The 71,054-nt window shown below is 48.1% G+C and overlaps 1 protein-coding gene, 1 long non-coding RNA gene and 1 pseudogene across 3 annotated transcripts; 1 reads left to right on the forward strand and 2 right to left on the reverse strand.

Moving 5' to 3' along the window:
- Nucleotides 1-10,137: 10,137 nt before the first annotated feature.
- LOC308057421 (epoxide hydrolase 1-like) lies at nt 10,138-19,720 on the forward strand (annotated as a pseudogene). The gene is made up of 8 exons: nt 10,138-10,353; nt 11,118-11,298; nt 12,081-12,311; nt 12,680-12,809; nt 14,004-14,203; nt 16,940-17,048; nt 17,376-17,501; nt 18,467-19,720. The product of its transcript is annotated as an epoxide hydrolase 1-like (transcript).
- Nucleotides 19,721-26,266: 6,546 nt separating this feature from the next.
- Nucleotides 26,267-52,038, reverse strand: LOC308057414. Its single transcript, XR_013925263.1, has 2 exons — nt 51,467-52,038; nt 26,267-27,551 (listed from the first exon to the last, which is right to left on the reverse strand). It is a non-coding gene; the product is annotated as an uncharacterized lncRNA (long non-coding RNA).
- Nucleotides 31,735-48,177, reverse strand: LOC308057412 (fas-binding factor 1 homolog). Its single transcript, XM_080411525.1, has 31 exons — nt 48,077-48,177; nt 47,548-47,628; nt 47,180-47,207; nt 46,433-46,474; nt 46,019-46,109; nt 45,503-45,563; nt 44,921-44,971; nt 44,543-44,687; nt 43,926-44,006; nt 43,032-43,151; nt 42,022-42,175; nt 41,660-41,793; nt 41,115-41,217; nt 40,592-40,987; nt 39,861-39,938; nt 39,470-39,564; nt 38,699-38,757; nt 37,879-37,923; nt 37,653-37,787; nt 37,350-37,450; nt 36,719-37,252; nt 36,077-36,184; nt 35,630-35,769; nt 35,222-35,340; nt 34,970-35,092; nt 34,428-34,613; nt 33,491-33,667; nt 33,186-33,323; nt 32,952-33,084; nt 32,474-32,592; nt 31,735-31,918 (listed from the first exon to the last, which is right to left on the reverse strand). The coding sequence occupies exons 2-31, from the start codon at nt 47,548-47,550 to the stop codon at nt 31,835-31,837; spliced, it is 3,783 nt and encodes a 1,260-aa protein (XP_080267651.1). The 5' UTR covers nt 47,551-47,628; nt 48,077-48,177; the 3' UTR covers nt 31,735-31,834.
- Nucleotides 52,039-71,054: the final 19,016 nt, after the last annotated feature.

The following is a 71,054-nucleotide window of genomic DNA, read 5'->3' on the forward strand; positions in this document are numbered from 1 at the left end:
GAAATCCTAAAACAAGAGGCACAAGAACTGATGGATTTTCACCATCACCAACTTTATTAATACTAATTTTATGATTACAGCTACTTGCCTTGGTGACATTTTTCAGCCATTCTTTTTATCTCAGAATTCTATGCACCATAAAATTACATTTCCTTTCTTTATTACATCAGGTGTTGTGTAACTCCCAGATTATAATCCATGTCAAGTCATGAAGGGTGTTCAGCAGGTGACAAGAGACTTTATTAAAGGTCAAATTAGATATTCATTATGTTAGTCTCTCCCCTGACTCAACTCTTCATAAAGCTAAACTGTCCTGCTCACTCATTCCTTTCTCCTGCTACAGCCTCCACTGTCCCAGTGATTATGGTGCCAGGTTTTTTTCTGCCTTTTCTATTCCTCTCTGCCCTTTTGTTATGGAAGTGACCCTACTTAACACTGATTTCAAAGTGGGGATGCATAGCTGATTTATTTTGGAATTGTTACGGTGATATATACATTCCTGACCTATTTAATACACGACATCTTATTTTGGCTTTGCTTTGCTCTGCACTGAGTTTTCTCTCTCAGCACTGTGCTGTCCACAGAGGTGCCTGGAGTTTTTCCCTGAAATCAGCTCTAACTCAGAATATTTCATTTAAATATTAGGTCAGTGAAATATTTTTTCCAGCTTCCCTTAACTTCTATTGGCATACAGAGAGCTCCATCTGCAATCACTTTGTGCCACTTACCCAACTTTTGGTTCATTCCTGCTCCCACTGAAGGCAAATGCCAAAACATGAATTAGATTTCAGAGCAGCAGCCTTTACTAGGGCCTTTTGAAGTTTTTCCCAGTTGTTCTCTATCTTACATAGATTTGGCTGCCTCACTAAACACTTCATCCTCTGGATGCGGTGCAAAAGCAAGCGGTGGTCTCGTCAATGGCACTGAAGATTTCACCATTAAAACCAAATGAGCTGGACTCGATCATTCTTGGCTACCATATGTCTCAGCACTGATCATGGGGGACGTTCCTTCTGCGAGCCTTGCAACTCCTCTCACTGCAACACTGCTAAAAAATAGGTGCTTTCTCCTATGTTTTCTTTCACAACTTCATTTTTGTTCCTTGCTTCCTGCAGAACCAGTGCTGGTGCAATCACTGGGTATGTCTATAGATGTGTCCTCTCAGTACCTTTTTGATCTGTTTGCTGATTTCACCAACTTCGGCAAGCAGACATTTCAAAATTAGTTCTGAAAGGTGTTTCTACACATTTCACGAAAAGTGATTTCTTTGGAAGTGCAGGAGTGATTTTATAAACATACCTAAAGGAAACAAAATCTTAGAACAATTCAATTGTTAGAAAGTTTTTGTGTTTGTACTTGCAAAATACAAATTCTTTGTATTTGCAAATAGTAGCTGTATTTTGCAAATACATGTAGGAAACAAGGCTTCATTAGTTACACTGCTTGTGGAACTGCTTATTAATCTTAGGCAAGGATTAATCCTGCAGCTGTTGCTGCCCAGTTTTCTTAACAGCCACTTGCAAAGGGCTTTATCCTTGTACCTTTGGGAAGGGCCAGTCAGTTACGTATCTGGGATTTTGCTTAGAGAAGTCTTTCCAAGAATGCTGAAAAGCTGGAGGAGAAAAAAAAATTACACTTACAGATTTGTTGATAGAATCTTGTTTACCATATTCAGACCAATATCTTAAAATACAATACCTAATTATTTTCCCAATTGTATTTGTGGGTCCTGATATAATGCTCAAGGTCCATAGTGCTGCTTTCTTTAGGTGAGATATCTGCAGTGCTGTTACTACATTATACTCAAACGTCCCTCGTTTTCCAGACTAGATGTTTTTAATGAAAAATGAAAATCATATCCTTATGTCAGAAGTTCAGCTGATTCAGTCTTCATTCTCTTAATGCCTCTGGACCTGATGAGTCTCCTCATATTACTGTTGTTGTTGTTGTTATACAATGTAGGCATAACAACTAATAATGGACAGTAGGAAAAACCATAGAGAAATAAATAATTTGGGAAGAAGGCCACAAATACTTCCAAACAGCTAACACAGTTCCCCAAAAGGGAGGTAATAACGCACAGGATCATTGCAGAAAACTCTCCAAAATTTCCAGTGAACTGAATACATCATGAGACCAACGTCTCAAAAACAGATCTCTTCTTGCATGTTTCTTCAGGCCTGCAAAGGGGAGCTCACACACTCCAGCAGCCCTTCAGCTGCCTGCCATACCGACTGTGGGAGCTCCGTGAGCGCCTAATGCTCAGCTGATGGCACTGCAAAACCCATGCTTAGATTTGGGCTTCGCCCTTTCCCTCCGAAGCCCTTCGTTGTAAGAGCTAGTTTCAGGAAGGTGGCTGTGCAGAGCTCCAGCAGAGCGGTGGGACAGAGACAACCCGCCCCACTCTGCAACACAGCTACCCCTCGCAGCCACTGCGCACTCATGCCCACCGAAAGCAAGAACAGGAGTTTTCCAGGGTAAGGATGGAGAAAAGCAGCTTGGGATCTGGCCTGTCGTAATAGCTGCTGTTACAGGATCCTCAGCAGCAATCATTGTTATTGAGAAGGATGGAGATCGTTCTCTAGCATTTCTTTCTGCCTCAGCCAAATACTTGCTGTTAACTGCTTTTTTAGAGATTTTTTGTTAAACTAAATACATCATTGAGTATAGACCCTCTACACATACTAATTTATATGCAGCCCTTTGTTGAAGGTAAGGCCTTTGTTTCTGCCACCAATGCTTCTTCACTACATTAATGACAAATCACCCAGCATATTCTTTTCCATAAGACATTTATATCTATATTGTCCTACAAATCTTAAGACTAGTCCCTCTCTCAAGTACCTTTGGTCAGCTGCATCCTTTTTTTAAAAAAATGATTCTTGCTTTCTTTGCAAGATGATAATTTTACATGGCTTGGAGCAATGGTTGCAGGAGATATGCAATGCAATCCTAAGATTGTAAAACAACAAAAATGGGATAACTGAGCAGGGTTGAAAGTTCTATCTGTACTGATTGTATGCAGTTCCCTTCTGTATAAGAAATTCCTCATGTCTGCTGGGCACCTGGGTTAGCTAAGCCAAGCCTGCAAGCCTCCACCACACTCACCTACCAAAACTCCACAGTGTGTCCAAGCCCAAAAGGGCTATCCTTCACATTACGTTCCAGGATTAACACTCCTAGCACGCAGCACAGCAGTACCCATATCCTAGAGCACAGAAAGGTCTTGTACACCCGACTTTCAGTCCATGGCCTGGCACACATGCAGGAGCTATCACATTTTGTGCATCCAGGCTCTGAGCACAAGCTTCCAGAGCCTGCTGCCTGCCTCCCATCACCAATATCCCCAAGATTATCCCTGGGGTATCAGTGACCTAAATACACTGGTTTGGATTTAAAAGTTGCTTTTGTTTTTAATGTCGCTGAGTCTCTAAAACCAGCACGCGTAACAAACTGCCTATTTCCAAGCAGCGGTTGTGTAATTTTGCTCCCCACCCCCAGAGACGGTGCCTGCCATTCATTTAATGGGCTCAGTTTCACTGGGAAGTGCCTGGAGGAACCTCTTAGCTCCCTAATTAGCAACAGAAGGGGCCAGTCCTTGCCGGAGGTAGCAGTGAAACATTTGTGAGGTCTTCCGACAATAAGGGAGACAGAGAAGGGGCCATTTCCAGCTGGGAAAACAGTAACTTCTCTTCAGCATACAGTGCAGAGCAGAGGACTAAAGAGATGTTAGGGGGAAGGTATATTCAGAAATGAGAATGGGCTTTCTGCGCAAGAAAGGAGCATTTGTGGAGGGGGAGGAAGAGGTTGGAGAGATTGTCCTGGGCTCTCCCAAGCTGTTCATTGCTCCTGCAATCCGACTTTTATGTAATATACCATGGAGCAGCACAGAGGCCTCATGGACTGGCTACCGGTGAGGGCAGGAGCAAGGTGTTGCTGCCGTCTGCTCTCAGATGTTTGAGCTGGCTCTTGTTAGTAAGATTGAGGAATTAACAGCTTGGAGGTGCTTAGGAGCTCAGTGTTTCCTCCAGGGACGGGATCACTGAGGCTGAGCACAGAGCCTGCCATTCAGTGCCAGAGTAGACTTTGGTACCAAACAAATCTCCCACCAACCAGCTGAATGTCCTGAGACCTCACTGGAAAGGTGAAAACTTTGCTTGTCCATTGCAAGTAGGGTGATGTGCTAGGGGCTTTCCCTTAACCCCAAGGACACAGCCACACGTGGTAAGAGCTCCAATTTTTCCCATCTAATCCCATCTCTGGGCATGGCTTTTTTCATACAATACCAGTTGGAAAGAGTTGCATGTGCATGGACAGTCCCAGCTTGGACCTGTTGGACCATGGGGACCATTTTCCTTCAGAAGTCATGCAGGGAAATACAGCATTCAGTGTCTTTGGCCTGTATGAGCAAAGATCCGGCATAACACATGAAATCCTTGTTAGCCTTAGGACCTTCCTTAAAAGCAAAGGAAGAACATAACGTGCAAAGACAGAGTGATGCCATGGGGCAAGCAGGGTTTTGGGAACCTGGAAGAGCACAGGAGAGATCTGAAGCTTCCAGTTGTCCTGCCCTGCAACATCACTGGCCAGCAGCTCACTGGTAGTGGCCACCGACCAGAAAAAAAGAAGAGAGCTGGTCCCTGGTATAAGTCAGGAGACCATATTCACAAAGATCCCCTGTTAATGAGCACCATTTGCTTTCTAGTAATGCTTAAGACAGTGAACCTGATCTTGTGCATGCAAAAGGAAAATTACGCAGCAATGCCTTCATGCTGTAAGATGATGGCTTGATGATCTTAAAAGGTCTTTTCCAACCTCAACAATTCCATGAATCTATGATTCTGTGAAGGGCAGTGCATTACAGTTGGGGCCATAAATCCCAGCAAGGGCCTTGCAACGGCTCCAAAGGTCAGAATAATCATTTCCAAGTTGCCACAGCATCTCAAGCTATAAAAGAGCTGCGTTCAAAGGTTTTGTGCTCCATTCTTACCCCTGTTCAATAGCCCATTTCATAATGAGAAGTCACCAGCTTTCCTCCCTGTGTTTCAGGTTTCAGTATTAATGGCATTGATGAGGCTTGGATTGTGATTACGTGAAACTGGCAACGAGAAACACATAAAGTCCAAAATAGAAAAAAGCCCAAATACACACAAAAAAAGTGTTATTACTGGTGCTGCGAGCTCCTCTTTCCCACAAGAGGGCACCCAGTGTTTGCAGAACTACTGCTTGGCCTTTGGGTGCTTTCTCCAGCAGCAGGTCACACTGTACCAGCAGTAGCGAACGGGTCTGGGAGAGCTGGCAGGTTGTGTTGTGTTTGGCTCCTCCTGCTTGTATCCAGCTGTTAAACCAGCTGAAAAAATACATTACGGTAACATTTCCATGTCTGTATTTTCTATCATTGCTGCAGGGGTGATCCTGCAGATCAGTGACAAGAGCAAGAGAAAAGCATAGGAAACAAGCTTTCTGTTAGTATGTGATTTGTGCAATGGGAACATATGAAATCCCTTTATAAAATGATGCCTGTCGCACAGGGACTGTGGGAAGTTTAGACATTTGGAAGTTTAGACAGAGGTGCAATAGTGAGATTCAGTGTATCAAATTTTATTCTCTCTCCTTTTGGGTTGGTTTGGTTTTTTTTTTTCCCATGCCAGAGTAGCAGCTGAACCAGCAAAAGCACAGCACTGGGACAGAGGCAGAATTTTTTCTAATAGTGCTCCGAAGGGGGCTTTTTAAAAATGGGTTTGCTAAGATGTCTGTCATTAAGAATAAGGGATCCTGCCCCAATGCAGGGAGATGCTCTGAGACATTTTTGCAGGTCCTTTCCTGTGGGATTCCCCTTTCCATTTATGAGACATGCATCAAAATCTCGTGGGAGGCAGCCTTGCTGTCTCCAGCAAGCAGTTTCTGCCTGAATTTGTGCATTTTGGCCTCGAGAGGTTGTAAGAGAGGAGGGGAAAAACCCCTTGCTTTCCACTGCTGCTGCATCCCAGGACGGAATTTCCTCTGGGAACCCTTTGATCTCTGCTCACCAGCACTCACACAAAACTCCTGCACATCCCCTGCATTTCAGTAGATGGGATCCTGGCATCCCAGCTGTTCCAGATTTATCGGGGGTGAAGGTGGTGGTGAGGTGTTGCCTTTTAGCCCCAGGGTATTAGTGGCCTTGGTGTGTCACCTTGTATCTTAAGTAAAAGCCATTCTGACTTTCCCAAGCTTTTTATACAGAAAGCAGCAACTTCTGTCTTTTCTTTGTAGCTGTAACTAGCTCTGCTGGCTCTTCTCCCACATTCCTGGTATAGATAAATTCACTCACAGCTGTTTAAGCCAGTCCTTCCTCCACCAGCCTTTATGCTTTTTCCCAGTGCTAAGTAAGAAACAGAATTTCCTCGAGGTCTCTTTTGTCTACCGACGACATCACAGCCTGCGGTACCTCAACCTGGCTCTTTACAGGGTCCTCAGCTACCTTCCACATGGGTTGTAGTTCTTTCCCCTTGTTGCTAATAATTCCCTTGTCTGCTGACTATAGTCCCTCTGCAATCAGGGATGTCATCTTCCAAGAGGCCTCAAAAGAGCTGGTTTTGTTTGGGAAATAGAACCTTAAAGCTAAGTAATCCCAGACGGATGTAACCAGAAATAGCTGTGGTGTAGCAATAAACTGAACTTTGACCAAATGAAGGATTTACAAGCTTTTCTTCCTGATGACTCTTTTTTGATGGCACAGTGGCTGCATATGAAGTCACGGTATGAGACCTAACCATCACAGAGCTCACTGGTGATGGTACTTCGCTTAGAGCGTTGCATGGAGATAGGAATCATTTTCTCTCACAGTAAGATGTAGTTATTCCTGGACTGAAGCACAGCAAGGACACAATTTAGGAAAGAGAAGCCTTTACCTAGTAAGATTTTACTAACCATGAAGGAAATGAAGTCTAAAAATGAGCTAAAACAAAGCATTGATTTCTGTGGAAAATGAAAAGCAACTTTTCCTTTTTTGTTTGGGCTGCTGCAGATCACAGGTGCACATGGAATAGAGCCACACGATGCACAGGTCAGAAGGGGCACATGGAGGTCAGCTCATCGCCAGGTTCAGGTAGATCAGGTTGCTCAGTGCCTTGTTCCTGTCAAATTTTGATTGCCTCTAAGGATGGAGATCCCACATCCTCTCTGGGCCCCTGTCCCAGTGTCTGAATACCTCCATGGTGAACTAATTTTTCCTCACATCTAACCAGAATTTCCCTTCTTGCAATTTGCGTCCATTGCCTTTTGTTCTTGGCCCATTTTTCCTACACTCTCCACTAGGTAGATGCAGACAGCAGTAAGACCCCACCGTTTGCCTTCTCTCCTCCAGGCTGAACAAGCCCAGGTCTCTCTGTCTCTCCTGGTACACCACATGGCTCCAGCCCCCCAGCAGCCTGGTGGCCCTGACCACCGAGGGTGGGCAGCCTCACTCCAGCCCTTCCTCTGCCAGCAAGGCCAGCACTGGACATGGCACTCCAGATGTGGCCCCACAAGTGCTGAAGAGAGCGAAGGATCACCTCGCTCAGCCTGCTGGCTAACACGCTTGCTATCTAGCCCTGTACGCACCGGCCTTTGCTGCACCTTGTTGACTCAGGCTCAGCTGAGGACCTCAGGCCAGGCTCTGCAGAGCTGCTTTCTATGCATCTGGCGTCCAGCCTGTGCTGATGCACGGAGCTGTTCCCTCCCCGTGCAGGACCTGGCATTTGTCTCTTGCTGAACTTGATTTGCAAGCGCACGTTTAGGCAATAGGTGGCACTGATGGTTGATGTAGCTTGCATTGTCACCAGGAGAGTGTCGCTGCGGAAGAGAAAGCCAGCAGAGGAGACACCTGGGTTGTTTCGCTGGGAGCTGTGGCTAGGCGAGGAGGAGCGGACATGTGGCAGGAGATGCTTCCAAACGCCTGGTGAGATCTCTTTGGCACAGGGAGGAGGGACTCTAAACAGGGGTCCCCAGGGTTGGGGCAGGAGAAAGGCCCGGTGGGGTCCACCAGGCCATCGGTGGGTGGGAGCATGCAGCTGAGCTTTCCTGAGCATGGGTAGGGAGGAGGTTTTATAAGACTGAGCCTTGTTCTGTGCCACTCAGAGAGCTGTTTCTGGGACATGCTTGCTTTGTTAGCAGTGCCGAGTTTGTGCTGTTGCCGTGATAACTGGTTTCGTGCCTCTGACTCACTAAACTCCAGGATGTAAGTGCAGGGGGTTGTTATTACTTGTTGCATAAGCTACTCAGCCTCCAGGGAGGTGGAGGCTGACACTGTTTGCTCTTAGGAGCTCTTGGTCTTCTTTGTCTGGGAGTGGTTTCAGGAGATACTTCCTTAAAAATCACATAGACTGTCTCAGAGATCAATTACCCAATTGCCTTCACTACTGCTGGGGTGTCCAGTACAGGCACTGTGTTCTGCATCACAGGTAGCAGTGGGAAAGGGTACCAGGCAACAGGAAACACCCAGTGGACTTGGTTTTTCATGGAGTTTCCTGTCCTTTTTAATTTTTTTTTTGTCTCAAGGCATCGTAATTATGACACCAAACAGCTCCCTCATCTAGCTGCAGAGTAACAAGACTTTCTCTGTTGCTTCTAACTTTTTGGTAGATTTTAGATTCTGCTTTTCTTGCAAGAGAATCTACCAGGCTAAAAGAGAACCAAAGAGGATGTTTCCTTTTTCTTGCGGGCAGATGAGACCTAAAAGCTTGGTATCCAGTCAGGAGTAGCTGGAAGTAGCAAAGGTACAGCAGCTCACTGAACCTGAACAGGGAAGGGTCCCACAAGCTGCTCCTCATGCCAGCCCTGGGCAGGATGAGTACCACGTGGCTGGCAGCAGAGTAACCCTTGAGCTTGGAAGTCCCCTGCCAAGGCTGGGCACCTATCGCTACACAGCTGCCAAAATAAACTATTTACTTGGCTGAAGTAACACAGCCCTCTGTAGGATGAAACACCGCAAGGACACCTACCCAGTTGTTCAGTGCCTTTTATCTAAATTGTGCTGAAGGCGGGAATATTATGGTGACAAACTATCTAGCTAAAACACAGCCCAGAAACACTGTCTCTGTTGCCAGCCAGCTGAACAGCTTGTGATCCCATGGCTGCGCGGTAAATGGTGCTGGCAGGGGATGTTCCTTACACCATCCCCAAGGGATGGTACCATTCAGACAACACTATCAGACCAAGAATCTTTCCCACCCCACCCCCACCCCCATTTTCTAGGGATGGCACCTTGTCCCGGATCAGGTAAGTGAAATAGCTGCTCTGTGCTGAGGAGTTCACTTTTTATTAGCACCTGGGCTGGGGCACAGCATAGTCCCTTCCATACCCTGTATGACAAAAAATCTTCATTCACAGTCTTCTTTGAGCCCCCTGCAATAGCCCCAGACAGCTCTGCTAATCCCCAAGGGAAGCTGGAGAGCTTGAGGCACAGGTCAGGGGGACGGGAAGGGACACTACATTTAGGACTGATTGCTGAAGGGTTTGAACGGTTTTAAAACATTGCTGTCTGTCTGTTAAATCCAGCTCTGGCGCCTTAGCTCCCACACCTCAAGAAAGTCTGAAACTTTGCTGTCTAGGTAAGAAAAAGAGGCACCAGACAGACAAGTTGAGACCTTTACCTATGGACAGCTATGGTGGAGGGCTAGCGTTGCCCTAAAAGATGACTGAATCTGTAGGGGAGCTATGTATGTAGCACAGTCAAGGGGCATGTCTAGCACATCCAGCTGTCTCCAGCAGCTGAAAACTCTTGTCTCTGCTCCTCAGCCCACTCTGTGCAGTTTTTATTCCTGAAGCTGTCCAGGTGCTACTATCCCATTCACTTCAGTACCTGCCTTAAAACAGATAGATCCAGATCCTACTGATCCTTGTCTCCCAGGGCACACCTGGTACATAAGGAGAGGGACAGAGAAGCCTTGTGATTAACAAGTCCTGATCAGCAAAGGCTTAAGGTCCCTAAGAAACACTGGTAGATGTAACCCTGCCACAAATCCTGCCTGCGATCTTCAAAAATAACAGAAACACCCAGCCCCTGCTGACTGCATGGGGTTTGTTACTCACGTCCAACCAATGTGACTACAAGCCTCAGCATAGTCCCTTTACCCTTGACACTTCTGTTGGGCGCAAACAATTTTATGCCTCCCCAGGTCATTCGAATGTTCTCAGAGGAATGCAGTCCTGGTCCCTGTGGCCGCTCTGGGCATTGGAGGGATGCTGGTTTACTGGCTGAGGTCTAGACACAAGATCAAGACTATTGAAATGGGCAATGGATGGTGGGGCTCAGATGAAAGACCTCTAAAAGGGAAAGAAGATGAAAGTATCTGTCCCTTCAAGACTGAAACATCTGACAAAGAAATTGAGGTGCCCGTGCCTGGGAGGTAAGGAGGGGCAGAAAGCTGCGAGGTGGAGCCAGTTCATCACCCACCTTACTGCTTTGAGGTGATGCCTTGGGGGCAATAGCCAGCGCAGGTCCGTTAGATGATGCTCTGGCTCACTGCCCTTTATGAATGGGATTTGAGCTCAGATTCACTGCAATGTCTTTACGCTTTCTGAGACCACAGACTCTCAATGCAACCTGGGGCTGCTCCTGCAGAAAGGCCATGCTTTGAGCAGCAGAATTTGACAGCAGGTCTGCAGTGGTGGAATGGGGTGGGAGGGCACCGGGATAGCAAAGGCACCAGTAGGGCAGGACTGAGGGGCTTCCGCAGAGGACAGGGTTGGAAGGGTGAAGAAGGATGGGGTCCTTCCTTCTGTCCCTACAAGCCTGTCACTAATTATCTGGCCAACTAGCAGTCGGTAGCACAGGCTGAGCTGCTTATTCTTCTCTCAGCTGGCAGTGCTGGCAAGTTCCTAGTGCCCAAAACCCTAAAGCGAGTTAGCAGTAAGGCAAGCGTAGAACCCACTACTCCTGGGTGCCCTAGGGGAACTGCTAACCTGTAGAAAAATATATTCTCCATATAAATGATTCAGGAAGTTATACAGAGTATGGCACTGCTTCAGGAGGGCTTGTGGTGTCCCAGAGAGAGACACAGAAGCCGGTGGAGCCAGGAGAGCCTGTTCATGCCTGCCTTAGCATAGGGCACATGCAGGCATCTGGCCAGCCTTGCAAGAGCTCCTGTCCGCAGGACCTGCATCGCCGCCTGGAGCAGGCCCGCTACACACCGCAGCTGGAAGGGGCTGCCTTCCGCTACGGCTTCACCTCCAGCTACCTGCAGAAGGTGGTGGCCTACTGGAGGAACCCGTTTGACCGACGCAAGCAAGTGGAAATCCTGAACAAATATCCCCATTTCCGAACCACCATTGAAGGTGAGGGGGTCTCTGTGGCTTGAGCAGGTCTCACTCTGAAATGCACAGAGAGAATGGGGGGCTTTAAGAGGTTACTCTATTAAGACAACAGTGTGCATAACAGCTTAATGAAGGATCAGTAGTGGAGGCTATGTTATTAGTAACCCTCTATAGATTAAGATCATTGCACAGTGGTGATAAGATTAGATCTGCTTGAAGATGGGCTTCATCTGGCTCTGAACCTGCACTAAATAACAACGAGGTTTTCTTCTGCTATTGCCTTGAAGCCACCTTTGAAAACTGTAAAATTTACCCAGGCCCTGAGGTTGGAATATCCACCACCACCACCCAGTTTAGCCAGGTGAGGTTAGCCAGACTTTAGATAAGTGATCTGCAGGTTAAACTTATATCCTGCGCTTACTTTTTCCATGTTTCTCTTTTTATCACCCACACATTTTGTAATTTAGTCATGTTTTTGCACGTGTCTTAGCTGCATTATGCTATGCATTGAAGTGCAGCTGTACTTATATACTGTAAGACCAATTTCTCAGGAGGTGGATGCTCAGTCTCCTGTGACCCCAGTAACTGGGACTGGGATCAATACCTCTGTCTGTAAGTAAAAGATGAGACACAGGTAAAATACCAGGCATGTCCTTTCAGCTAGGCATCTTCTTGCCATGGGTTGATTGTGTACCTTCTGCTGTGAATGCTAATCACAGTTTTGCCACCCTCCTTCTTCAGAGTTTGGAACAGAAACTGTGATGGAACTAAGGCTTTAATTTATCTGTCTGGATGTGTGGCAGGGATTGATATCCATTTTATCCACGTGAAGCCCTCCTATGTCCCTCACAGTTGAGCTGTTCAACCTCTGCTGATGGTCCACGGCTGGCCTGGCTCCTTCTACGAGTTCTACAAGACCATCGCTCTACTCACAGAGCCAGCTGAGCATGGCCTGAATGAGGGTGACATGGTGTTTGAGGTCATCTGCCCATCCATCCCAGGATATGGCTTCTCTGAGGCACCACACCAGAAAGGTGAGCGATGAAAAGGCGCTGTTGGAATTGCCAGGTTCTTGGAGCCTCAGTCATCCCTGGCCCTCACCAGGGAATGCAGTTTGTGAATGCAGATGCTTGGCTCTGCACTAACACCCATGTGGCTGAGGCTCTGGGGCTGGCTGTGGAGATCTGGAAGGTAATGGTAGCTGGAAACCAGGTCTGCTTTCCACTTTATCCACTTTCCACTGTATTGTGTTCACTGTATTGCCAAGGAGCAAGGCAGAGCAGCATAGCACACTGTGCCTTTACACAGCAGCATAAACATGTGCCTCTGTCAGACCATGATCTTTGGCCAGGGGATGATACACCAAGACAAACAGGTTTCCTCTGTTTCTCTTTACCTACAGGCTTTGACAGCAAAGCAACTGCTCGGAAATTTCATAAGCTGATGAATAGATTGGGCTCCAAAGAATACTACCTACAGGGAGAAGACTGGGGATCTCTTATTACCACAAACATGGCCCAGATGCTGCCACAGTGAGTAGCAAAGGGAATCAGTGCAGAGAAGGTTTCTCCAGTTCTTACCCTACCTTCTGGCTCCACGGTCCGGGTCCTGCCTTCTGTTTGCCCTGCCTCTCATCGCCTTCTGCTTTGTTTTCTCCAGGGGTATCCCCACCCCTGTGCATTCAGTCATATTCACGTGCTTTGCATTGACAGTGGTATTTGCATTCTCACGCTTTCTAAATTTCATAGAATCATAGAAGCATTTAGGTTGGAAAAGACCTTGAAGATCATTGAGTCCAACCATAAACCTAACACTGCCAAGTCCACTGCTAAACCAGGTCCCTAAGTGCCACATCTACACACCTTTTAAATACCTCTACCACTTCCCTGGGCAGCCTGTTCCAATGCTTGGTAAACCTTTTAGTGAAGAAATTTTTCCTGATATCCCATCTGAACCTCCCCTGGCACGACTTGAGGCCATTTCCTCTCATCCTCTCACTTGTTACCTGGGAAAAAGTGACCAACACCCGCCTTGTTACAACCTCCTTTCCTGTAGTTTTAGAGAGCAAGAAGGTCTCCCCCAAGCCCCCTTTCCTCCAGACTAAACAAGCCCAGTTGCCTCAGCTGTTTCTCATAGGACTTGTTCTCTAGACCCTTCACCAGCTCCGTTGCTCTTCTTTGGACACATCTTTCTTGTAGTGAGAGGCCCAAAACCGAACACAGTATTCGAGGTGCAGCCACACCAGTGCTGGGTACAGCATCACTGCCCTTGTCCTGCTGGCCACGCAATTTCTGACACAAGCCAGGATGCTGTTGGCCTCCCTTATCTAGGGAAGAGTTGTACAGAGAAAAATGGAGTGCTGTTTGGCTTCTCTTTCACTAGGCATGGAAGTAAGCTCTGCTGCATTTTGATTTGAGACCTCAAGGATCATCATTCTAAATCAGGAAGGAGATAAATTTAAAATTGGCAGGGAGAAAAGGAAGGAGCTCAGCCTTTCAGCAGCTGATCAGTACCACGAAGTATAGGACTTTCCTGGATGGAGATGGCACCAGCTGTACCATTTTTAACTCTCCCAAATTTTTTTGGAAATCACGATAAATGTGAAGGGCTTATGTATTTGGCTTAGTGAAATGCTTCTATTACAGCTCCCGTCAGACTTATTTTCTAGAAAATTTGGAAACAGAAAATGGCTTGATTTAACCTTCTATTCATTAACTTGATTTCAGATCTGTGAATCTTATCTTCGCTGGCAGAGAAGGTTTGAGAAGGATGATTTCCGTGATGCTTGGGGCTTATATACCATGGCTCATAGGCTTTACTAGGGAAGATGTTCGACGTATGTATCCTTTCATCCAGAAGAATATACATGAACTATTGCGAGAGTCTGGATACTTACACATCCAAGCCACCAAACCAGACACTGCAGGTAATGAACCTTCTCTATATCACTATGAACTTTGTATACTGACTGCTTAAGGCGTATAAACACATAGTTGAACAAAAGCCAACCATGTCTGAGAAGCAGTGAATTCTGGTGACTGAATGCAAGACATGGGGACAAGAGCTGTGTAAAAGGAAGTGAAAAGGAACCGCTTAAAGAAAGACGGAGACTACAAATATCACTTTTCAAGGTCTGTTAAATGGCATACCACTTCTCTATGGCAAAGAAACCCTTTGCAAAATGCCTCTTAAAGTAAAGCACAGGACCCTGAAATTGAAGCTTCTAGAAATAAATGTGGGTGAAAACAAGAAAAATAAGCAAGTGCAATGTGAATCTTGCAGAAAGGTAGACACAGCCATAATACCTGAAGCCAGAAGCATGATGTAGTGGGACCAGTAGATAAGGAGTCTGAAGAAAGGTATGGCCATCTCAGAAAAGTTACATGATTTATTTGTATAATATTATCAAAGATTATGGGGTATTCCTTTATTGAAATAAACCCTCATCAGGAAAGACAGCAGAGCTGTCTCAGACTGGCATCAGGTACGGAGACCATAGAAGGAATAGCACCCCATCCTGGCATTTAACTGGAAAAGAGGAAACTCAAAGTGAAACGTCAGCTAATGCCTAGTCTGTTGCTTGAACTGATTGCAATATCAGAGAAATAAAAGGAGACAAACCAGATACCAGGTTGGGGTTTTTTGGGTTTTCTTTTCAAAAGCCAAACAATGAAGACAGCCCCCAGAAAAACAAAGACCAGTATGTCTAGTGTCTGATCAGAAAACTAGCAGAAATGTTTTTAAAAGGAGAATTCATTTACAGGTGATAATATCACAGGGAAATCGTGCTTCAAATATCAGAGCTCTGGCAGGATCAAGAAGCTGTGGACCTAGTAATGGAACATATTTAATTTCCAAAAAAAGTTTTGTTGAGGTTCCTTCCCCCAGTGTTCTTAAAGACATTAAACTGCCTTAAGAAAAAGATTAAGTTCATGGGTTAATAACTAGTTAACATGAGAATTCATGAATATAAATAAGTAAGCAAGTTCCAGGGGAGAGAGAGTATCACAAAAATCTGTGCTGGCACCCGTACCTTTCAATATGATCTTAATTTCTCTACAGATAAAAGTGAATGGTTAAGTGAAAATCTGACACCTATCCAGGGTTTGGTTTAATCTAAAGATAAATGGTTTTGTAACTCTCTGCAGTTAAGTGACTGGTTGATTAAACTGGCCAATAAAAACTGATGTCAACAAAGTCCAAAGCAATTTAAGCAGAGGAAGAAAATCACGATGGGCTCTAGTTTGGTTGCTGCTATGTGAGAGAATCCAAGAGTCAAGGACAGTGCTTTGAAACGTCAGCCAGCTCAGACTTTAAGAGAATCCTACAAACTCTTAAAGAAAGCAAAAAGAGAGTAAGACAAAACACTAAATCCATGATATTTAGAATCTGTTCCACCCCTGTTTCATTAATATATTTTATAATCAAAAGAATACAAGAAGGGGAGAAAAAGAACCCTAAAGTGACCAAGCAGCTTCCCTACAAGCACTGTACATAGTCTAGGACTCTTTAACCTGGAAAAAAAGAAGAGCAGGGATTTTGTAGCACACTAAAATTGTGAAAGGTAGAAAATAAATAGGGGGAAAAAATACATATTCCCTGCTTAGTCTCAAAAAATATCTATATTATCAGTTTAGTTCTCATTAGGCAGGTTTAAAGCAAAGCTACAGTATTTTCACTCACCAGAAGCTGTGGTACCTAAGATGTGTACAGGTTGAATCATTAGTAAGCTGCAAACAAGACTGGTATTTCTGAGCATCCAGTCCATGAAAGTTGAATACAGTGATTCGGAGACAGCTTTCAGCTCAGAAAATGCTCACCTCCAGACGGGTCATATGTTAGCTGGCACATTTTAGCCTGCCCTACCTTTGCTGGTCAAAGCATTTACATGACTTTGATGTGTAGCAAATCACTTTAGGCCTGACAGCACAGGGAAACTGTTGTGCCAATGCACAAACTTACTTTGCATTAACTATGTCCACTATTAAATTGAAATCACATTGTGCATCATCTTCTACGCAGTCATTCAGTGCTAAAGTCACACTAAAATACACTTGAGAGTAGGCAATTCTAAGGATACTGTAAAACTACAGCCTGGAGTGTGGTACAGGAATTTTCCCAAGGCAAGCTCTACCACTGCTGAAGTAATCCCCACCCGTTTTACAGGTTAAAACACAGATATAATATGCTGTGTTTATAATGTTTGTTAGCATTCCCCAAAGGCAGGAGCAGATAGCAGATACACAACACTCCACTGTTGTTTAAATTACATAGAAAGTGAACAGCACTCAGGGTCCCAGTTAGCCATCCTAAGCAGGACAGCGCTCCCAAACAGTTTATCTGAAATTTCTTTTCAGAGTGTAATCCCTTTACATCTGAATTTGCTCTTTCTGCCACACATTACCAAGAAGCCCAGAGGATTTTCTTAACTCCTATTTTCTTTTGTATAGGAATTGCTCAACTTTATAGTGCTGTCAGTTATAGCCAAAATTCCATTGGGGTGAACTTTTCAAGAATAAAGTACTACCAGGGCTGGTAAAACGCACTCTTTACTGAATTCTCATAGAAAACTCTGAAGAATTGATGTAAGTCCAGTTTAACTCCCACTGAAGTATTTGCAATGCCAGGCAACTGCAATGGTTCTCTTCTTCTCTTGAATTAGGTTGTGGACTGAATGACTCCCCTGGGGGGCTTGCTGCATATATATTGGAAAAATTCTCTACCTGGAGAGATAAATCATTTCTGCATAAAGATGATGGAGGCTTGGAAAGGTAAGAAAACAGGTGCTCTTCCATGAGAGGACTCATTAAAAGAATGAGCAATGGTAACTAATGAGGAGATAGGTAAAAGACTGGCCAAAGCTGAATTTTGAGCATGAAAGGTTACACATGACAAGTAGTAGTGTAAACTCACAGCAGACTGCCTGCAAACTACTGCTTCAGCACCGGGCAGTTTTGCTCTGGGCACATGGGTGCCAATTAATTTGCTGCTTGAAAACAAGTGGAGAACAAGAACAACTGTTCTTCAGGGCATGAGCCCAATATAGCGTATTGAGAAACAGCTTCCAATGAAACGTCTTCATCTTTTTCTATCAATAGCAAATACACTCTTGATGAGCTTTTGGCCAATGTGATGATTTATTGGGTGACATCCTCCATTGTGTCCTCAATGCGATTCTACAAGGAGAACATCTCCAAGGACCCTGGTCTAACAGGTGATGCCAGGTAATGAAGTGGTAGGTGTAAGAAAGATTTGCAAATGAGATTGAACCACGTTTGCCTGTATAAACATTTAGATTACTTTAAAACAGCAAACTTAAGTTGTTAAAAAAAATAATCTAAGTTCTTATTTTCTTTTGATAAAAATAGTTGAGTCATTTTTCTTTTGAACCTGTAATTCACACAAAGTAGCTTGTAGCCAAGACAATGCAGCGGACATATCAAACTATATTCAGTCTTGTGTTCAAAATACAGGTCTATATACTTAGTCACCAAACAAATGTGATCTCTGGCTCAGTTCAGTTAAAACAAAACAGAAAATCAGGAGCATTTCCAAGAGAGACGTTTAAACTGAATTAGGAAGCATACGGCTTAGTGGTGGATAAAACTAACGACTACAAGTGTTAAGCACAAACTTGGGGAAGCAATCTGGAGAGCAGTACCTTCTAACAAACCAAGCACCTTCTAACAGCCACTGACTTTAAGATGACTATAAGAGAGGCTGACCAGAAAATGCTGCAGAACGGAATTCCATGTGATTGATCACACAAACAAATAGAAGAGTCTTTTCCTTTGTAGACCGAGCCAGCTTACCTTTCCTCAACTCATTCGTTACGCTGGTACTATAAATTCTAAAGTAAACTTGAGCAGGCTCATTTCTGACTGTCACAAAGAGGTGATGCGTCTTGCCATTTATCGCAAAACTGTAAAACAAGGTAAGTTTAAAAATAGGAAACGTTTCAAGATTGAACCGTGTGCGAAGTTGGCTCTACTTTACGTTTTTGGGTATAATATTCTCATACTCAAGGAGACTCAAATACAAGCAAAGCTTTTCAGCAGAGTACAAACCACAAAATGTGTCGCTGCGGTGAAGCTCTGCCAGCTGACTGTGGCAATTACTAGAGTCAGGAGGTTTTTATAGAATTTCCCCAGGACTTTTTTCAAAAAGGCACTTAGTTAATGTCCTCTAGGTTTGCAGTGTATGTTCCCACAGGGACTGCAGCTTTTTCCTCAGGAGCTAGTACATACACCACGGGTCTGGGCAAAGGAGGTCTTCAAGAACATCATCACTTACTCTTACATGCCACGTGGAGGGCATTTTGCTGCCTTTGAGGGACCAAAGCTTCTGGCACAAGACATCATGCACTTTGTCAGAAAGGTGGAACAGCTGTGAACATGCACTTTAGATACATATACAGAACAGAAGCAAGTTGTTCTGCCACCAGCAGAACCTTTACTTTGAGGGATCAAATAAATCCAATGTAATCACATAGAGAAAACAACATTTCATTTTGATAATCATTACAGTACTAAAATTGTTAATGAAGCTCTAAAGCTTTTCTAAAGAATAAAAGAAAAAACCCCAAAGTAAGCAACTTGTCTTCTTTCACTCCTGGCACCGTATCATTGCTGCACTCATAGTTCAAGTGTAACAGAATACATGAACGGTTTACTGCAGTAACACTGCACTCATCTGGGGAAGAGAGTAGAAAGAAACCAGCCCCTTGATCCTTAGAACGAAGGCTTCTGTTTAAAAGCTTCTTTAAACACTTGAGTGCTAGCGTCTGAAATATGCATTACAAGCAGCTTTGGTGGAAGTGTAAAGGGTTTTGATCTCCTGAGCACAAACACTCCTACGTTCAAGTTATATTTCATTCAAGAGACCAGGAATTACATATTCAAGTGGGCAGCTGCACACAAGGCAGCTTTCTTCATTCTAACAGGTTTTCCCCCTACGGCTAGCTTTAGCAGCTACTACACTATGTAAACAGATGTTTAATGGATAACAAGGCAGAGACAGCGTTCCTAGTGTGCTCCAAGCTCAAAAATACCAACTTAATTTCCTCTTCGTTCTTTATCATTCCATTCCAAATGGTAAAGTTAAAATATGCACCAAGCGTAGCAGGTTACTTCAACCTTTACCCTCATTTCAAACGATTCTTATCACACCATCGTGCAATTTTTGCTAGCAAGAAGCTGCAAGCAACCTTGCTACCAGTAGGCTCGAGTTTCTCTTCAAATGGGATAGGGCTGTTTGGAGCTGTTAAGCTCACTACATTACAGACACTTCTAAGTAGCTGACTGAAGGTTAAGTCCAGCAGACACCTAGTTTTGACACACTGTTCAAAGCTCTCAAGTGTTTCTCACCCTCCCTCCTTCTCCCATTCTGCACTAGACACCAGGCCAGAAGAAAGGGCTCAAGTTCTGCTCCCAAGTAATACCTTCTGACTTTGAACAGGAGTTTGACAAATAAAGATAGTGCTGAACTTGATCACACTCGCCTCACCGCCTCTTCACATTTCATAAACATTGAAGAGTCTAAGACTTAGAAGTAAAAGCAAGCAAGAAACTAACTTTTATTGTTGTTGTCTTAAGTGAGAACAAGCTAGCATATTGGGGCAGGAGTCCTATGCAGGAGCGGGCTGGAAACTAATGGGAGAAACAGCTAGGTATTGTGAAGGAGAATAGGAAAGATAAACATGGTTATCTAGTGTTTAATAGGTGTCTGCATGCTTGTAGAGATATATAGCTGTGCAACGGCATGAATGATTCCTGCCCTGAGCCTGGTGGCGCATACAGCTGCGGTTTGTGTCCGGGCTCAGAGATGTAAATAGGGGCTTCTCTGTTTTGGTGGAAGTGTTTCTCTTTGCATAAAAAAAGAGGGAACGAAGGGAATGACCCCAGAGGTATGTTCAGAGAAGGCACACTATGTTTCGAACTTTTTGACTGAACCAGTTCTTTTTTGGTGTGCCCTTCCACCTATGTATAATGTTAATCCAAAAGAAGATGATACTGTTTACACTTTGAATGTCGATCATTGTCTTTCTGTAGATGCTATATGTAGTAGGAGGCTATGATGGGAACGTGTCGCAGCGGTTCTTCTCTTATCCGGAGTAACAGCAGGGAAAGCATTAAAGAGTTAAATCACCTTGTTTGGTAGGCAGTTAAGCATGTGAGTCAAAATTGCCACTGCTTTTTGTTGTTGGTTCAAGGACATGGCTGTGAGGATTTGGATAGTATGTGCTGCGGGGATTTTAGGCGCCCCATTGCAGCAACATGGTATCAAAATCTGAGAAGATGTCAGCCTTTTGGGGCATCCATTCACTCAACTGACAGTATTGTTTGTTTGCTATTACCTTGGTTGCTGTCATGTTTGCAAGGGCCCTGCAGAACATGGCAAACCTGGTCCTAGCTGTTCAAAAACAAAAAGGGGAAATTGTAAAATTGTACGGAACAGAGACAGCGGGTTATTTTGACACTGATAATATGTCTCAGTTGGTTTTTTATTTGTTCTATTACTTATACCTTGTTTTTACTCATTCGGTTTCAAAGGTTCTTTTTGTGCAACAGGAAGGGGGAGATGCAGGAGCGGGCTGGAAACTAGGACCATGCGTGGCAATCCGTTTGCTGAGGGGAATGTGCTCGAGCTTGTCTGGACAACAATTAACATGATGAGATGTTTGCAGAGCACAGGGGGGTGGGAGACGGATGGCGCCAAGGAAAGGTAACCCCTTGCTGTTAATTGATGGCAGCTAACCACCAATCGGGGATTGCCTAGTATGCAAGGCTTAGCTTCAAGAACCAATCTGTTTCAAACGTGCAGCTTCTGAAAGTGTATAAAACCTCGTGCTTCTGTACAATAAATTGACATTTGCTTGCATCAAGCTGCGTCCCGTCTCTTCATTCGCCGCAGTCCTAACTTCCTCTGAAGAGGGTTAGAGCAGAAACCGCTTGATTTTAGTTCTAACTGTATATCTAACTGACCGTCAAGGCTGTTGGGCTAAAGGTTAGTAAAAAAATAGGAAGACGTGCTTCCCCACTTCCACAGGGCCAATCAATCTCTTTTTGTCACCAGTACAAGACCTCCCAATTACTCAGAAGTCCCACTCTTTGTTTGGATTATTAAGTAACTGAAATTGAGTTATAGAGAAGTCTAATTTTATCAAATAGATAGGCAAACACTCGAGTACTCACTCAAGCCTGATCAGACTACAAAGGTCTCCTTTTACGGGTAAGAATGGCTATAGCCTTTTTAGTAAAGGCCAAGTGTATTAATAGTCATGTACATTACCCAGAGAGAGTCCCAAGCAATCAGCTAATTTAGTAATGGCCACATTAAAACTCGGGAGGGAAAAGGTTTATCCAGTATTTGCCAGTTCAGCAAGTACACAGCAGGAAAGTTTTACTCCCAACGCGCCAATTAGTCTCCTGTACCATAACTCAGGTCCCCAAAGAATCACTGTATCTTTGTGCAGCTGTGCCTTAAAGGGTAATTGCTTTCAACAGCCATTCAGGAGATGAAAACAGATGGACACGGTTCAACTACAGGAAGGTAGTAGACGCCCTGAATAAAGGATCCAGACAGACAAGAATACACAGTTGTATTTGATAAAGTTATCGCTTAAAGCGGCACCAAAGGTTATTCGATATTCCATTGAAGTTCTACAGAGTGTGGGTCATTCGTGAAAGCCTTTGAGCGCCGCTGGTGCTTGAAACCAGACATAGTCCTCCCAAGTAGAGGTCACATGCTGAGGAGCCGAGGCACTTCTGTTGATGTCTCCATCGCAGGACAAGTTAACAGCTAGTTTCCTCCCTCGAGTCGGCACTTTATAGTTGAGCTTGGGCCGGAACCAATCAACACCACAATCACGGTGTCCTTGGAGCATAACAACAGTGCCCATGACAGGGAGAGCCTTCAGCTCACTGAAGACATCCGCAACAAAGAGTGAGTGAAAGAGCTTGCTTGAATTTGCTCAGCTTGCTTGAATTTGCGCGCCGTTGGTGGAGCAGGAGACTCCCCGGCTGCCCAGCGCTGTTTTGCTTACTTGTCGCTTGCTTTAATAAATCACATTTTCTAATTGGCCAGTCTCTGGCATTTCATTGGACAGGTAAACTCTAACAATACCTCTGTCACGACCGATTTCCCTCCAACAACGAACACTAAAGGTAATGCTGGGGAGAGGCAATACAGTTCACCGACTTACACCCAAGCTGGTATTTCTCCTGCAGATGCCTGCTCTGTTTCAATCGTGATTTCATGCCATCATACCTCAAAAGCATTATTCTCCGGAAGCCAATTCACGACCAAACACATGCAAAAACTACGCTGGCCTTAACGCCGAGCGGCTCTGCCTGCCGGTAGGCAAGCTGTAGCGCTCAGGGCTGTGCCCCCCCGACCCCAGACAGCGCGGTGCCCCCCGAAAGCCGGGCTGCAGGCAGGAGCCGCCCCGGGGCCAGCAGCCACCGGCAGGCGGGCAGGAGCCTCCCTGCCTGCAGAGAGGGGCTGGGGCTCAGCCCGCTCAGCGCCTCGGGGGGCAGCCAGGGCAGGGGGAGCTGAGCCCCACCGGCCTGTGAATACGGAGCCTCTGGCAGGGGCCTGCGAGCTGCTGGAAGAAAACGGGCTGCTGAAGGGGTAAGGCTCAAGGACACCGGGGTACAATCACTGTGGTGGGGGAGATCCCGACCTCCTACTCAAATGGCCCCCCGAAGAGAGTGAACCCCCCCGCCCGGGGAGCATGGGGAGGAAATTTAAAATGAACTCTACCTTTAAACTGCAGCGAGAAGGCAACTAACCCATAATTATCTCGTAGGTGTAGGCTTTGGGCAGAACTAACCAACTTCACTGTGTAAATAAGTATCGTGAGTAAAACTACGTGTGCAAGTTAGGAGGAGCGACCCCCCTTGCACCCGGCACCGCAATAAACACCCCGCTTTATAACTTACCCCGAGTTACAGAGTTTAATTCCGCACGTCAGACGGAATAAGCAGCCTTTTCACTAAGCAATTAGTTCTTCACCTACCATTTCCCCAGCTGTTCCCTCGCCTGAATACGCTCAAGTATCGACCTGCAGTAAATATCCAGTTTTCAGGCAGATACAGTTGACCAGAAAAGCTGGTCATTCAGCCTGTGCTGTGCACAGGGGAGGTGTCACAGCTCTCCTGCATCCACATCTAAGTCTTATCTTCTAAGCAAAATTGTGGTGTCCATGTTACATGATGGGAGTGATGGCGCATATCAAATTGCATGGTAGGAAGCTGCCTGCATTTTTCTGTTTGTGACCTGAGTGAACATTGGTGAAGTGACAGAAGAAGTCTGGTAAGCGTACCTTCGTGGAAGGAGAGTAGGAGGAACAACCGTTTGCTACAGCACGTGCTGGAGCTGCCTGGCTGGAGAGCTGCTTTGCTGGGAATAGCCAGAGGGGCTTGGCAGAAAGTGAGCTGAGAATGAGCCAGCAGGGTGCCCTGCCGGCTGAGAAGGTTAACGGTGTCCTGGGCTGTATGAAGAGCAGCACAGCCAGGGGACTGAGGGAGGGGATTGTACGCTGCTACCTGGCAGTCCCTGGGTTGTGTCCAGCTCCCTGGGTATAATTTTGAGCCCCCAGTGCAAGAGAGAGTGGTCTTTCATCCGTGAGCGAGTTCAGTGGAGGGCCATCAAACTTTGCCAGGAGCAGGACTACTTGCCTTTTGGGGTGAGACTGGGGGAACTAGATAGAAGAGACCCCTCTAGCAGCTCCAGGTTCCCAATATCTTATTCCCCAGGTTCGTCCTAATAGCCATCCGTGGTCATTAGGCTGCAGGATTTCTAGTACATAACAAGCTTACAGTTGCCAAGATGGGGGTCCTCTACGTGTCTGTCCCAGCTAGGAGCTGGCGGATTGCATCCTCCGGGTCCCCATGTTATAGTTAAGAATCTATTTTTAATGGCTACGTCCCAGTTTGAAGCTATGGTTTCACATCCCCAATATGCACAGTAATAGTGATTAGGGAAATTGCAGTAGCTTTTCCCTGGATTCGAACTGGGGCAGAGATAAAAAGGTTTTATTGTTCTTTCTCGTCAACTGGGTGGGTCTAGTTCATAAAAGACTAAATCTTCCAATTTAACTTGGAATTTTGGGGATCCGGCTGTCACGTTGTACCGAACATCGATTGAATCTTCCCATCAACCTAAGGTCCAATTGAAGAGTAATGCTCATTTTTTTTTGTTTTTTTTTAAAGTCATGGTAATCAATACCATTAATAGGATACTAGCTTTCATTTCCCCACTGTTCAGTACCTCTCTGCCTTCCTCGTCTACTCTTTTGCAGAGAGCAACGGGATATCAGTATCTTCTCGGCAGCAGCAGGTAGTCTTGAGGGGAATTTTGCTGTTATCCTGTCAATAATTTCCAAGGTCTAAAGAGTTAGTTATCTCTTAAATATATTTCCACCTGTTTGGTTGTTGTGTCCGTTTCCAGGCGAATCTTATAGTACACTTCTTAAAACTCTGTACCAGTCTGTTTCATGTACTTCCCAAAGTTCAGGTACTGACAGTTCCCATCCACAAAATAATTTACGAATTTCCACTTGATCCTCTGGTCCCCTGGTACGTATCGAATCATTGTGACATTTCATACAGTAAGGTTGTCTCTTAAATGAAACACGGGACCAATCTCTATTACAATTTAGACATCGGCAAACAACCCAACATACATGTCTGGAAGTGGGGTGTTTTAAGCAGGGTATTCCCCGGACATCTCCTATTCTGGGTGATTCGGGTATCTCCGTCTCTGTGTTGTTTTGCGGTCAGCCAGCAATGGTGAGACAGATAGCGATGTCCCAATAACGTCCTTCACACCGCCCCGTGGCTCAACATTGCTGCTCCGTGGGTGGCATAGATAGAGACAGAGAAAAGATTCTGCCAACTATACAAAGGAGGTTAACAATCTTTATCTAAGCATTAAACCCATTTACCATTATCAATAAACAATAACAGGCAATAACTACAAATGACTAACAAGAACTATAAATCCCTAACAAACGTTAGCTAACAACTCAAAACTCAAACATGTCATAAGCTAATTTCAAAATATTATCATAACAGGATGACATAACAAAGCACAATAAAACATTTCTTAGCATATATAAGGTTTGTTTGTGGGGGTTAAGAATCAAGAGCCAAGAGGTGGGCATTTAAAGGGGTAAATTTTCATGCCCCTTTAAGGTTAGGCTGTGCATGCATTTTCATTGTGCAGTTTTGGTCAGGGCGTTAGCCTGAATCTTGACCAGGAGGGTCACAGACCAATTCGTTTGTCTTGCCACAAACAATCCTTATCATTTTGGAAAAGATGGGAGCAGGAGACGACACAGTCTGTACGGTTTTGCTGTTCAGCCTTTGTCCCATCGTGACTACAGTAACCATCAGTATGTGCTTTTGTGAGTGTTTTTGGTCACGCCGGTACAGAAGAGTGCGATCTCTTCCTCGCTATCCGTCCCGAGAAGTGGAACCCATGGGATACCAAAGCAGAGTGCGAGAGACTGTTATATAAACAAAAGAAAACTGTTGACCTCCAGCAGTTACCATGTGACTTGTTATTTGTTTCTGTTCATTTTCGTTACCTCGTGAAGAAAAATACCAAGGACCAGAGACAGACTATCGTGGAGGGAACAGATGGAGTTACCACCCCGACATTATTCAGGACCGTGCTGGACTCACGAGTGAAGAAGCCTGTTTTCCACCTCACATGAGACTTTGCTGGACTGTTATTCTGTTATTCAACTTCTAGTTCATGTTTGTTAAGAAATTGTTATTTGTTGTTTACTGGTTGTCAAATGATTCATTGAATTTACTTTACATCTAACACACGGTTTTCAAAATAAATCAAAAGGGTTGGGTAATACATATAATAATAACCTACAAAAACAAAACCTAAAAACAACACTTATAACTATACATTCCACTTAAGTAATAAATGAACTATAAATACTATAGTTTCTTTAAGCATTTTTTATATATATATATATATATACATATATGCGTCACTACCATGGCTAGACTACAGGGATTTCGCATGCGCGGTCTTTCCAGATTGTTCCAGTACATTCTGTGGGGTTTAAAATTGCGCATGCGCATGTTCAAAGGCATACATGATAAAAGATGGCTGCTGAGTGTCCAGATGAAGTCTTGGACCCATTTCCCGAGCTTACCACTCCGGTAAGTTTGTTAATGGTAACATTTATGGCACTATGGCCAAATGACAGGTCCTTGCTTTCAATGCAATGTTTTCTCACCATCAGACCGCCACGTCACCTGCCAGGGAGGAAGGGTCTGGAGTGCGCATTTCCCCCTCTGAACATCCCGTAAGGTGAGTGTTTTTTAAACGTCTAACCTGTATGGTTCATTATAAAGAGGAATCAAACCCCCCCTTTTTTTTTTTTCCTCGTTGTTTAGGCAGAGGGTGCGTTTTTCTGCTGTCACACGTCAAGAACTTATGGCGGAGGTGGAAAAGTATAAAAGATGTTACCACATCCCCGTCTGTGCGTTCCTGATGGTTGTTTTCTCTGCTATTCTACTTGTATTCTTCATCAGCCTACATTGTTGTATGAATTGTTAATAGTTAATTATTCCCAGATTCCTGTTTGCTGTTAAATTGTTATTGTGTTAACTATATAATCTGTATTGTCGACTGTACATTTCGGCGTACTACTAGAATTTGTTTAATGCCATTGGGTGAAATCATAATAGCAAATTGCATGTTAGTTACAACGTGTTGAATTAATCTTATAAAACATGGAACAGCACATGGCAAAAACAATAAGGTGGCTAAACCACATAACAAAATAGGATTCGTTTTACCCAGGGGCTCCCGAGAAGCCAGGAAAACAAGTCAATATTCGTCTTTCCGAGTTCGGACGGAACATGGGCTAACTTCCCTGTCTCTGATGTGATTTGTTTAACTCCCTCACCATTGCCATCAATTTTCAAATAACAATTGGAAACATTTAATTTACCACAAACACTTCCTTCTTCGGCTAGCAGGTAATCCAGAATCATTAGAATAGTTTGGCTCCTGATCTGTACTTACAGTTTGGATTTTACCATCTGGTATTAAGGATAATTCCTCCTTTCCTACCTCCTCTGCTGCTGCAGAGTGTCATCTGCACATCCCATAACAAGTCACCGTCATGGTAAAACACACAGATTTACATTAGTAGAACTGCTACAGAGTGTATTTTATTTCAGTTTTTCTGCCAATATTCCCCATAGCCTTGCTGAGCAAGGGATATTGTTTTACCTGAACTAGGCAGACCTTCCCCTTATCATTTCTACTGTAACAGGTAAAGCATTTTTTCCTTACCTGGAATTTATTTCCAGATATGCCTGGTTAAAGATTTCTTTTCCACTTAAAGATTTTGGTGAATTTGGCATTCTTACTTGTTTTCTTAGTTTGTACTTTAAAGGTTTCAGGATGTTTTCCTGGTGGCCAGCAGCTCCCACAACTGTAACAAATTCTTTTCACTGAAGTTTAACACCAAATAAGTTGGTTTTGTATTCACCAACTTTTCTACATCACGATTACCTTAGTAAAAATCAACTCGAACCTTTATCCAGTCCTATTCACAACTGACTTTCAAACATCTAAATTTCCCCATCAGAGATTCACCTTTACTCTCCTCAGACCCGCTGCCTGCCCTAGAGGGGCCGTTACCGGTCCTGTTGTGCTGCAAATGCTGCAGCAATCGGGGTGACATTGTCAGGTCCTTCTGCTCAATCGTCAGCAACAGCAACCCCCTCCTCCCCACCATCAGGAGGATTCGGGGCAGGAGATGCTCTTCCTGCTCTGCAGGTTACACAAGCCTGCCTCTGCAGCAGCACTTCTGTTTTAACTCTTTCTTACCCTGAATGCACATCTGCTACTTGTTGCTTTAAGTCTGTGTTATTACATATCAGCCTTCGCAGGCAAACAGCAAACACCCTGCCATGCATCCAGCGTGACTCAGCCGCACCTTCGAGGGGATACGGGGCTTTGTACAAACTCACCCCAATACTTTAACACTTTCACAGGGTTTTTTGACTCTCCACCCCCCCGGCTTCAGATCTTACATACATTAGCACAAGTTTTTTATCTTACAACGTGTTTCATTCTGGTTGCTCCATAGAAGGAACCACAACCTCCCCTCTGATCCTTTTGCATTGCTAATATTAAGGGATCTTGTGGAGCTAGGTTAATACCACACTCTTTTGCCACTCGGGGTGATTCCTCAGAGTGAAAAACATACCAGCATACATTACTTCATCCCATTTTTCCTCTCGCCTTAAAAATAACATTAATTTTAGCAAAACATTATAATTCAGTGTGCCGTTTAAGGGCCATTTTCTCTGTCCCCTAACTTATACAGGGGCCACCACTGATTGCAGTACTTAGCCAAAGTTCTCTTATTCACGCTTCCCCCAGCTGCCCCCCCCCATTTCCTTCCAGTGACCTTTCTTACTATTATCTCAATCGCTATCCCAGCCACAGAGACTCTAATTTCACTTACAGCTCTCTCTCTTATCCCAAGGCGTCCAAACCTTACAGTCAGGGCATTCAATTTCTTGTCGCCACCATACATATAATAATTCTTTACACCATATACACTTTAAAACATACAGAGGTTCACATTCACCCCTTGGATGTTCAAGACAATAACCACATACCAACATTTGTAATATACTGAATACAGAAATGTTCTCACATTTCCAGCATAAATGAGTATAACAATTATTAATAACCTTGCAATTATTAATTAAAAGGCCACTTTTCTCCACATTCCAGCTTATAAAGCGGCCACCATTGATTACAATATTTTATCAATGTTTTCCTATTCACATTTCCACCAGCGGATCCTCCAATATCCTTCCAATGACTCAAAACACACCCTAGTGGATTTTTCTTTAAAATCCCACCACTCTGCTTTCCTCCCATTTTTCCCAGCTTACACTCACAGAACACACTCATCACTTACAGAATTACTACTTACAAAATGCAACACACAGGTATCTTTCTACAGCAACACCAAGAGCTCACTATTATTATCAAAAATATAGCCAAAATCACAGTAACAATTATCAAAGTCAAATTCCACATTCCATAAATCCGGTAACCAAAATAAGCAACACTGCAGCAAATAAGCTTGAAACAACGAATATTCCATTAACGCCTATACATATTCATTACCTGAACCCGCCTACCCTCGCTTCGTATGCTAATTAGCTTATCAGTCTTTCACGCTTGCGCAGATTCTTCCAAAAATTGTGGGCCGGGGTCTTTAGAATGTGTGCAGTGGTCTATGGGAGGAAGGCTGTAGGTCTTCCTCATGGTGTACTTTTCACCTTTTGCTCATTTGCAGTGTTCTTATCAGTCTAAGGTAATTTATGCCCTTGCTGGCCATCTGCTTTTCTTGCTTAATTATTTCTTTCACCCTTATCTGTCCTCTCCTGCTGAAGTGTTCCGCTAAAGTTTTTCCCATGATTTTGCCACAAACTGAGTTTTGAGGAGCGCTTGCCCTAAAGGGTTGTCTGGATTTACCCCAGAGTACAGCTGAAGGGCTTTCCTCAGTCGTTCCAGCCACTCAGTGGGGCTCTCATCTTTCTTTTGCATTTCATTAAATGCTTTATTGATATTCTGGCCACGGGGTACTGCTTCTCTAATCCCCTGAATTACTATAGTTCTCAGGTCCTGCATATGAGTTCTATGCGCCGGATCCTGATTATCCCAATTAGGTCTTTGGAGTGGCCATTTAATATCTGCTTGGGGTCCCTGGGTTTCCTCGGTAGTAAATAATTGACAAAGGATAGATTGCATCTTATCCCAAGTATAAAGATTTGGTCCCAGAAATTGATCTAATCTTTCTGCCACTCCGAGTGGGTCCTCAATTAAGTGTCCCATCTCGGTCCTTTTAAAATCTCATAGGTCAGCCGAATTTAGAGGCACAGAAATATATCCGATCACAGGTTGAGGTCCCCCCATGGGCTTTTCTCTTAGGGGGTATATTTGAGCTGCCCCTTTTTGACTTCTAGTTACGCGTTTAGGAAGAGGGGGAGACCCTTGTTCCGACTCTGGTGGGGGAGTGGGCGCTCTGGGGACCTCTGCAGGAGCAGGAGAAATGTAAGGAGGGGGGGTTAGAAGGGTTTCATCTAACTCTCCCTTCTTTTTCTTTTGTTTAGTTTTTTTATTTCATTCAGCGGGTAAAGTCTAGCTCCCGGTTTTTTAGCCACACCTCCGCATATTGACTCTCCTCCGGGTTAAGGGTTTTTTTTTATTATTAACCCAGAGGTTTAATTGCTGTCTTACCCAATCTTCTTCTGACCCATAGACTGGCCAAAAGACATTTTTAGAAATCTTCTTCCCTCCCCATATCTTAGTACAATGTTCTATCACTTTCTGCTTATCTTTCCCTAGGGTTCCAGGGAAATATCTCCAATTGTCCAAGATATATGCCAGAGGGGTATTCTTAGGTACAGTGGGTACCCTTCCCATGGGAGTCGAAGGCTTGCTGCCCTTCGCCCCCATCTTCTGGAATATCCACAAACATACACTCACTCGCTCCCCTTGTTCCTGGCCCAGTCCCTCGTGGGAGATGGGAGACGCAGTACTTAAGAGTCCGCACTCGCTTGGTTCAGTATATCGAACCTCTCACTCGTTATATTCCAGGAAACCCAATCCCGCCCGAACGGCAAACCCGCGAACAACTTCGCAATATACTTACGCGTCCTGCGTCTTTGTCCGGACTCCCGTGCACAGAATTTTTATGGGATTTTACCGGTTTCTCCTTTGCTCATTATTCTAGAATTTAGGTTCGTCGGTAAGGTTGGAGTAAGCTGTTGGTCGCGGGGCCGCGAAATGTCGCGGGGCGCCTCCCCGGAGGACCAAAGCCCACTGTTCCTTATCCGAGTCACGGCACCAGAAATTGTTATAAATTGAGACCACAACGGATCATAATCCAATTAAAATTTTATTAATTATAGCAAGTAGAATATGAGCAAAGACAGCGCTGGACGGCAGGGGAGTCTGCGCTCCACCAACTGCCGCCCTGAGCAGTTCAAACAGTCCCTTTTTATACATCTTTACCCGTGTTCATGAAGTAGTGGAGGTATTGACCCTTCACTCATATATCCTTATGTGGGGTTGTCTGTCTTGTTTCTGTCGGTTCCTGGACATCTGGCGGTTATCTTATCTTTCACAAGCAGTGTCTGGTAGCTGTTTGCATAAGCGTTTTCATATATTTTGTTGCCTAAACTTTACATTGAGCTTAACATAAATCTTAATAAACAATACCCTAGTCCATAGTTTCTCACACCCACGGTGGCCACTGCCTCCCAGCAGTGCCTGCCAGGTGGCCAGGGACACTGGCCCTGAGGGATGGAGGCCAGACTTCCCAGCCCAGGGATGGATTTCACGCTCTGAACACTCCGAGGTTGCTTTTAAAGAGGACACTTCCTCAGCAGAGAACTGGGATTATTTATTGTTTGTTTTCCTCCACAGCAGCCTCCTGCGGGGACAGGCACAGCCATCCCTTGGGGTGCGTGGGGATGCCACCTCCTCAGCCTGACAGAGATGAAGTGTTGTAGGTTGCTTTCTTCAGGGTGTCCAGGAAGAACTGCTCCTTCTCTAAGAAATCATGGTCCTAAGAGAGGGATAGATGGCACGGATATCAGAGTGCCACAGAAATGGGGTCACAGGCCAGGGTGCTGCTCACGAGTGATGGGAGTATCCCAAACCCTCCTCCGTGTGGCGAGCAGCGGGCAGGTACCCATCTGTGGTAGCCCCCGGGGTGTATGGGCTCCCCACAGAGCCCATAACCTCACACCGAGTGAGGCCCACAGAGGAAGGCTCAAAGAGCATCCCTGCCTGGGGAAGGACCCAGCAGGGAAGGAGGGGGCTGAGGATGGGGACATCATGAAGCCAGAGCCCAGCAGAGCTGGCTTCTGCCACCCAGGGATGGGGCAACGCCATCAAGCCAAGGATGTTATCAACCAGCCTGAAACAAGCCGTGAGGACGCACCAACCCTTGCTGCTGGTATCACTCTTCTAGGTGCCCACGGCTTCTGCGAGCCCACCCAGCCCAGCAACGATCTCACACCCACCCTGTGGCCGTCAGGCTCAACCCAGGCTTCACCCAGCCCTGCTCCCACCCAGCTGGTCTGAAGCCCTTTCCAGCCCTGGTTTCCCACCACCTCACCTGCTGGGCCCTGTGCTTCAGCAGCAACAATGTGGCGTAGAGCTCGGTGGGGCCAGCCCCAGTGTCCCTGCTACCCCCTGGGCTATGCCAAGGGAGCGTGCTGGTGGGAAGTGGAAAACCTGGAACAAGAGCCCAACCGTGTGGTACCGCTGCCGTTAGAGGAACAGCAGACGGACAAGTGTCCCTTTTTTTGCTGCCTGCATGTCCCTGCAGCAGGGTCCTCCCCAACCTCCCACTGCAAACGGCCTTTAATCCACCTGCCTCTCCCTTCCTGCCCCCTCTGCCCCCTCCTGGCACTGCCCTGGCTCAGAGGTCTCTGCTGAGCTCCTTCAGAGGATGTGAGGAGGCCAACTCACATCTGAGTGTGTGATGAGCCCCCAGGAACATCCCAAGCCTCCTGAGAAGTGGAATACAAGTGCAACTGGCCCCCAGCATGTCCCGTCCCCCCCCTCCCCCAGCAGCGTGCAGGAAGCCTTACACGGTGTGCTGGAGAGGCCTCTCCTAGGGGCACTGAGGCCCTGGTTTGTGTTCAGCAGCATCGCAGAGTTGGTGGGCAGTTCCTCACGTATCTGTTCGAGCTGTCTCCTCTGGCGAGCCATGCTCAGCCGCTCCTGCCCCATCCCCGGGAGAAAGAGAGAGAAACTGTTGGCAAAGGTTCAGGCCCTTGGCACAGCGGCCCCAGGCCAAGAAGGAAAGGCAAGGGAGTCTTTGCCTCGTGAAGACGCTGTTCCTGCTGCTTCAGCTGCTCCAGCTGCTGCTCCATGACCTGCAGCCTCCTCTGGTGCTCGGACTCTATCCTGCACGCCTCTTGCAGGGCTTGCTCCCCTTCCTTGTACTTCTGGGATGAGAGCTGCAAGGCAGAGCAGCTGTGGAGGCTGGGGACAGGGACCCTCGCTGCCCTGGGGCAGGGCTCCTTTGTGCACCCCCTGTTCCCCTCCCAGGACAGCGCTGGGATTCAGCACTCAAGGAGGGATGTGAAACCCCAGCTGTGAATTGCAGCGCAGATGCTTCACTTACCTTGGTCGTGCTTTTAATCTGCTCCTCCTGCTGCTGGATGCGCAGTGTGGCCCTGTCCACCTTCTCCTTCTCCAGCCTCAGCTCCTGCCAGGACTTGTCCAGCAGCTCCCTGTCCCTCACCAGCTGCTCCTCCCTGGTTTTCAGCTCATGGCTCCAGATCTTCAGCTCTGCCTGCTCCTAGGATGGGCATGGGGAAAATCAATGCACTACCTGCCCTATCCTGGACACTATCTCATGTCCCCCCAAGTGATGGGAGAGATCTGCCCCTGTTTTCCTTCTTGTGTTTGCCAGTTTGGGGTGCAGAGCAACACCACCAGGTACCCAACCAATGCTCTCATCCACCCACCCTTGGGCACCAGCGTTGGCAGAGCTGGGATTGTACAGGCACACACACACACACACACTCCTTCCCCAGAAAGGACGGAGCCCCTCACCCATGCTACACACTCTAAAACATGCTCAAGGCTTGGCAGTTTGTCAGCAGTGGAAACACCCAGCCTGAATGGTTATTTTCCACCCTGGTAGCCCTCAGAAATGCAGCCCTGCCACAGTCTGTGCCACATATCTCCTCTGGACAGCTCCAGGGGGGAGAACTGGCTCCAAACATGTCCCCATGGCATGGGGAGGTTCTGTTTAACCCACCATGGGGGTTTCCTCTCACCAGACTTACAATGGAGGCGGCTGTGCCTGGTCTGGCTGCCCAAACTCCTCACAGGCAAAGGGGAGAGACAGAGGTGACTGATGCTTCAGTCAACATCTAAAACAGGCTGGTGGAGGCTGCTCCTGGAACAGCCCGATTCTCACCACCGCAGTGATGTCTCTTAAAACTTGTTTTAAACACCTGAAGGCAGGGCTGAACATCTCCCCGGTGGGCAGGACCCATCCGTGAGCTGCCAGGTGGTGCTGGAGGCCATGGAGAGGGGCTCTACTGTGGTACCTTGGCCAGGCTCATGATGGTGCCCTCTCTCTGTGAGTCCATCTTCAGGGCTCGGTCCATGTTGCGCTCCATCTGCTCCTTCCTCAGCTGCTGCTGGGTGTGAAATTCAGCCCACTCGGCTGCCAGCTTCCGTTGCTCCTGCGAGCACTTCTGCATCACGGACTTCTGCTCTTCCAGCAGAGCACTCTGGGGAGCGTTGCCAGAGAGGGAGAGAAGAAGCACTAAGTCCCATTCACCACAGGATTTTTCTCCTTTAACCCATCTCTGCCGTGCAACATCTAGGGGCTGGTTCAAGCCCACGGTGCCTGGTGTGAACCCTGTCACCGTGAGCTCTGGTCCCGTGTTCCTCAAGAACCAGCACGTGCCATGCGCACACACCGCGGCCTCCTGCATCCGTGAGCCAGAGGGCTGGCCTGACTGCGATTCCCCCTGTGTGAGGCTGAGGAGGCAGAGAGCTGCAGAAGGATGCTGCAGCCCAGCACCCAGCTCTTGCCTCCACCACACAATGCAGTGCAGCCCTGGAGATGTCTGCCCCACCTCACCTTCGCCCTCTCCAGCTCTGCTCGCTCCATGGACAGCTGCTGGGTCATGACTCGCCGCTGCTCCTCCAGTGAGTGCTGCAGTAATTCCACTTTGGATTGCTCTGCCGTTGCCCTCCATCGCTCCTGCGTTCAGACACAGAGGTGACAGATGCTATTCACAACCTCCAGGCCAGGAACCTCCAGTTGGTGAGACACATACCCCATACCCAGACAGGAGGGCCGACCCGGGCAGAGGACACAGTGTGGGCTCACCTGCTCCAGCAGCCGAGTCTGCTCACTCAGCCTGGCCTCCATTTTAGCGATCACCTCCTGGAGTTGGCTCCGCTCCTCCTCCATGTCCCTCTGCTGCTGCGATAGCCTGTCCTGGAGCACTTGGGGAGAGGCACGAGCAGCATGAGGCGGGAAGTTCTTCCCTTCTGTCCACACCATGTTCACAGAAAAACTGTGTGTGTTTGTGCTCATCACCCCTGGCACACCCCCAGGACACTGCTTTGTAAAGGGAAGACCCCGAGATGTCCAGTGACCAAGGCAGGCAAGGCTTTGCCAGCCTCAGCTCCCAGCCTCTGGCTGACTCAGAGCAACTTCTCCTTGTTTTCTGGGTACCCCCAGCTCCGGTGGAGACCCCGCAGCCGTTCCGGCACAGAGGAACAGCAGACATACCCTTGAGCTGCTCGTCCCGCTGCCGTACCCCCATGGCCAGCTCCTGGGAGGTGGTGTGGTGTGTGGCCTCCACCTTTCGCGAGAGGTCATGCAAGTTGCTGGAGAACTTCTCCATCCGCTCGATGATGCCATTCAGAGACCTGCAGAGAGAAGTGAGGGGAGGGTCACCCCTGTGGGACACGCTTCATCTCACCGCAATGGAGAGGGGGATATTTGGTGGCCCAAAGGCCGGGCAGCCCTGCCCTGAACCTCTCTGGGTCACAGCAGAGCAGTAGGAAGATGCAGCTCCTGCTTCCGGGGGGCACTGACGGGTATTACACAGCTCAGCATCCCCGCAGGCAGTGGGTGGGAGAGGGGATGGCCCCTGTTGCCATGGTCCAAGCCTGGTTCGTGTAGGACAGGGAATGCTGTGGCCAGGGACCAATGTGGGAACACAACTGTCAGTACCTGGTGTACGATGTGGCGCTGGTCACTGCATCGATCTCCTGGTCTTTCAGCCGCTTCAGCCGCTGGAGCTGCTCTTCGTGGTCTTTGCGCATCTCCTGGACAGACACCCTGCGGGACACGGGGAAGGAGCCTGCCACAGGCTGGCACAAACCAGTGCTCCCCATGATAGGCATTGTGGGAGAGGCTTGGTTGTGGGGCTGAGAATCAGGTGCCAGGAGCTGAGCTGGCATGGGGGTCTGTCCTGGGGCATTCCACCGACAGGCATCCACATTTGGGATGGGCCCAATTCTGGGGTTATGAGCTCCTCTACCAAAAACTGATTTGTCATTGACCCAAACTATGTGGACATCAGTGACTCACTGAACTCACTGACCTGAATAAAAGAGATTTGGGGGAAGATAAAACATTGGGTTCAGCATCTTTCAAAATACAATGCATTCACTCTGAAACCACGTCTCCAGTCAGATCTCCCTGTGTCCACCTACAAAGCAAATCCCCGTTCCAAAAGGCACCAAGCTGCCCACAACCCAGTGCTTCTGGAGTCTGGTTTCTCCTTTCACCATGTCCCCAAACCACTCCCTGGTTCCTTCGCTGAGACTGTGGGTACCAGCCACACGTGTGTGCCACTCGTGCCACTCTCACCTCTGCAGCTCTTGCAGACGCTCCATCTCCAGCTTGTTCTGCTGCTCCAGCGTGGCCAGGCGCTGCTGGTGCTGCGCCAGCAGCTCTGCCCGTGCCCGCTCCGCATCCTGGCTCTGCAGCAGGAGCTGAGCCATCAGCTGCTCCTTCTCCAGCCGCAGCCTCTCCTCCCGCTGCCCGTAGGTGTCCTCCACCACCTTCACCTGGTTCCTGCCCCGAGAGGTCACAGCCAGGAAGAAGTGTTGCTTCCACAGCAATACCCAGCACTCCCCCCCCCCCCCCCCCGCAGAGCGCACACAGGGGTTTGCGAGCAGATCAGTGTTGCTGTGTGCATGGCGAAACACGCAGACCTGAGCCTTGAACCCTCCTGCTACTGCCCACTGTGCTGCCTGGTTGGGGGTGCGCTGGCAATGGGACCAGCCCCTCCTCCTTGTCACCCAGGGGACAGTGGTGATGAGAGTGGACTCCCATGTTGGCTCACCTGTGGGGCTGCTCTCTGCCCCCACCACGTCCACATCGACATGGCTCTGCGCCCACCTGCCCCAGGGGCGGATTTGGGAAGCATCCCAGCACTCCCACCCCAGGAGAGACAGAGCTGTAGGCGAGGAGGGAAGCACAGGTGAGAGGCTGGTACCTGTGGGTGCTTTCAAGGAGATTCAGTTCCTCCTGGTGCCGCTGCTGGAGATTTTCCAGCAACAGTTTGTGCTGTGTCCGCTCCAGCTCCAGCATTCGGACCTGCCAGGCACCCGGAGAGAAAGTCCTTGTGCTGCCCTGGGGACAGAACTCCCACAGCAGCACTTGGTGGCCATAGGCGTCTCTGGACAGGGAGGTTTCACCTCTCTCCCCTGTCACCCTGATGCTATTGGGACAGGATATGGCTCCTTCTCCTCCCTCTGGGTCACCCGTGGTCCCCCATTCAGCAGGCAATGGGGCTCACCTGGCTCTCCAGCTCTGCCACACGGGCCTGGGCGCTCAGCAGCGCTGCCTGGCAGCCTGATGCATCCTCATGGAGCTGGGCTGCGGGAGCCCCCTGCCTCGTCTCATGCTGCAAGCCCGGGGCTGAGAACTCTGCCTACAAGGATGGAGAGAGAAGATCGAGGCCCTTCAGGATCAGTGGCTTTGTGGTGCGGCCATCAGCCTCCAAAAGAAGGCACCTGCCTTACCTGCAGCTGCGGGGCAGCCTGGACATGTGCCCTGGGTGCAGGAACCTGCGGAGACACAGGGATGCTCTCAGGGAGGTAAAGCCCTGGGGAGAACATCTCCTCCTAGCCTGGAAACGGCGATCCATCTCCAGCCTACTGCAGTACCACCCCCACCCCCTCCCCAGCCCAATCCCCATGCTGGCGTGGGTCCCTTCTCCCCAGGTGACACTCGGCAGCCCCCACCCCAGACACAAGCATGCTGCGCTCTTCCTTCTCTGGGGGCAGAATCAAGGCTGAGACCACAAGCCCTCTGGGAGACAACATGTGTCCCACCACCAGGGCAGGGCGAGGAGCCCAGCTGGATGAGAAGGAGAGGCTTCAAAGACCAAGCAAGAGCTGCCTTCTCTGTGAAAGGCTTCAATTCTCCTTCAGTTGTCTAGAAATAATCTCAGAGCATCTTCAACACTATACTGGGGAAAATCAACTGAAGAAAAAGTCCTTTATCACCTGGAGCCTCTGTTGTCTAGTTAATATAATATGTATATATGCCTGGGGAACTGTGTAAATGCTGCTCAGGCCATGCAGGGCTATAAACACACATGATTTACAAAGCATCCATAGCACCCATGCTTTGGCCTGATAAACGCAACTTGTGGCACCTCGGGGAGCTCCAAACTCTTTGCCTCCATGGACACGGCTTCCCAGAGATGCAAAGTGGGGCACATCCTTCCTCAGGCCGAGGGAGCACGGACAGAGCGGGATGGCGGCGAGTCGGCAGCGGAGGGCTCGCGATCGCTGCCCTGATCCTGCACCGCTCGGGGCACGGACCCAGCACACCTACCTGAGTGAGCGGGGCAGGGCCTGGTGCCTCCTGCTTTCCTGGGAATGAGCCTGTAGAGGCTGAAAATTGGACAAGTCCATGATTTGAATATAGCAATGGGAACCATCCCCTCCCAGCAGGATGAGGGCCTGGGTCTCCTGGGCACAGCGATGAGGGTCGCGCTCCGCTCTGGGAGCTGGCAATGAGGGCAGAGGGTCAGACAGGCTTGTCCGTGTCTGCATCCCCACTCCACACACAACGGTGGGACTCTGCTCTGCAGAGTAAATCAAGGGACAAAGCACAGCTCCTCCTCCATCTCCATCACCTAGGGAGGAGACTGGGTCCCCTAAGCCACTTTCAGCGGCCTCTGAACCGGCGCACAGCCACAGCCCAGAGCAGAAGGGGGTCTTTCCAGCACATAGCACTGGTGGGACAAGTGTGGGGGCAGCAAAGGGAAGACAGATGGGGCAGCGTGAACTTATGCACACCCATTGCTCCGGCAAAGCGAGTCCCTCACAGCCTTCCGAAACCCCAAAGGCAGCACTGCGGAGCTCAGTGTGCCCCAGCACACCAGCAGACATGGGGATGGTGGGATCCTGCAGCTCAGCAACCTGCTCCGACAATGGCTGGTCAAAGCCTGGGCAGCATTCATGTGGCCAAGGGAAGTGCTGTGGTTCCTGCCTTTTTTGGGGGGGTTGGTTTTGGTTTTTTTTCAGGGCAGGGAGACCCTTCTCCGCATACCAAACTGTACAAATCTCTGCTGCCCGAACCGTACAACCACAGGAAACGCACCCAAGGCACCGGCATTTCTGGAGGGATGCCCCTTCGCAGGATCCGATGGTTGAACCGAGGCTTGTTTCGTGGTGCTGAGCCAGGGGACCGGCTGCCTGCGTGGGCACAGAGACACAAGTGACGCACAGCAGTGTCACAGCGCAGGGAGAGGCACGCAGACATTATCCCGCTTGGCATTTTTGCAAGTTTAAAGCTTGGCTGTCGCACTGCGATCGAACAGGCAAGGGCCCGACGATCCTTCAGCGCTGCCTTCCTTCCCGGTTACACAGGTCCCAGACCAAAGTGGTCACGGCTGGCTACCAGCCCTCCCCGCTCCCCCACCTACACATGCAGCCGCTTCCCACAGGAATTCTCCCTTGTGGAGGTGTCTGAAAGGTGAAGGAGGCCTCACCTGGAGCCATCTGCACTCGCTGCCTGGTCCTGCGGGACAGCTGCCTGCTGCGGTGCTCCTGTGGGGCTGGCTGGCTGGCTGCAAGCAAAAAACATCCCATGGGGGAGAGCCCAGGAGGCAAGGAAAGACAAGATCCTTTCCCTCAACACCAGTTCCTGCCTTGCAGGTGAAAACCTATCCCACTCAGCTGCGGCAGGATTCAACCTGTTGGCTTCAGAGGGAGCAAAGACACCTCAGAACCTCCATCTCTGGAGGAACACCAGTTCCTCCTTGCTGCATCCACCCCCTTCCCCTGGGCAACATGCCCCTGCCCACGACACACGCGGCTGCTTCTCTGCAATTCACTTCTGAGTCCCATCCCAATGGCACAAGCCTGAACCTGTCTGTGCCAACTCAGCTGGAGGAGGTGGTTTTCCTGGAACTAGGAGGAACGAAGGGGAAAGAAGGCAGGAATGAGGAGCATGCGTGGAGCTCGTGGGGGTATGCTGATCCAGGACAATCCCACAGGACCTGGGGCAGCACGTGCAATCTCAGCCATGACTAGAAGGAGAGCCCAGAGGTGCAATGGCCCTGCAGGCTGCACCAGTGGGAGAAACCTCTGCGTTATTAACCCAACCCGAGGCAAGAGAGCACTTAAAATGGATTTCTTAAATCCGAGCAGAGGATTTCTGAGACGTCCTGTTGGAGCAGCTGCATGATGGGAGCCCTGTGGCCACCAGCTGTGCTTTTACCTGACAGGAGCGTGGGGATCCAGCCCTCCTTCCGGGGACTCCAAGGGCTTGGCACTTTGCTCCTGAGCCTTCGCCTGTGCTTGGGCTTTCTTGCGAGACAAGGCAGCGCTCAGCCAGTTGTCTTCCTCCAGCGGGTCAGGTTTAGCCAGCGCTGCCTCTGCAGCCGGGAGCTGGCTGGTGGGGCCGGGCTGCTGGGCTGTGCCAGGGCTGGGGTAGCTCACTGCAGGATTGGCTTTTGCTGCAGATGTTGGCTTCGCATCCATAAAATCCTCATCTTTCAAGCCCAGCCAGTCACCTCGAGTCCGGCTGCTCCGCACAGGGCTGTGCCTGGCTGAAGGAGGAGATTTGGAGCGGGGTTCTGGTTTTGGTTCGCTGCTGTTCTCGGCTGGAAACCTGCTGCAAGGAGAAGCAGTCACATACGTGCCTGTGAGAGGACCCCGGGGACCCTGCCCGGGGACCCTGCCCGCTCTGCCGCGGGGGCAGCGTGGCTGCTGGCTGGAGCTCCACACGCAGAGCACAATACCTCACAGGCTGCCTCCTCGCCGGCTGGCCCTTGGGCATGGAGGCCACCGTCGGCTGGTACGCTCCAAAGACAAAATCCTCCTTGTCCCAGCCGTCTTCCTTCTCTGTTCAGACAAGCAGCTTTGAGTCAGCGCCTAGAGGAGCGGCTGTTTGCAAAGACACCAGCCCTCCTCCTCCTCCCCTGCAATTCCCACTGCGATTGCTGCCTCTGGGAAGACACAGCTGGAAACATCTTCCCTGGAAACCTGCAAGCAACGTGTCTCCTCCACGTGGCTGGGAAAAGTTGCTTTGCTGAGAATCAGTCCATGTCCAAAGGCAACTGAGTTACAGCTGCTGTGCAAATGCCCCCAGGCTGCCTCGAAGGCAGGGTACAACACTTTTGCATCAGTCACCTTTGCCCCAGAGCTGACTGGGAGCCCATTAGCCACCCTGCTGACCACTACAGAAAGGGTATTTCCCCTTCAAGGACATTAGAAATCAATCTCGCCCTCCCAAGCCAACGCCATCACCTCTGCAGACCTTCCCAGCATCCCTGGCCACGCTCACCTGGCTGCTTTTGGTACTTCTTATCCAGTTTGAACTCTCTGCGCTCTCCTGTGCCTGGCTGTTCCAGGATTTTGGCCACAGAATTTTGTCCCAGCAACTCATCCAGCTTGGAGCGGGCTGGCCGGAGCACCTCTCTGTTGGTGACACAGTGGCAGATAGGTTTCCCTGGGAGGCAGGGCTGTTTCTTGTCACACAGCCTTGCCAGGGTGCTCTGGCTCTTCTCTGTGAAACGAGGCTGCTCTTGCCCCTTTCTGGGACCCACAGGCAGAAGCTCCAGCACCCCCCCCCCACAGCATGCTGGCACCATCCCAACGCACAAGCCATCCCCTGCTTTACTCTCACTGCCTCTTCATTGCCCTTACTTTTCTGCCTTCTTTCCCTGCTTCTCAGCTCCTTTTGAGCCACTGCCAAGTCCCAGCGCATGCATCAGGTCGTCATCAGTATCTTCAAAAGTGAGCTCAGCCCTCCTCTGGACCGGGGCCACAGTGTGCAGGGGCGTCTGGGGTGGAGGTGGCTCTGTGGATGGGATCACACATGGTAAAGGTTTGATCAGGGCTTTTTTTTTTTTTAAACAGGAGATCAAAGCATCCCTGCCTGCTCTTATCTCTCAGGACCATTTAAAAAGTAATTTTTAAGATCAGCGAACAGATCTCACAGCAAGTAACAGAGCGGCAATGCACTACTGCCTGGTCTGCAGCCATGCATCCACTGCTGGGACACTGCTGGGTGCCACTGACACTGGGGTTTCCAGCTCTGGATAACGCCAGGAGCTTCTTTAGCTTTGAAAGTTTCCAGTCAGATAATTCCTGTCCCCTTTTGCCTAAAGTCCCTCTCTACCAACACACCTTAGACCTTGCCCTAACCCACCAGCTGCTACTTGCATCCAGAGTAGATTTATCAGGGTGAAAGGTGATTTTAGGGGACCCTCAGACCCATTAGCATCCCTGCTGCAGGAACAAGAGGGACAAGTGCCTGTAACACAGCCACAGCTGGATCCCACCCAGAGGTGCCCCAGTTGTGGTGTGGCACGGACTGGTGCTGCTCTCAGACACGCAAATCCTGACCCAGAAAATTTGTTCTCATTTGGCAATGCGTGCAGAACGGGCTGGATGAGGTCAAAGGTAAGATCAGAGCCTCCATTCCTGGAAAGGAAAGCTCAGCTCCATAATCTGCGGCGCACTGCAAGTATCAAGCACTTGGTGAGCTGTGGCACAATTAACCCCGTTACCAAGCTGCTCTATAAATTACGTTACTGGCTAATAAGAGGTAGGACTAGGTGGCTTTCAATGTAATCATTTTGGATCTCACACAGACTAATCCATGCTGCTGATTTATGTAATACAAAGAGGATGCACTGAGCAACCCCACTTACCTTTCTCTTTGCTCTGTTCTGGTTTTTCCTCAGAGCTGCTTTTAGCGCCTGTTGGAGCTGGTTTCTTGGGAGCATCCTGCTCCTCATCAGACAAAAGTCCTGCCAAAGGATCATCTAAATCTGGGAATTACCCAGCAGGTACAGGAAAAGAGAATAACAAAACAAACAAACAAACGCAACGTTATTTAGAAGAAGAGCTCTGCACTACGCCAGCCACTGTTCCCCACAACGTGCACGTGGGGACAGCAGAGTGTATCTGCCCAAAGCCATGAGCGCGGGTCCTGCAGGGACCTGGGATACCCTTGAGTCTCCCTGAACTTCAAACACTCAAAGACTTAGATTTCCGTTCAGTTTTTCCACGTTTTCATCCTCCCGGAAGAAAATAACTCAAAAATTTGGGTGCTTTAATGCCTGAACACAGCTTAGGCAAAGAAAAAGGGGAGAAAGGCCACCTAAATCACCTAAAGCCCATTAGGGTTTTTGTTTTGTTTTGTTTTTTTTTTAACAGATTTTAACAGATCCTGATCTTTGTTAAAGCACAGGCTTTGAGAACCAGATTTCAGCTGTGCCAGGAAACCACTCCCCTGTTCAGAAGCTGGACAGAATCCCCCCTGACACAGGGGCTCCCAAGTGTTACAATCATTAAAAACCAAAGCACATATAAAAATGCAAATGCCCCCAGGAATCACCCCCCAGTCCTGTCCTGGGGAGGGCCTCGAATGCAGAGGTTTTTTTCCCTTTGGTCACCTCTGAAGGATTACATTTGCACTAGCATCATAGGGGTGAAGGACTCCGTATCTTATTAACCAGTCAAGCCTCCAGCTAACCGAGGAGGCAAAGAGCACGGGCAGAGCCCCCAGTGCCCCCCCGCAGCCGCGTGAAGTGAGATCCCACCTTCAAAGTTAAATTTCTTGTTGTGTCGGGGAGCGGCAGGGGATGAGAGCGCCTTCTTTTCCATCGCAGGCACTTTCTCTCCTAGAAAGAGAGGCCACGGCTCTCAGAGACAAGGTACTGCAGAAATGCCCCGGTCCCACCCTAGCTAAGGGTCGCTTTTTGGGTGGCAGCCCCCTAAAAGCACCCGCTGTGATGGACAGACCCCCCCACAGCCCTGCCAGGTGCACATCTCTCCGGAGGGGTCTCCTTGCAAGCAGAGGAGAAAAGGGCCAGGGGAAGATCAGGGCACTTTAGGGGCTGGCAGATCTGAAATGCAGCTCCTCTGGCTCTCCTTGCCCCCAGAGCAGGGGGCTCCCCACCAGAAACACTTTGCACCGCCCCAGGGAACAGCCGAGTGGTGTTTGGTGGGAGGTGGCAGTGGCTGCTGGTGTGAGTGACGTCCAGGGATCTCCTAAGGGATAACACATGGCCAGAATAACACTCCTGCAAAAAGCAACCAGGAAAAGCATTTTAGGGAACAAATCCACTTTTTGCTCCGTATCCCAGATAAGGATAGGAAAATATCCCTGCTCGTTTACAATCAGGGTGTGAAAAGAATAGCAGAATCTCCTTTTTACCTTCCTCAGGAGCTACCAGCTTCCCTGTGTTTTTTACTCCTCCTCCCAAGAAGTCACATTTCCCAGGACCTTTCACAGTTGCCTTCCCTGGCCCAGAACTGGGTTTCGGGATTCCCAGGAGATCAGCTTCCATGTCGTCCATATCCTGGAAAGCAAGAGGACAAGGATGGGGAGCAGGGTGAGAGCTGCTTCTCCCTTCGGAGGCTGGTGCTGGAGGCCATGGCAGCGCGCTGGGGCGGAGATGGAGGGGATGGATGGAGATGGAGGGGATGGATGGAGATGGAGGGGATGGATGGAGATGGAGGGGATGGATGGAGATGGAGGGGATGGATGGAGATGGAGGGGATGGATGGAGATGGAGGGGATTTAAGGACTTGCCTTCAGGGTCTGCAGCACAGCTTGTGGGTCTGTGTCGGAGACACTGGATCCCTGCATGCCAGGGAGGGGAGACATCAGAGGGGAAGAGATTTTTGGAAACTCCTCACCCCTTACCCCATATCCCTTGATATCCGTTTTATGAGATAGAAGAATACATGCCCAACTCCTCCTGGTGTCCTCCTCTCTGGAAACCCCCTGTGCCCCAATTCCTTTGCTGAGATCCTGCTGCCTCTAGGAGAAGCATCAGGAAAACCCAAGGCCGTTGCTCTGGGTGAAGGTCCTTCCTACAACACTTTACCCAAAGTGCACGCAGGAAGGCTGGGCTGCAGCAGCACGTGCCCCCCAGCTTTGCTCCATCTCACCCAAGGCACCAGGAAGCCCTTCTTCCACCACCACCCCCGCCCTGTCCTGTCTTCCCCACCCCACTGGGATGCTGGAGAGGGGTTACCTCTTCAGCCAGACATCACAGCTCATCGCTGGCACGCCACTGCTGACCTGGCCGGGGTGATACCGCCGCAACCTTGGCCCGGCTCAGCCCCAGCCCTCGGGACTCCCAGGCTCTTTCCTGAACCTTGGACTCACCTCTGCAGAATTTATGTCCTTCGCAGGGAGTCTGTCGAAGAAATCATCTTCTAAAATGGACCTATGACACAAGCCCGGGGGTTAGCAGCACCACACGTGAGCTCAGCCAGTGTGTCCAGGGACAGCCAAGCCAGGCCAGGCAGCGGGAGGCAGAGGAGACCACACAGGGCTGCCACACCAGCCGCATCGTACAACGCAGAAAATGAGGCTAAAATAGCACTGGGATAAAGGACGGCAGTGCTGGGACTGCTCTATTTAAGCAACTGTTACAAAGCAGATTTACAGAAGATGTACAAGGCTGGGGGACACCCAACTCTTGCTGGAAAGCTTCGGGCTCTGGGCTCCCAGTTCCCAAAGGCATCGCAGAAGATAACTCGCCTTCCCAGGCAATCACTGTTGGGGCAGGGAGGGAGGTGGAAAAGCCAAGGATGGGGCAGATCAGAAGGATTTGGGGAGGACAAAGAGATCTTCAAGTGAGATCTCTCACAGGAGAGGCTGTGTCTGAAAGGCACTCACTTCTTTCTGGCCTGCAAGCCAGTGTCCTGGGCTCTCCTACTGCTGCCCACAGCCGGCTGGGAAGCTTTGGCAGATTTAACAGAGGTTTCATCTGGAAACAAGACAGGGAGAGATGAGGATGATGGACACGGGCATATTCCTGACCTAGGCACTCCAAAGGGGGATCTGCTGTCTACCCCGGGGCCACAGAGGCTTTTAATCAGAGGTGAACTTCACTTTGCCTCCCCAAAAGCTGATGTCCAGCCTATTCAATGGCCTCTGACTCCGAGAAGCCCTGCTCCCTGCTCCATCCCCTCCTCACAGCTGGAGCCCCCTTGCAGATCAATGGCTGTTGCACCAGCACCTCCTGCTCCCAGGAGGGGAGTAAGAATAGAAGGACGCTGCCCTTTCAGCTGAGAAGAAGGTTCGTTTTACCATCATAGCCCAGGAGGTCACCAAGCACATCATCGATGGAGCCTGAAATGAGACAAATTAAGCTGTTGAGGCAGGTGAGCTCACCAAGCAGGCATAGGAAAGCTCCCAGTTTCAGTATGGCTTGCTCTTTGGAAATCTGCTAGAATAAAGTTTTGGTCTTAAGCATCATCAGTGTCAGGCCTTCCTTGTCAGTCTAGAGAGAACTGCCAGGACCTGATCAGTATTTTGTGGATAAAAAATTTAGCTTCACTTAGCCAGAAATGGGGTATCTTTATCAAATGAACCAGCTGCTTTGTATTCAGTTAGTCACTGGCCACAAGCAGCACTTAACCTGTGAGCTCTCACCCCGCAGGATCTCGAGTCCCTGGGCAACCCCAAAAGCACTGCTTCAGTATCAGGGGCTGCAAGAGGCCTCCAAACAGTATCCCTCCAAACAGGGATAAGGTGATGGGAAGAACTGAAACAAATGCTTATATTCTCCCCTGAATTTGGGAAAGCCCACAAGAAAGGAATGTGGGACCTCAATAAACAAATCCGCTTGATGTGAGAGGCAGGTGAAAATTTCTGGTTCAGGAACGACATGATGATGCACTCAACCATCTGCAGCTTTCAGACAAGGATCATGAAACATTTCAGTAGCCAGGACTGCCACCTGAGAGTGTCATCCCCCCCCCCCGCCCCAGGCATTCCCAGCAGATCGAAGCACCTACGGACAGCAAAAGGAAAGCCTGCAGCATATGTACGTACCTCTTAAACTTTTCTTGGGTTTTGTAGCCTGGGGAGAAAGAAAAATTCCCTCATTAGAAAATGAAGCAAGTCTGTCCTGGACTTTCTCAAAACACACTAAAGCCAGAGGCAGGTTTCTCCAGAGCATCCCATAAACAGCAGCGAGGCCCTCCTCCTGCCCGTGCTGTTTGGGAAATGACACGTGAAATGCAGAACTACAAAGGTATTTCCAACTTCAGAGACACGGGTGAGCACAGCCCCTCCCGACTGCCAGCTGGGCAGGACCCTCCAGCCCTTGGGATCACTTCTGCCTCCAGGCAGAGCTGCCAGAGCATCAGATCCGGATTTCCCAGCCCCGCCTCAGCCCCGCACCGCAGGGCCACGCTCACCATCAGCGTCCGTTTACGGATTCTTCTTCCACGTTGCAGGGGGACCCGGCACCACTGGTCACATCCACACCAACCTCCTGCCTGAAGGGAGAGGAGGGTTCCCCGATGTGCCACCACGGCCGGAGGCACCTCTCCCACAGAGATGTCCCTCTCCGGCTCGGGGGGCTGCAGCCTGCCAGGCTGGCTCCGCGCCGCGCCCACCCCCCGAGCCCCTCTCAACAAGGCTCCATTTGAGTCTGAAAAACACCCCCCCCCCGCTCCCCAAACCGGCTTCGTGCTCCTGCAGCCCGGGGGGGACATCACACCCCCCCCCAGGGAACCAGGGAGGGTGAAGGTTCCGGCCGCCCCCGACCCCAGCACAGCCCGGGGGGTCCCGCTTAGCCCAGAGCCTGCGGAGCAGCCAGGGGCAGAGGGAGGGAAACCCCCCCACCCACCCTTGGGTCCGGGGCACCCGCGGGGACCTGGGACAAGCAAAGCGCTGCTGGAGGCGAGGGGTGCGCGGCCCGGAGGCGCGGAGCCCCCCACTTACCGCTCAACCGCCCCCCGGCTCCGCCTCTGCGCATCCCGTTGCCATGGCGCCCGCTGCCCCCTGACCCCGGCGCCCCGCGCCAGCGCCCGCCAGACCCCGAGCCCGCAGCCCCCCGAACCCGCAGCCCCCTCACCCCCAGCCCCCCGAGCCCGCAGCCCCCCAGCCCGCACCGGTAGCACGCCGGACACCCGCCCCCGGAAGGCCGCGGCTCACCCGGCACGGCACGGCCCGGCCCGGCCCCTCCCCCCCGCGGGACGATGGGATGTGTAGTCCCCGCCGGGCCCCCGGAGCTGGGGGTGCCCCCAGCGCTGCACCCCCCGCACGAGGGGCTGAGAGCGGCTGCGGTGCCCCCGGCCACCCCCAGCACGTGCCCTGGCACAAAGCGGGGCTTTAACGCCCTGGCCTGGTGTTTAATTGTTGTTAATTGGCGCCAACAAGGAGCAACGCCAGCCCTCCTTTCGAGACCCCCGGGCACCAGCGCCCTCCTTTCGAGACCCCCGGGCACCAGCGGGAGCACAAGGAGCCAGCCCCAGGCCAGGCACCGGGGGATTACAGCCCCCAGCCCCGCCATGGGGCACCCAGCGCCCAGCCCCCTGTGGAGCACAGCAGGCTGGGCGCAGGAGACCCCGGCAGCCCCCCCGTTGTTATAAATTGAGACCACAACGGATCATAATCCAATTAACATTTTATTAATTATAGCAAGTAGAATATGAGCAAAGACAGCGCTGGACGGCAGGGGAGTCTGCGCTCCACCAACTGCCGCCCTGAGCAGTTCAAACAGTCCCTTTTTATACATCTTTACCCGTGTTCATGAAGTAGTGGAGGTATGGACCCTTCACCCATATATCCTTATGTGGGGTTGTCTGTCTTGTTTCTGTCGGTTCCTGGACATCTGGCGGTTATCTTATCTTTCACAAGCAGTGTCTGGTAGCTGTTTGCATAAGCGTTTTCATATATTTTGTTGCCTAAACTTTACATTGAACTTAACATAAATCTTAATAAACAATACCCTAGTCCATAGTTTCTCACAATCCCCCCTTTTTCTTTTTATCCTATTGAGCTTAACATAAATCTTAATAAACAGTACCCTAGTCCATAGTTTCTCACAATCCCCCCTTTTTCTTTTTATCCTATTGTTTATTAGACGCTACTTTCATTCTCGGCACTGCAAGTAAACCTTTTTCCACAATCCCAACATTTATCATAACACTCACAAGGTAATACGTCACAATTACAATAGGCATAGTTGGGTAATACATATAATAATAACATACAAAACCAAAACTTAAAAATAACACTTTTTCTTAACACATTTCTTTTTTTTTTTTTTTTTAACATGCGTCACTATCATGGCTAGACTATAGGGATTTCGCATGCGCGGTCTTTCCAGATTTTTCCAACACATTCTGTGGGGCTTTAAAATCGCGCATGCGCATGTTCAAAGGTATACACGGACCATTCGCGTGATCAACAATGGCTACTGCGTGCCCAGATGAAGTCCCAAACCCATTTCCCGAGCTTACCACTCCGGTAAGTCTGTTAATGGTAACATTTATGGCACTATGGCCAAATGACAGGTCCCTGTTTTCAATGTAAGGTTTTCTTACCACCAGACCACCACGTCACCTGCCAGGGAAGAAGGGTCTAGAGTGGACATTTCGCCCTCTGAACATTCTGTAAGGTGAGTGTTCTCAAAACGTTTAACCTATATGGTTCATTAGAAAGAAGATCAAAATTTTATATATATATTTTTTTTTTTTTCCTGTTGCTGTTTAGGCAGAGGGTGCGTTTTTCTGTTGTCTCACGTCAAGAACTTATGGCGGAGGTGAAAAAGTATAAAAGGCGTTTCCATATCCTCGTCTTTGCGTTCCTGGCGCTTGTTTTTGTTGCTATTCTATTTTTTTTTTTTACTCAGCTTACATTGTTATCTGAATTGTTAAGAGTCAATTGTTTCCAAATTCTTGTTGGCTATTAAAATGTTATTTTGTGTGTACATTTTGTCATACTACTCGCATTTGTTTAACGCCATCGGGTGAAACCATAATAGCAAATTGCATGTTAGTTATAACGTGTTGAATTAATCTTATAAAACATGGAACAGCACATGGCAAAAACAATAAGGTGGCTAATCCACATAACAAATAAAATAGGATTCGTTTTACCCAGGGGCTCCCGAGAAGCCAGGAAAACAAGTCAATATTCGTCTTTCCAAGTTCCGACGGGAACATGGGCTAACTTCCCTGTCTCTGATGTGATTTGTTTAACTACCTCACCATTGTCATCACCTTTCAAACAACAATTGGAAACATTTACTTTATCACAAACACCTCTTTCTTCGGCTAGCAGGTAATCGAGAACCATCCTGTGTTGATAAGTTGCATTTCACGTCAAAAGCTTTAGCTGTTTGATTAGTAATAATTTCCAAGACAGCCTGTAGACGAATGATATGATTCAGGTTGTAGATAGGTTCTCGAGCACCGTTAATAAGTTCATTAGGATTCCAAGTTGCAGGTTTATAATACTGTATGATACATTGGGGTGTCCATTCATTTAATAAATATTGGTACCCCCTCAATTCTTGGGAGTCTGGAAAAATCAGCTTGCCACTGTTGCCCTGGCTAATTTTCAAACACATTTCACATCGCTGAGTCACCTGTTTTATTACGGTATACAAGTTCTGCCCTATCAATTTCTGATTTAGACTTTTATATAAATTATCAGCTCCCCAATGCATCCTATTATGTTCTATTACGGCTGTGGTCCATATTAAATTGGATGGTACCACTATACGACCATCCCTCAAATAAGTCCACTTATTTATTTTATCATTCATGTCCTGAATGACCTTTAAGTTTTCTTTAGAATAATTTGGCTCCTGATCTGTACTTACAGTTTGGATTTTACCATCTGGTATTAAGGATAATTCCTTCTTTCCTACCTCTTCTGCTACTTGTATGGCTTTATGGTCGGCCAGGCGGTTTCCAATTTCCAAATCAGTGCCTTAATGGGCCATCTTATGTTCTTCCTTCCTGGACGACCCTCTTATAACAGAGGGGGCCCTTCCTCACATCAAGGTCTGGCATGGCATATGTCCCCACCGCTCAACGCCTACTGGGTTGCAGCCAGCAGCAGAGCTCAAGATCCTTCTTGGTGGCAAACACAGAGGCCAACCCAGTCTTGCCCTTGATTGTGGTAGGAGGCACTTGACCAACCTTATTCCTTGTACTTTGTTGTCAATGCAGAGTTTCATCTGCGCATCCCATAACAAGTCACAGTCATGGTAAAACACAGATTTACATTAGTAGAACTACTACAGAGTGTATTTTATTTTAGTTTTTATGCAATATTCCCCACAGCCTTGCTGACCAAGGGATATTGTTTTACCTGAACTAGGCAGGCCTCCTGTTTATCATTTTTACTGTAACAGGGAAAGCATTTTTCCCTTTACTTGGAATTTACTTCCAGATATACCTGGTTAAAGATTTCTTTTACTTCAGGGAGGTCCTCTCTTCCACTTTTCTGTTGAATTAAAGATAAGCTCAACATCTTAGTTAATTGATCATTTTTAACTTTTGGTTTCATTTCCCCTTCTTTAAACGTCTAGGTGTTCTAATAAATCTCTTCCCAACAAAGATTTTGGTGAATTTGGCATTCTTACTTGTTTTCTTAGTTTGTACTTTAAAGGTTTCAGGATGTTTTCCTGGTGGCCAGCAGCTCCCACAACTGTAACAAATTCTTTTCACTGAAGTTTAACACCAAATAAGTTGGTTTTGTATTCACCAACTTTTCTACATCACGATTACCTTAGTAAAAATCAACTCGAACCTTTATCCAGTCCTATTCACAACTGACTTTCAAACATCTAAATTTCCCCATCAGAGATTCACCTTTACTCTCCTCAGACCCACTGCCTGCCCTAGAGGGGCCGTTACCGGTCCTGTTGTGCTGCAAATGCTGCAGCAATCGGGGTGACATTGTCAGGTCCTTCTGCTCAATCGTCAGCAACAGCAACCCCCTCCTCCCCACCATCAGGAGGATTCGGGGCAGGAGATGCTCTTCCGGCTCTGCAGGTTACACAAGCCTGCCTCTGCAGCAGCACTTCTGTTTTAACTCTTTCTTACCCTGAATGCACATCTGCTACTTGTTGCTTTAAGTCTGTGTTATTACATATCAGCCTTCGCAGGCAAACAGCAAACACCCTGCCATGCATCCAGCGTGACTCAGCCGCACCTTCGAGGGGATACGGGGCTTTGTACAAACTCACCCCAATACTTTAACACTTTCACAGGGTCTAGATAGCAGCGGGAGGGGAGAGAGGGAGGTGGTAAGAGCTGGGGGGGAGGAGGGCGGTGGAGGTGTATACGGAGGGGGAGAGGTAGGGATCTCATCCTCACTTCTATTCTTCTTCTTTTTCCCCCCTTGTTTTCTTTTAACGGGAACACGAGGGCCCTAGTTTCAGACCCTACCCATATGGAAGCATACTCACTTTCCTCCAGGCAAAAGGGGTCTTTTGAATTCACATATATATTCAAAGCCTGGCATATCCAGTCTTCAGATGCCCCGAAGACCGGTCAGTAGAGGTGGTCACCCCTAATTTGTTTCCCACCCCAAACTTCCATACAGTAGTGTATCAATCTTACTTTACTCTTACCCTGCCTAGAAGGGTACGCATCCCAAAATTTTATCGTTAGTCCTAGCAGACTCTCCGGTGGTATCTGTGGGAGCCTAATCTGGACCCCAGAACCACCCATGGGATCACAGGGCTTTGCTTTTCCTCTGTCCCGTCTTCCGAGGCGCCTTCTTTCACTCACGCACTCGCTTCCCCTGGTTGCTGGCGCAGCCCCCCGCGGGGTCTGGAAACCTCACTACTGAGGGTCCGCACTCACTTCGCCCTCCCTGGGCGTCTCACACAAGCCCGCTTCAGGATACCCAACCCCAACCGAACGGTTAACCGGCCTATACTCACGCGTCCTGCGTCTTCATTCGGGCTTCGTGCACAAAGATTACGGGGTAACCGGTTTTATTTGCTCACTGTCACATTTGAGGTTCGTCGGTAAAGGATTTGGCGTAGAAGCACCCCGACAAGGGCCGCTTATCCAGCGGGGCGCCTCCCCTGCCACGGACCTCAGGGCAGATTGCCCTTATCCGAGTCACGGCACCAAAATTGTTATAGTTTAGCTGTCCAATGAAATGCCAGAGACTGGCCAATTAGAAAATGTGATTTATTAAAGCAAGCGACAAGTAAGCAAAACAGCGCTGGGCAGCCGGGGAGTCTCCTGCTCCACCAACGGCGCGCAAATTCAAGCAAGCTGAGCAGCTCTTTTTGTCTTCCCCGAGGTCACTTCTGACACCCTCAGTAGCCCCTCTGCTGCTTCTGTTGTGGTGGTTTCTTGCCAGACAGGACGTTCCCATGTTTGGTGTAGCAAGATCACATTGTGGACATGTCTCTTCTTGTTAAACAGGAAGTTCTTAAGACCACCACGACGGGTTCGTTCCTCTTGCTTGCCTTGGTCGATCAGCAAATTACCTTGAGTTACTTATTACAGTACCAGCCCAGGAGAGAGGGGAGGCTGCTGCAGCCCCCGCCCCGGCTGCGGCCAAGGAAGTGTGTTCCAGTGGGCACACGCGTGCCGAGCGGGCATGCCCACCGCACACACGTGTGCATGCAGTTCGGGTCAGCGCTAGGTTATGCGGTGTGCATACCCGCACAGGCAGGCAGAGGCAGCCCCCAGCCCCCGGTGCCTGTAAGCACGCTGCAGGGGGCTGCGCTTTTCCAGCCCCGGGGGGGCACCGGGGCCCGGGGGGCAGCGATCTCCCTCGGGCTCTCGGCAGAGGAGCTCGGCAGCAGCCCGGGCTGCGAGAGGGGGGCGGCTCGGGGGGCGGGGGGCCACCCGGGGCGGGGGGACACCCCTCCCGGCCGGCGGGCGGTCCGGCAGGCGGTGCCGCGGGCTGGAGCGACCCCGCCCGCCCCTCCCTCGGGGACAGCCGGCGGCTGGAACCCGGTGGCCGCCCCCCGCCCCCCCGCGCCGCGGTGCGCTCGCTGCGGGGTGCGCCGGCGGGGCCGCTGTGCCCGGGCCGCAGACCCCGCACGGCAGCCGGGGAGGGCTCCGCCGTCCCCCCCCGCCCTGCCCGGGGGCGGCTGCGGGAGCGGCGCGGGCGAGCCGGGGGAGCTGCGGGTGACGGGCGCCCCCCGAGCGGTTGCGGAGGACGGGAACGGCCGCGGCAGAGGCCGCGAGTGCGGCGTGAAGGTGCCGGTCAGCCGGAGCCGCCTCCCGCGGGGGGCCCGGGCTCGCTGCCGGGTCTCCGCGCGGTCGGGGCTGTCGCTGCCGAGGTTCGAGACGTTTCGCCGCCGCCCCTCGCCCCGGCACGCTCCTGCGACGGCGGCGCTGGCCGTGCCCGGCTCGGGGCAGGCGTTTGCCAGCCGGAGACCGGACCCCTTTTCCGGGAGAGGCCGGAGCGAGGCGGCGAGCGCCGGGGAGCGCGCAGGGAAGGGAGCGGGCAGCCCTCCGCAGGGGGCGAGCCCGGGGGCTGCGCTGCGGCTCCGCACTCGCGGCTCCGCCTCAGCCGCAGGCAGCCCCCGCAGAGCCGCCCCCGGCCCCGCGCCGCGCCGCGCCGCAGGCAGCCCCCGGCGCCCCGGGAGGCGCTGCGGACCGACGGCTTGCACATCGGTGGTCAGCAGAAGGCAGCTCTGCGCCTTAAGTGGCGACGTAGAGAAAAGATGTGTCTGCAGCGAAGCACAGGAGAGGGTCCGGAGGACAGAGCGTGTTGCAGGCGCTTGGCAGCACACGGCCTCGGGAGGGGGAACAGACGCCATGGGTCAAGCTGGGGCATAAGGTAAGGTCAAGGAGAACCAGTTGGTTAATGGGACCAAACAGAAATGACTTGAACCGTGCATGAACACTTGACGTGCGGAATTAGACTCTATAACTCGAAAGTTATAAAGTAGGTATGTTTATTGCGCGCAGATGCACGGGGGATCGCTCCTCCACAAGCGTGCATACCCGAAGTGAGGAACCATCCCACATTTATACAATGAAACAAATGAATATTCAATTAACGCCTATACATATTCGTTACCTAAACCCCGCTTCGTATGTTAATTAGCTTATCAGTCCGTTTCCTGGAATGTGGTGGTCTTGCAGGTTTGTAGGTGATTCATGTTCTTGTGACCATCTGATCTTCTCCAGCAAGGAGACTTGGCACTCCCTTCCTCTAGATAGCATTTGAATGTCTCTCATCTTCTCTCATTCTCTTTTAAATAGCCCCTTTTGTTAGAGAAAGAAGGGCAGGCGTCTCCCCGTCTCCCCTTTGTTAGAGGAAGAAGGGCAGGCGTCTCCTCAAAAACTGTAGTTGTCTCCTCAGAGCTGTGTGCCTATGTGATCAGACACCGCACCCATGACTAGTCACCATACCCACATTTCTGAGTAGACATATACAATCACAGTCGGTGTTAAGCGTCCCCATTTCACACTATTTCTCCATATCAATCCCCCCTTTTTATTAAATTAAGTAAATTCTTTTACTTAAGCAGTCTTCCCGAATGATATAAAGCATCATACATAAGTGTTACCCTTTTAAACACTCTCCAGACCCACAAATATAACATAATGGTTAGTATTAAGGAAATTCCTAAACTGATCAATAAGATCACAATGGGGTGTACCATAGTGTTAAGAATTCCTGTTGCAGAAGGTGACCAGCCAAAGAGAGTATCCCACCAATTATGGTTTCCATCCTGTTCTACCTTTTTTAAAACTTTCTTGATCCCCTCTACATCATGATGGATCATAAGAAGAGTTTCATGTCCCTTTTCTTTGGTTTCTTTCTGTATACGTTGTAAATCTGCATGTTTTAATAGTTCTTTTATACTACTTATATTTAGTCCTATGGGGGTAGGAATTATCATCTGTGATAGGGTAAAGTTGGATTTTAAGAATTGATGAGACACTACTGGGGCTGAGTAACTAAAATCGCATCCTGTTATAGTAGTGAAATTACAAATACAATAATTTGAATATTGTGCAGTCTCCTTTACCTCCCCATCTATGGTTATTGTGTTACATCTAGTTCTCAAACATGCACATCCCTTCCCTGCATATATAATTACTGTTTTCAAGTTTGCATTTGGTCTGGCCTCGAAATGACATATTTTCTGATCTGTATCTAAACAAGTATCCTCAGCCATTATAGTATTGCTTTCACAGAGGAAGCCCTGCTGCTCTCGCATAATACAGGATTCTAAATCTACTGTTTGCCACTTGTCGCCTATTTTCCTGGCCCATGTTCTATGTTCAAAAGGGTATAGGAGCACCCCATTATGGTTAATTCCAAGGGCTACAATGGGATGTATGGTAATTATTACTGCATTATGTATGGTTAATACAAAAGCTGTGATTGTGTGTGTGTTGGGGTCGTAGGTAAAGTTCACCATATTCCACCATGACTGGAGTTTTCTTTCTACTTCTGTATCATTGTCCCAAACCATCTTTCGAATTTCCGTGGGAAATATGCCTTCCTCTCCTTCTCTTATTATGGATGCAGCTATTGATTGCATCCACATTTGGGCTTGGATACAACTTAGAGCCAGGGCGACATCGTCCTGTAAACCACCTAATGCCTTAGTGATGAGTTGATGATCTTCCATGTTTATTTGTTCCCACCTGGGGAGTACCTTTGATATCAACCATTGGTGCGCCCCTAATGCCAATAATGAAGATTTTAGTGGGTGTTGTAGTTTTGATAGATCGGCCGTGGTGGCGGCTAGTTTATTCATTATCACCTCTGAGTCTATGGAGTTTAATACTCCGAGTCCTGTTCCCAATATTCCAGTTACATCCCTCACCATTCGGTTTCGATAAATATTTCCCCTTTTTCTTAACCAAGTTGTCCATCCCTCATAAGAGGTTCGTAAGAAGGGGGAACAGGATGGCTTAACATCAGAAACATTGACTTGTATTTGTAACTCTATTCTTTTAAGAGACCATTCTGGGTTAAACAACATTTGTTGCTGACCTGTATTTCTGATTACATATGGTCCAATTGTATAAATTTTTGGATTTGGTTTAGTTAACTTAAGATCAAGCGTTAATGGGGTTGTTGTAACTGTGGTGGTGGTAGGAACAGTGGTTAGCATGATTGTTATTTTGATCTTATAAGTCAGAGCTGTTCTTGGGGATTCCTTTCCTAGGCATATTATAAAGATGGGCTCGGTTAGGGTAAAATTGTGCCAACATTCCCGTGAATTAAAGCACATGGTTGTATTTAGAAGGGTAAATTCCTTATCTACCTTTCTGACATTAATCAGGGTGTCTCCTGAAATCTTGGTGTTATCTTTTTCATTATATGTTCGACACCCTACTTTTATCCTATCTCCTAATTTTCCCCATAATCGGTCGACTTTGTGTACATCCTCCCGATCCCATTGATTCTTTTGGTACACCTCATTTTCAGAAAAAACCACCATAGCTAGTTTCGTCTTTGGGTCCACCTTTCCCATTATTCCAGTGTGTTTTTTCTGGGCATGGTTCCAAGGCCAGTTATCAGGCTCTTGGTTGTAGGCGAGAGAGAGGGTACAAAAAAACACAAATGGTTTAAACCCACTATTGATCATTTTAAGAATCTAAACGTTCCTCATATACATATAAAATCTGTTTTGATCAAAAATATCTTTGTTTGAGTTGGGGCTTACCGATAACAAGTTGGGAAAGACTGGCCACTGGCTTAGTCCCAGACTCTTCTGTTCTGTATTGTTTGTTGTGGTGCCCTTCCCATATAGTGGATCCACAACCGCTCAGGTTCACTTACTTGCCACCCACATTGTTCCCATTTGTCCGAGTAAATTTGAGTTTCAGTTCTTTTTTATCTGGGGTTACTCTCCACGAAGTTGCAGGGGCTTTCTTGATCCGGGTATGGTGAATCCAAGAATTCTGTCCCTCAACCTTGATTGCAGTGTAGGTGGTGAGTAGGACTTGAAAAGGTCCGGTCCGCTGTGGTTCCAGGGTTTTATCTGCAAAACACTTAACGTATACATAGTCCCCTGGTCGTATATCGTGAACAGGTCCATCCAGACCCCTACTGCGTGTTCCCATCACATGCTTCTCAATTCTTATTAATTGTTTGTTTAGTGCCACCATATAGGAAGTCATTGTTTCTTCACCAATCTGTGAAGACGTCCCCTTTTGTACCCCATAGGGTCGTCCATATAAAATTTCAAATGGGCTAAGCCCCTCTTTTGCTCTTGGTCTAGTTCGAATCCGTGTAAGAGCTAATGGCAAAGACTGGGGCCAAGTTAGATTCGTTTCTTGGCCTAGCTTGACAATCTGTTGTTTGATTAGATGGTTCATCTTTTCCACCTGGCCACTTGATTGTGGTCGGTATGGGGTATGTAATTGCCAATCTATTCCTAGATGGTGGCTGATCTGTTGCACTATTCTGGACACAAAATGTGGTCCTCTATCCGAGGACATTACCGCTGGGACTCCAAACCTAGGTATTATCTCTTGGAGCAGTATTTTGGTCACTTCCCGGGCTTTAGCAGTTCTGCACGGGAAGGCTTCTGGCCAACCTGAAAAGGTATCTGTTAGTACCAACAAATATCGATACCCCCCTTTTTTAGGAAGTTCCGAGAAATCAATCTGCCAATGTTGCCCTGGAACATTTCCTTTCCCAATTTTTCCCAACTCTGGCCCCTTGGTAATCTTAGGATTAGTCTGGAGACAAAGATCACATTGTTGGGTTACTTGTCTAATAGTAGTATACAAATTTCGTGCTATTATGTTTTTAGTGAGATCCTTATATAGAGCTTCTGCCCCCCAGTGCCTTTTTCTATGTTCTTCCCGAACTACTGACCATACCATGTAGGAAGGAATCACTGTTCTCCCATGTGAGATTACAGCCCACCCTTCCTCATTATATGATCCCTCTAGGTCAGAAATCAGTTTGCGATCTTCTTTAGTATAGTCTGGTTTACCTTCTAGAGATATTTGTCCATCGGGTATTAGCGCACCCTCTACCTTGATTGCTTTTCTGGCTGCCTGTTTTGCTTCCCTGTCCGCCAGTTCATTTCCTCTTTCTAATTCTGTGCTCACTTTCTGGTGTGCCTTGATGTGCATAATTGCCACCCTTTCAGGAAGCTGGACTGCATTTAGGAGTTTCAAAATTTCTTCCGCATGTTTGATGATTTTTCCTTGGGAGTTTAACAGTCCCCTTTCTTTCCATATTGCTCCATGAGCATGTACCACTCCAAAGGCATATTTAGAATCAGTCCAAATATTTATAGGTTTTCCCTGAGCTCTCTCCAGAGCTCGAGTAAGGGCTATGATTTCAGCCTTCTGTGCCGAAGTGTCAGCTGGTAGCGGTCCCGATTCTATCACTTCTTCAGAGGTTGTAACAGCATATCCGGAATGTCGCTTTCCATTCAGCATATAGCTGCTCCCATCCGTGAACCAATGTTCAGCTCCATTAATAGGAACATCCTTGAGATCTGTCCTACTAGAATAAGTGGCTTCGATTGTTTCTAGACAGTCATGATCGACTGATTCGCCAACATTCCCATTAAGAAACGAGGCCGGATTGACGATGTTTGTAGTCACGATCTCAACATCATCTTGTTCCACCATTATGGCCTGGTATTTTAGGAATCTCTGTGGGGAGAGCCAATGCCCCCCTTTTGTTTCAAGGACTGCAGACACTGTGTGGGATACTAAGACAGTCATTTTCTGGCCCAAGGTAAACTTCCGGGCCTCCTGGATGTTTAGGATGACAGCTGCTACTGCTCTCAGGCAACCAGGCCACCCTTTTGCAGTGGCATCCAGCTGTTCAGAGAAGTATGCCACTGCCCGTCTGTATGGTCCCAAATCTTGTGCCAGTATTCCTAATGCCATTCCCTGTTTCTCATGGGAAAATAGGAAAAATGGCTTACTCACATCAGGAAGTCCTAGTGCTGGTGCCGACATCAAGGCTTTCTTCAGTTCATGGAAAGCTCTGTCTGATTCAGCATCCCACTGAAGATCCTTCTGATTAGCTGCTATCAGGGAATATAATGGTTTAACAAGCAAGCCATAATTACATATCCAAAGCCTGCACCATCCTGTCATTCCCAGAAATGTCTGCAGTTCCTTTACAGTTCGTGGTCGGGGGGCTTGGCATATGGCTTCTTTTCGGGCCTTCCCTAGGACCCGTTGTCCGGCACTGATCTCGTACCCTAGGTATGTGACTTGTTGTAACACCACCTGTGCCTTCTTCTTAGAAACCCGATATCCTTGTAGTCCCAGAAAGTTCAGCAGGCTCACAGTCCAAATAATACAAGATTCTTCGGTTCTGGTTGCAATAAGAAGATCGTCTACATATTGTAACACTTTCCCTCCTCCTGACGGTGGTTCCCATAACTCCAAATCCTTTGCTAATTGGTTTCCAAAAATTGTGGGGCTATTTTAAACCTCTGTGGCAACACCGTCCATGTGAGCTGGGTCTTTCGACCGCTTCTGGGATTTTCCAATTCAAAAGCAAAAATTCTTTGGCTGGCTTCATGGAGAGGGAGGCAAAAGAAGGCATCTTTTAAGTCTAAAACTGTGAACCAAGCTAGGTCAGGTGTCAGGGTGGTTAGTAAGGTATAGGGGTTAGCTACTACAGGATACAGATCCTCTGTTATTTTGTTAATGGCCCTTAAATCCTGAACTATCCTATAAGACCCATCAGGTTTTTTAACTGGGAGGATAGGTGTGTTAAATTCTGACTCACATTCTTTTAGTAGTTTTAATTCTATGAATCGCTCTATATTTGGACGAATTCCTTCCCTATCTTCCCTTTTCAGTGGGTATTGTTTAATTCTTATCGCACCCTGTCCTTCCTTTAATTTTACTATAACAGGTGATGCATTCTTGGCACGTCCCGGCATGTCAGTTGCCCATACTCCGGGATATACCTGATCAATAATTCTGGTATCAATTTCCCTTTTTATAGGAGTACTGGCCAAAGATAGGCTCATAACCTGTATGTATTGATGATCATTTACCTCCAGAGTAACTTCCCCTTTTTTAAATTTGATTGTTGCCTCCAATTGTTCTAATAAGTCCCTACCAAGAAGGGCCTTTGGGGAATTTGGCATAAATAAAAATTTATGGATCCCCATTTGTTTTCCCAACTTATATTTTAAAGGTTTACAAAAATAAGCCTTTTCAGTTTGGCCAGTTGCACCCTTTACTGAAACATAATCATTTTCCAAAGGCATTAAAGCTTGGTTCAAAACCGAATAGGTAGCTCCTGTGTCTATTAAAAATTCCACCTCCTCCTGTTCTTCTCCTAATTTTATTTTTACTAATGGGTCGGCTAGTCAATTTTCTTCTTCCATGTGAGCTATTGTTTTCCCTTGATTACTGCGCCATTTAGTATTTTCTTGATGTCGGCGTTCAGGGCATTCGTTTTTCCAGTGTCCTGTCCTTTTGCATATTGCACACTGATTCCTACCCAGGGGTGTTAGCCCACGCCTTGATTTAACTTTAGATTTTTGATTCTCATTTTCTCTTACTACTGCTAATATTTTCTTTTGGTCCTGCTTGTAACCTTCTTCTCGATTACTAAATATTCTCCATGCTTCCTCTACTAATTTTTCCAAGTCTCTATTTTCAGGAGGTCTCAATTTTTGCAGCTTGCGCCTAATATCCCCCTGTGATTGTCCTAAAAAGAGGGATATTAGTTGCTGTGCGCCCACCTCCGAATTTGGGTCCAGAGACGTGTGCCGGCGCATTGCATCTCTTATCCTGTCTAAGAATTCTGAAGGTGTTTCAGAGGGACCCTGTCTAACCTCATATAACGCTGCCCAATTTATTGTTTTAGGAACTGCTTTCTCCATTCCTCTGAATATCCATTCCTGGTATGCCTGTAATCTTCCCATTTCAGCGGCGCGGTTTGGGTCCCATTCCGGGTCCAACAAAGGAAACCATTCTCTATAATTATCTCCCTTTATATTATAGTGTTCCTTTGCGAGATCCCCCGCTGTTTTTATGACCAATTGCTTTTCAGTTTCAGTCAAACAATCCAATAATAATTGTATATCACTCCAGTCCGGATTGTGCTGTTTTATTAGAAATTTAAAATTCTGTGCCGTCTTTATCGGATCATTACGGTATTCTCGGGCAGCCTCTTTCCATTCTCTCAGATCAGCGCCCGTGAATGGAACTTTTATTTTCATTGTTCCTCCGTCCGGATTCACGGCTTCTCGGAGGGGTGCCTGTAAAACAGACTTCTGTCTGGTGCGTGAAGACACCGGACTATTTGGAGCCGTAATGGCAGTTTTTGTGTTTCCTTGTGTGGCAGCGGGTGTTTGGCTTTCTTTATAAATAACTTGTGGAATTTCTTCCTGTTGTTCGCCTGGGGGTGGACTGGGAGCCCCGGCCGAACCTTGTCTCTCCACTCTATAAGATGGATTAAATAAATCATTTAATTCGGGCTCTTGTTCTCCGTTTAATTTGATACACCTTTGTCCAATACTACATGCTGAGCAACATCTTTTCAACTTTCCTTTACGCTCCCTCCTATCCTCTCTTTCTAGTGCTAGTACCATAGGATCCCGAGGGGGTACTAAGCCGCAGTCCTTTTGCCACTCAGGTTTGTCCCGGAGAACGAAGAACATGTCTGCATACGATACTTCATCCCACTTTCCCTCTCTCCTCAAAAACAACATTAATTGCAGGAGAGTGTTATAATCTAACATTCCTCCTTCCTGAGGCCATTTCGCATCACTCTCCAATTTATACAAAGGCCACCACTGATTACAATATTTAATCAATTTTCTTCTATTTTCGGTACCACCATATCCTACGATATCACTCCAATGTTTTAATATACAACCCAAGGGCGATTTTTCACAGAGCTTACTCCTTCCATTTCCCATTTTACAATTTTAATTACTTTGTTTTTCTCCGGCTGCCTTAGCCACCCAAGGTCGGAAACGCGGATAGAGCTCCTTACTCGTATTGCACTCGAACGCGTGTCTCAAGCACTCTTGCACTCACACTCAGTCAAAATAATTAAGCTATACACGGAAAATCAAAATGCGCATCTCAATCACACCATTCACACTCTCCGGGCAGCCCTCAGTCACACAAGCAGTATGTTATACGGTACCGTGCACTTATGTACAACTTTTAGGAACACTGACAGTTCACAAAGTATGCATTTCAATGAACAATTGCCAAAAAACAAACAACAAACAAAAAACCACATTTTTCCTGGTCTTAAGCAGAGTGTTAAGTTTTCCGCTATTTGCCACGAATTACCAGAATATTATTATTTTTCAACATACATTTCATAACTCCAAGTTTTGAACATGTAACAAGGCAACACACAGAACAAACAAGACACAGAGCGCTATTTCAGTTGTTATATTCTAGGAATTCCCCAATTCTTAAGACAACCCAATGGAAGTTTTTAGCTTCCCCCTTTTTTCCTACGCAAAAGTTTCCCTTTTACTTTTGCTAAGAGGTCCCTCTTGTTCCTGTGAGATTCCGCCTTATTCCGTCCCGCCCCCCGCTTTCCGTCACGAGGCCTCCGGGCTTTTAGGAATGGCAGTAACCTCGGGTTTGCTCGATCTGCCCTCAAGATCGCTAGCGGCCACCCCTTGGTCAGCAAACCCCCTCCCAAGGTACCTTTCCTCCTGGGGACTACGCTGCGCGCCGGACGTCTCCGTGCGTCTCACCAGCCGCCCCGTTACTAAACATACCGTTTATCCGCGGATCCAGGGGTTTCTCTTCTGCTCCCGGGTGAACAGCTGAGAAGAGGAGGCTCCTCCGAGGAAATCTCCCGGGGCGCGCCTAGGAGCGTCCGCTCCGCAGCTGGTCCCTCAGCCGAGCAGAAATCCTCCTGCCTGGCTCGCCAAACTGACGTGCGGAATTAGACTCTATAACTCGAAAGTTATAAAGTAGGTATGTTTATTGCGCGCAGATGCACGGGGGATCGCTCCTCCACAAGCGTGCATGCCCGAAGTGACGAACCATCCCACATTTATACAATGAAACAAATGAATATTCAATTAACGCCTATACATATTCGTTACCTAAACCCCGCTTCGTATGTTAATTAGCTTATCAGTCCGTTTCCTGGAATGTGGTGGTCTTGCAGGTTTGTAGGTGATTCATGTTCTTGTGACCATCTGATCTTCTCCAGCAAGGAGACTTGGCACTCCCTTCCTCTAGATAGCATTTGAATGTCTCTCATCTTCTCTCATTCTCTTTTAAATAGCCCCTTTTGTTAGAGAAAGAAGGGCAGGCGTCTCCCCGTCTCCCCGTCTCCCCTTTGTTAGAGGAAGAAGGGCAGGCGTCTCCTCAAAAACTGTAGTTGTCTCCTCAGAGCTGTGTGCCTATGTGATCAGACACCGCACCCATGACTAGTCACCATACCCACATTTCTGAGTAGACATATACAATCACAGTCGGTGTTAAGCGTCCCCATTTCACACTATTTCTCCATATCACACTTGAGTGAAAGTTAAGACTGCTGTGCCTTTAAATGGGGACGAGGCTCGTAAGACCCAGTGAGGATTAAGTGTGACTAAAGGTCATTGTAAACGGTTTTTCCAGGTGTATAAAGTATTTTCCTGTCGCGACGAGCTGTGCTAGCTTTGTGGGTTTGCCCCCCAGCTCCCATCCCCGCAGAGACGCGTGCCTGGTCCCTCGGCCGTGCGGGTGCTCGATCCGTTGCGCGGCGGGCGATGGGATCCGGCCGTTCGACGGCAGCATCAGGTCCCGAGGAGACGGTCGCTGCCAGCCCCGGCCGGCCTCGGCGCTCGGAGGGGCTGCGCGACGTCCCGGTGCGACATGTCCCTTCCCGGGGCTCGCCCCCCGTCTGGGTGCGAGGGGGGTGGCGGCGCGGCGGGTGGCGGGCCTGCCGGGGTGGGAGATGAGGCTCCAGGTGCTTTGCCCGCCGGCCCGGACGGTGCTTTCGCCTCTCGTTACGCGTTCGGGGGAGGCAGGAGGGTCGCCGTTACCGTCAGCGAGCCCGTGCTGCCGCCGCTGCCCGGCGTCGGGGCTGTGTGGCATCCCGGGGTGGCGGGGAGCGGAGCGATGCGCCTCGTCCTTGCAGGGTGCTGAGCTGCCCTTCCCCGGGGCCAGGGCTCGCTGCCGCTTCCAGCTGCACAGGATTTGGTCCCGCAGCCTCAGTGTGAGGGCTGGATTTTCGCGAAACGAGGAGGAGCTGCTGGCACCTTCTGTACTGACGGGCGGCTTGATTTCTTGCCGTGCTTTTCGTACATCTTTAATAGCCCGGTGGAGTACAAATTGTAAAGGAAACTTCATACGCAGAGTTTGAGAGTTTGAAGAGAGATTATTCACCCTCTAGCTGTCGTGAGGTTTCACCTCTCCTTCCTGGCCGGACTGATCTTCCAGTTAGAAGTGAAACAAGGTCAAACGGTTAAAAAAAAAGGCTTCCTTCTGTCAGGGCGAATCTAAATCAATCAAATTCCCAGGCACCAAAGTGTGTTGTGTAACAAATGGGAGTGCAAAGGTAAGCACGTAGCTTTGCGTGTGCGAGAGCGGTTGTGGGACTTCTCTGTAAGTTCTAACACCTTGCTCTTTGCGCTGTTCTGCAAATTTGCCTGGATTTTAAGTATGGACAGAAGAGGGAGAGAACGAACATAGGCATTTGATTTGCTTAATAGAAAATATCTTGGCAGAAACACATGCTTGTGCTGTGTATTCTGTTAGAGCTTGGCTTTTTAAAATACTCATGTGTTCTGTCTAATGAAAAGCTGGTAGTATCTCCCATTCACCTAAGAATATGTTCAAACATAGCTTGAGATATGCTGCTAATCACGGTAAGAAAAATGTATAGCTTAATATCAAACTAGCTAAAGTGCAGTCACTGGGGAATATCTCGGTGCTTGTAAACTTTAATTTAAAGAGTGCTGTGAGGCTGGATTACCCGATAACCAGTACAATTGAAACAGCAGTATACCCCCTCTTTTTTGAAGGAAGACTGTAGGTCGTTTTGAACAGCATAGAATCATAGAATCATTTAGGTTGGAAAAGTCCTTTAAGATCATTGAGTCCAGCCATTAACCTGACACTGCCAAGTCCATCACTAAACTGTGTCCTTGAGCACCACATCTACACATCTTTGAAATGCCTCCAGGGATGGTGAGGCCACCCTGAAACTTCCCTGGGCAGCTGGTTCCAGTCCTTGACAACCCTTTCAGTGAAGAATTTTTTCCTAATGTCCAATCTAAACCTCCCCTGGGGCAACCTGAGGCCATTTCCTCTTGTCCTATCCCTTGTATCCTTGTTGGATCTGGTAGAAATGATCCCCAGATGGCAGTGTGTAAAGGATTAATTTAAATTCCAGATTCTGGTTGCCTGGCATTAGCAAAAATAAAGCTTTTGTGTTATTTCTCTTAACAGTTAAAAATTAGATGCAGGAAAAATAAAGAGAAACACTAAGTACTGAATTCCTCCCACACCCCCCCCCCCTCCATTTACATTTTGGTAAGAGGGAACTAATTTGCTCTCCTGTCTGCTGTGCATCCTGGTGCTGAGCTAATCTTTTCTATGCCCTAGATTGTTATTAGCCTTGCTTGCTTATTACTGAAAGATTTACTTTCTAGGACTCCTTTTAATTCCGTTTGCTGCTACACTGCCTTTTGTCTTAAATGTTATTTTTTTGTAGTGTCCTTTGAAAGATTCTTGGCCTTTTCTAACCCGGGACAAATTTATAGTAGCCTGATCGAGTTTTCCTAATCATGAATGATCTTCCCAGCAGGATATGTTCTTTGTCTTCTTCCTAACGTGATTCAGGACACACTCTGTTTTAAAGTGCCCTTACCCTTGAACCATTGTGCTGGGATTTAGTGTATTGACCCAAACTCTAGTAGATTTTTCTTGAGGCTTTTCTGTGTCACTTTGCACAGCACTCGTAAGATACCCGCTGTCAAAGTGCTTGCACTTTAGTAATAACACCTTGGCATTGTTAAAGTAAGTATGTTTAAACTTTCCTTTGGCCGACTCATCTGTTTTAATTCCTTAAGTATTCAGATTTGTTCTGAGACTGACGCGCGGAAAGCAGACTCCACAATCTGTAAGATTGTAAAGTAGGTATGTTTATTCAGCGCTGGGCAGCACGGGGGGTGGGGTGGGGGTGGGTGGGTTAGTCCTGCCAAAACCGTGTGCGCCTGACACGAAAACTTGCTCTGTTTTTATAAGGCATCTCATTACATATTCATAATGTGTTGTAATGCACCTATACATATGCATTACCTATCCCCGCTTTGTATTAAAATTAGTTCTGCGAGCCATTTCCATATTTTTTTCTCGACTGAGTTTGCGCAGTGTCCCCTGGTGGTGGTCGTCAGGGGTCCTGAGGATGAAGGCAGGCGAGTCTTGCTAGTTACCCCCACATCTGGCGCAGGCTCAGTAGCGTCCTGGTTTTTGTCCAAACCGCAGAACTGGCTTTAGCTTGTTCTTGCAAGGTTGTAATTGTTCTTTTGACTTATATGGTCATAAAGCTGGACTTATAAGGTCATAAGGCTCTTTACTCCCGTATACCTTATCACAACACCCAAACAAACCATGTAAGATCTGGCAAACAGCTAAGCAGACTATTATAATCGTTAAAACTTTACCCTAAACGGCCAAGCAGACTATCATTACCCTAAACAGCTAAGCAGACTATCATAATAATCGTTAAACTTTACTCTGTCTCTTAACCCCTTCTCTCTCAGTCCCCCCTTTTCAAAGAAATTAGTAAATTCTTTTACTCAGACTCGAAGTATTGATTAGATTCTAATTTTTGTCGCAGTTGATTTCTCTTCCATTCACTATAGGAATTTCCAGTTCCCTTAAGCCACCAAAATCCACAACGGATAGCTATACCAATAATTAAAAGTAGAAAGACAATCACAATGATCATTACAAATAATTGTTTTAACCATGTTAGATTGGGCAACCAGGATGTCAATTTCTCCCATAATTCAGAAAAGCCCCAAGAAGTGTTATCTTGTGTCACTTTATGTAGAATATTTACTTGTTTCCTAATTTCTTGGAGGTCCTCTGTAATTCGCCCGCTTTGATCTGCATACATGCAACAATCTACATTGATCACAGTGCATACCCCCCCTTGGAAGGCTAATAGCAAATCTAAAGCCATACGATTCTGTGACACTATTTTTGATAAGTCAGTAACTTCCTTCTGAAGTGCCAGGAGAGCATCAACTGTCCTATTTTCCACTGTTTCTATTATAGCTGAGATGTTTATTATTGCCTTTTCCAACTCACTAACCCCTAAAAACGGAATGAACCATCGCGCAAAACTGTGGAAACTCGTTGGTCTGTTTATGAGGGGGTTATTTACGATGTTCCGTTTTTTCCTTATGGGGGGTCGTGTTGACCCGTCAATGATAGTAATATTGGGGACCAGACCTCCCAGAGTGCATGCTCCTCGCCATCCTATGGGCAAGACTTTACGAGCCATTGTGCTGCACAACCAATACCACCCTGTCCCTCGTGGGGTCGGGAGACCGGTATAGTTCAATTTCAAAAATCCCAAATCTCTACCTGTCATATTTAATGTATGACTTCGGTTACAATTTGGGTGTTCTCCCACGAACAGTCCTTTTCCCGAACTTACCAGGCAGTTATCCCCCAGTGTGCTGGTCTCTTCGACAGTGATTTTTAATTCTCGTCCCCACTTAACCTGAGGGTCTGTGCTCCAGATTGTATTTCCCCAAAAGGAGCCGTCTTGGCGGTTCGTCAGGGGAACTGGCAGTGGGATGCCTATTAACGGTATCTCATAACCAGAATGTCTTGGCATTTGGGTACAGATCCAACAATCTGTCTTATTTAAAATTTTGGTGATGTTTTGAATCGCCTGAACATACCAGTTCTCTCGCCAGGCCGCTGTGTCTATCACCTGTGAAATTATCAGAATCATATTAAATTTAACCCACATCCTATCTTTTTAGCTTGAGCTTTAACGGCCCTTGAATTTCTGATGTCCAAAGCTTTTGTGGCGACTTCTTTACACGGGTATGATGAATCCAGGCATTCTGTTCTTTAATTTTGACTGCTGTGAAGGAGGTGAGGAGTACTTGGTATGGTCCTTCCCACTGTGGTTTCAAGGTTTTTTCTGCAAGAGACTTTACATATACATAATCTCCAGGTTGGATATCATGTACAGGCCCATCCAGACCCCTTCCTCGGGTCCCAGTTACATGTTTTCCAGTTGTATTGAGCTGCTTGCTCAATGCCACCATATAGGAAGTCATAATTTCATCCCCAATTTGCATTGATGTCCCCTTTTGTATTCCATAGGGGCATCCATACAGAATTTCAAAAGGGCTCAGTCCTTCCCTCGCCCTCGGTCTTGTCCGTATACACAAAAGGGCTAAAGGGAGAGACTGAGGCCATGGCGAGTTTGCTTCTTGTCCCAACTTTACAATTTGCTGTTTGATTAAGTGGTTCATTTTCTCCACTTGGCCACTCGACTGAGGGCGATATGGGGTGTGAAGTTGCCTATCTATACCTAAATGGTGGCTGGTTTGTTGCACTATTTTTGAAACAAAGTGTGGTCCTCTGTCAGAGGATATGGTTGCTGGAACCCCAAAACGCGGTATTATTTCTTGTATTAGTATTTTAGTTACCTCCCGAGCCTTGGCAGTTCTGGTTGGGAACGCTTCTGGCCAACCTGAAAAGGTATCAGTTAATACCAGCAAGTATCGGTACCCCCCTTTTCTTGGAAGTTCTGTGAAATCAGCTTGCCATTGTTGTCCAGGCCCATTACCCTTTCCAATCTGGCCCATTTCTAATTTGGGAGTATTCTTTGGATTAGTCTGGAGGCAAAGGTCACACTGTTGAGTCACCTGTCTCACTGTGGTATATAAGTTTCTAGCTACAATATCTTTTATCAGATGTTTATACAGAGCCTCCATTCCCCAATGTCTCTTCCTATGTTCTTCCCGTATTAAGTGCCACAGTAAATATGAGGGGACAATTAACTTTCCCTGTGGGGTATAAGCCCATCCCTCTTTATTATATGATCCTTCTAAGTCTGAAATAAGTTTCTGATCTTCCCTAGTGTATTTTGGTTTATCTTGTAGGGAAATATGCCTATTGGGGATTAAAGCCCCTGCTACTTTTATTTTTGGTTTGGCTACTTGTTTTGCCTCTCTGTCCGCCAGTTCATTCCCTTTTTCCAAATCTGAGCTCACTTTCTGATGTGCCTTAATATGCATAATTGCCACTTTCTCAGGGAGTTGGACAGCTTCTAGTAACTTCAGAATTTCTTCTGCATGTTTGATATTCTTTCCTTGGGAGTTCAATAAACGTCTTTCTTTTCAAATTGCTCCATGTGCGTGTACAACTCCAAAGGCATATTTTGTGTCTGTGTAAATGTTTACAGTTTTGCTCTGAGCCAACTCCAGGGCTCGAGTTAGGGCAATTATTTCTGCCTTTTGTGCGGGGGTGTTCATGGGCAAAGGTCCTGACTCTATTACCTCTTGACTGGTGGTGATGGCGTGTCCTGCGTGTCGATTGCCATTCAGGACATAGCTGCTCCCGTCTGTGAACCAGTTTTCTCCGTTTTCTATGGGGCTATCCTTTAAGTCTGGGCGACTTGCGTATGTCGCTTCAATAGTTTCCAAGCAGTCATGATGCACTGGTTCTCCTGTGTTTCCGCTGAGAAAAGAAGCTGGGTTGACAGTGTTAGTAACCACGATTTCCACATCATCCTGTTCCACTATTACAGCTTGATATCGCAGGAATCTTTGTGGAGATAGCCAGTGTCCACCCTTTGCTTCCAATACTGCCGACACTGCATGGGACACAAAAACAGTCATTTTCTGGCCCAGGGTGAATTTTCGGGCTTCCTGTATATTTAGTATCACAGCCGCAACTGCCCTTAGGCATCCAGGCCAGCCCTTTGCAGTCGCGTCTAACTGTTTAGAGAGGTAGCCACCTGCCCGACGATACGGACCTAGCTCCTGTGCCAATATTCCTAG

Source organism: Falco punctatus (assembly GCF_963210335.1).
Source record: "Falco punctatus genome assembly, contig: scaffold_58, whole genome shotgun sequence".
Taxonomy (NCBI): domain Eukaryota; kingdom Metazoa; phylum Chordata; class Aves; order Falconiformes; family Falconidae; genus Falco; species Falco punctatus.

Bases quoted from the DNA above. Each gene is read 5' to 3' on its own strand.
- LOC308057412 (XM_080411525.1), bottom strand. The intron at 46,110-46,432 runs GTAAAACGAACC...TCTTGTTTCCAG, and splicing joins TGACCTCCTGGGCTATGATG to ATGAAACCTCTGTTAAATCT. The intron at 41,218-41,659 runs GTGAGCGTGGCC...TTGTCTGAACAG, and splicing joins GAAGTACCAAAAGCAGCCAG to AGAAGGAAGACGGCTGGGAC.